Source organism: Pinus tabuliformis, chromosome 1_1 (genome assembly GCF_031772625.1).
Source record: "Pinus tabuliformis cultivar Carrire ecotype Pingquan chromosome 1_1, CPIR1, whole genome shotgun sequence".
Classification (NCBI taxonomy): Eukaryota; Viridiplantae; Streptophyta; class Pinopsida; order Pinales; family Pinaceae; genus Pinus; species Pinus tabuliformis.
In genome coordinates, this window is record NC_142297.1 from 288,621,954 (window position 1) to 288,694,042 (window position 72,089).

Consider the following 72,089-nt stretch of genomic DNA (forward strand, 5'->3'; position numbering starts at 1 on the left):
ATATTGAGACTTTTTGGAAGCCTTTCCGGTGGGATTTTCCAGTCAAAATCCAGCAGCGATTTATTGGAATAGCAAGTTTGATAGCTAGTTTCTGCACAATCAAAGCGTCCTAGGAGTTTTTTCAGGGTGTTGAATCCAAATATGCAGTGAAAAAACCATTTTAACTGCAACAAATCAAGATTTAACCTCAATTTCTTCCGCCGGATTCCGTCACCGGAATCTCCAAAAAGTCGCATTATAGACAACTCCCAATGTTACTTTATCAAAGTATTGAATTTATAAGTTTATTATGCATTTCAATGTATCTTATTAAAGTATTGATTTTATATGTTTATTATGCATTTCAATGTATCTTTATTAAAGTATTGAATTTTTATAGGGCATATAACAGTGGGTGAATGGATGCATTGTTAAGGCACTCCTTATGTAATACTCAAAGATTAGAAATTAATGTGTAGTCCGATTATCTAGCTTTAAAAACAATATTATTAAGAATATATAATTATAGAAAATTGTAATGATAAAAAATAATTATTAAATATAATATTTACTATTGATTGCCTCCTTTGCATTAGAAAATGGCAAGATATCATTGAGCCCGTATCTTTTAGATTCAGTTCAAGAAGACTAGAGTTTTTATTTTCCTTTTATTTGAAAATCGTATATGAAAAACATAATAAATAATTTATGTATTATAATTTTAAGCTGTATTTATACAAATATGTTTTCCATGAGTAAAATCCAATCTCAATAAATATGAATGGATAATAAATAATTATTGTATTATAATTTTAAGTTGATATTAAATTGGAAATTTTTATACAAATATATTTCCCAAGAGCAAGATTCATCAATTCCAAATCTTGAAACTTAATCTCAATAAATATGAATGGATTTTGGGATTGGAATAGGGGAGGGAGACAGAATAAATCTCCAACTATAACAATAACAAAAATAAGGTGTGATATATTAAAAAAAAACCTTTGAGAGGTTCATAGTTTATATAGAAATTTATTTTGCCCAATCTTATGTTATAAAAAGATTTTATGACATTGCTCACTCTTCAAGCAAAAAAAAATAAAATTATAGAATTGGGTCACTTGTAAATAGTTGTTGATGTGTTTTTTGTTACTAGTCAATTAGAATGATTTTCATTCATAAGTGGAAACAAAATTTTAAAATTTGGTCAATGATAGATGACTCTAATTTATTGATTACAAAGACACAATAAGTATTTAAGAATTCAAGAATTCAGAAACAACTTAGGATGTTGTAGTTCTTTTTCAAATAGGTCAATGAGAATTATTTCACTTTTCAACAATATAACAAATAGCAAAAGGAAAGAATTTTTTTGTAATCATCCACTCATTGGATAGCCACATGTATCAACTTCATCCAACATTTTACAAAATTAAAAATAAAGATCATATACCTGAGATATCACTATTTTCCTTGCATGCATTTTATTCATTTTTAATTATCATTTTATTTATTATTTATAATTTATTTCCATTCATTAGCCATTTGTTTTTGGATTTTTGACCCACTGTTATTTTCATACAAAATTACTATACCCTTTGCATTACTTAACTTACCTTTAATTTTCCTTTTTACTCGGTCATTTTATCTCCATTTTACTAAATTAATCATTTCCACATCTTTCTCCCTCTCCTTCTTTGCTTAATGTTTTTAATGTTTTATTTACTAGCACCAGCTTTTGTTGGAACTACTACACACCTACATGTAGACTCTTAGTTAGAGCATGTGATTGCATGCAAGATTCCTTTTGCATGTTGGAACTACTACACATCTACATGCGGACTTTTAGTTAGAGCATGAGATTGCATGCAAAATTCCTTTTGCATGATTTACTCCTTGATTTACTCCTTGATTTGCTCCTTCTTTAACTCCGCAACTGACTAGTTATCTCCGGAACTGGTTGTAGGTGTTGAGACTTCTCATTGATCACCACTATAGTCATTACCTTGGGATCTTCACCCAGTAATGCTATATCATGAGCATTGTAACATAATTTTCAATAGAATCATTCTTTCCTTCTTTCGATTTTCTTTTAGTGCTTTTGCTCTGCAAAGCTGTGTGTTCAACCTTTACTAGCTAGATTCATCTGTGCAGGTTTTCTAACACATTTACATGGTATCAGAGCCCACAGGTTGCTAGATAAAAGGCGCATCAGTACTTTATTTTGCAAGTATTACAGCTTGGAGATCGAAGATTGACAGAAAAATGGAGTTTCCCAAAGCATCGATCCTAACACCGTACAACTATCATGAATGGAAGGATCAAATGGCTCGATACCTTCGTCATAAAGGGTTGTACAGGATTACCATGGCTACAGAAGTGGAACCCACTTCAGCCATAGAGAAATCCAAGTACCTCAACCGTATGGATGAGGCCCACGGATCCATATGCATGTGCATCTCTCCAGAGTTGCAGTTTCATCTATCTGCCTGCAATACTCCCAATGAGATTTGGAAAAAGGTTGAAGAGCTCTACGGGAAACAGGATGAGATGAAAGGACATCTGCTCGAAGTGGAGCTGCTATCATTGGATCCACGGAACTATGACAGAATTCAAGATTTCTTCACCAAATATAATGATTTATTGCTGCAACTCAAGGGTTGTGGAATTGACAAATCCAAGGAGGAGAGTCGCCAAGTTCTCTCTATTATGTCAAAGCTCGGACCGGAATACTCCGTCTTTGTGTCTACATTTCATTCAGTAAGGCTCGCAACAGGTAAATCCTACACTATGCCTTCTCTCAAAGAATTTATGGAGTCTCTTATTTTTGAGCAAGATAAACTCATTGGCATGGGGAAAATCAAACCTCCAAAAGCACATGCACTTGCTGTGCATGATGGCAGCCACAATAAAATTCACAGATCTGATTCAAATCAGAAAAATCAGCAGCAGAAAGACAAAGGAAAAGCACATTCCCATCCAAAGAAGGAAGGGTACACCAAGCCCTTCAATGACTCCTCCGGCTCGAGAAATGAGAAAGGGAAGAAAGGAAACAGATGCACCTACTGTCAAAGAGGATTCCATCCAGAATCCTCTTGCATGAAGAAACAAATTGACCAAATGGCAGAAATCCTTCAGAAGCATAACCTTGGGGACCACATCCCTCAGGGCGCCAAGAAGAAAACTGAGGATCCGCCACACGGAAAAGGTAACAATTTTCATGCTTTAGTTGCAATTAATTCTTCTCCTGATGCATGGATTATAGATTCTGGTGCATCACATCATATGGCTGCTGCAAAGGAAGTATATTCCTCTTTGGATGCATGCAAAGGACCTCCCATCCTCATGGGAGATGACTCACCTATTGAGGTCACCGGAAAAGGTAGAGTGGAACTTTTACACGGAAGCTTTGAAGATGTGCTTCATGTTCCAAAACTTTCGGTAAACCTGCTTTCAGTTTATCAGATCACTCATTCCGGCACCGGAAAGAGAGTGGAATTCACTCCAGATGCAGTGAACATATATGATCTACATAGCAATGCCAAAATTGCAACTGGTGAGATAAACAATGGAGCGAGACTGTATACATTTTCTGAATTTATTGAATCTGAATCCTCCTTATTGCTTACACATGCTGATGATAGTAGTAGGCTTTGGCACGAGAGGTTTGGTCACTTAAATTACAGGTATATGCAGCAGCTAAGCAAGAATGAGATGGTGGAAGGCTTGCCAAATATCAGTTTCTCCAAAGGAGTTTGTGAAGGGTGTGTTCTTGGCAAACATCCCAGAGAAAAGTTTGACACCGGCAAGACTCACAGAGCATCCTCTCCTCTAGATCTGATCCATAGTGATCTCATGGGGCCTTTTCCTCATCCTTCCATCAACAAAGCAAGGTATGTGCTTACATTTATTGATGATTTCTCACGGTATACTTGGGTGTATCTTCTCAGGAACAAATCTGAAGTTTTTGAGCACTTTGAAGATTTCAAAGCACTAGTTGAGACACAGTCAGAGAGAAAGATCAAAGCCCTCCGTACAGACAATGGGGGGGAATATGTTAACACAGCACTTCAGAATCTTTGCCTTCAGTCTGGCATACAGTTGCAGTATACAGTTCCATACACTCCGCAGCAGAACGGAGTTGCTGAGAGAAAGAATCGATCTCTCAAAGAGATGGCTTCCTGCATGTTGCATGCCAAGTCACTACCTCATAAACTTTGGGCTGAAGCACTTAATTGTGCTAACTACATCCAGAACAGATCTCCTCATAGGTCTGTCAAGGACCAGACCCCCTTTGAGGCTTGGAGCGGCACTAAACCAGAGGTCACTCACCTCCGTGTTTTCGGCTCTCGAGCATGGGCCCGGATCCCCTCTGAAAAGAGGAAAGCTCTTGATCCACAGAGCATTGAGTGCATCTTTGTTGGATACCCTGATGGTGTGAAGGGATATCGACTATTGATACCCTCTACGGACAAGCTCATCATTGAGCGAAGTGTCAAATTTGAGGAAAGTCTCTCGCATGCACCTCAAGCGCCGCATGCAGACACTTTTTATCTACCTCATGTCCGAGATGATGACTCAGTGCATTCAGATGCAGATACAGATCATGCAGATGCCGAGGAAGAGCATGCAGATGCAAAGACAGAGTCTTCAGATACAAATCTAGTGCATGCAAATGATGATCCACATCCAAGCCCAGATCGGGCTTCCAGTAGTGAATCATATTCCCCTGTTATAAATCAGAGAACAAGGAGCTTACGTGAGATATATGCACAAGACCAACCAGCTGCTAGAAATGGTCTTGTGGGGGATAATTCTGATATGCAGAGGACTAGCTCAGAGTTTATTGAGCCTCCTCTTGTCCTCACTGCCACTGAACCATCGCCCTCCTGGCATTGTCATTTGGTTCAGTCTTCTGATCCACAGTCTTATGCTGAGGCTGTTGGGCATCCATCTTGGGAGTCCGCCATGGAGGAGGAGTATAACTCCCTCCTTGAGAACCAGACTTGGGATCTGGTCCCCCTTCCTTCAGGAAGGAAACTTGTCCGATGCAAATGGGTCTACAGGACCAAGAGTGCTGCAGATGGGCAAATCACCAGACGGAAAGCAAGGCTAGTAGCCAAAGGCTTCCAACAAGTGCATGGCATTGATTATGACGAGACCTTTGCTCCAGTAGCAAAGATGGATTCCATACGCCTTACACTTGCCATTGCGGCTGCCCAGCGGTGGGAAGTACATCAGATGGATGTGAAGAATGCCTTTCTTCACGGAGACCTATCTGAGGAGATCTACATGGAGCAGCCACATGGTTTCATTCAAGATTCATCTTTGGTCTGCAGACTGAAGAAATCTCTCTACGGCCTTAAGCAAGCCCCGAGAGCTTGGTACGCGAAGATGGATTCTTTTCTCTTATCACAAAACTTTGAAAGATGTAAGTCTGATCCGAATGTTTACATGCTTAGGACACAAAATTCTCTTCTTATCTTAGTTTTGTATGTAGATGATCTCCTAATCACTGGCAGCTCAGCTTCAGCCATTGCTACAGTCAAGAGGGCCTTGCATGATAGGTTCTTGATGACGGACATGGGTCCATTACACTTCTTTCTTGGTCTTGAGATTAGCCAGAATGCCACAGGCATCAAACTCTCTCAGGCTAAGTATGCACGGGATCTCCTCGAGAGATTTCGCATGACTGACTGCAAGCCAGCACCGACTCCTTTTCTGTCTGGGGTCCGCCTTGAGGATGGAGGTGACACTCCATTAGTTGACAGCACTCTCTACCGACAGCTAGTGGGGAGCTTATTGTACCTCACCCACTCCAGACCAGATCTCTCATATGCAGTAGGGGCAGTTTCCAGATACATGCAGGAGCCGCATGAGCTACACTGGAATGCTGCCAAGCGCATCCTCCGATATGTGCAGGGCACCATCACCTTCGGGATTCACTATGCAGCAGGCACTTCATTGAATCTCCTTGGCTTCACAGATTCTGATTGGGCGGGAGACAGCATTGATCGCAAGTCCACCTCCGGATATTCACTCAGTCTAGGATCTGGCCCTATCTGTTGGTCGAGCAAGAAGCAGGCTGCTATTGCTCTCTCTTCAGCTGAGGCTGAGTACCGAGGAGTAGTCAACATCACCATTCAGGCTCTGTGGCTACAACACTTCCTCACTGAGTTGGGCGTCCAGTTCCACCAGCCCATTGTCATCTGGTGTGACAATCAGAGCACTCTCAAATTTTGCAGGGATCCAGTACAGCGGCAGCGGACGAAGCACATAGAGATCCATATGCACTACATCAGAGACTTAGTACATGATCGGGTCATTGATCTGCAGTTCTGTCCTTCAGCAGAACAGACTGCAGACATCTTCACCAAGACATTCACTGAGCAGAAGTTCCGCTCTTTGCGTGATCGTCTTGGAGTGAAGGACACGGTTGCTTAGCAACAATATTTTTCTTCCTCTTTTCTTTTGATTACATTGTATTTTGAGGGGGGTTTTTCCCATGAGGTTTTCCCTCTTTCCTCAATTTTAGTACAAGTTGCATTGTATTTTGGGTGACCTTTTGCCTTAGTTGCCAGGGCCCATTTTCTATTTTTCCCATAGTGGTGTTCAGGGGGGGTGTTGGAACTACTACACACCTACATGTAGACTCTTAGTTAGAGCATGTGACTGCATGCAAGATTCCTTTTGCATGTTGGAACTACTACACATCTACATGCGGACTTTTAGTTAGAGCATGAGATTGCATGCAAAATTCCTTTTGCATGATTTACTCCTTGATTTACTCCTTGATTTGCTCCTTCTTTAACTCCGCAACTGACTAGTTATCTCCGGAACTGGTTGTAGGTGTTGAGTCTTCTCATTGATCACCACTATAGTCATTACCTTGGGATCTTCACCCAGTAATGCTATATCATGAGCATTGTAACATAATTTTCAATAGAATCATTCTTTCCTTCTTTCGATTTTCTTTTAGTGCTTTTGCTCTGCAAAGCTGTGTGTTCAACCTTTACTAGCTAGATTCATCTGTGCAGGTTTTCTAACACATTTACAGCTTTCACCCTCAAAACATCCACATTGGTTTGATACTTCAAATCAAATTTTGCAATCGCAGTTGTGGGAAATCCTTTCCTCTACTTCAAGGCCCACAAATCCACAAGACCGTAAGTCCGCAAACTTCAATACTTAGACAAATTGCCGCTCCCTCCTTTTGCAAGTTCTGAATTGCTCTACATTCACATCTCTTTCTCCACACCTTCTATACTAACCCGTTTTTCTCAACTGCGAGAAGCTTTGTTGCAAAGCTAAGTATATTGTAGAACATTTTGCAACCCCACATTTCTGCATCATCCAACATGCACCCCCACACTTCCACAACATGGAAAAAACACCTACTTCGATACGTAGCCATTTTTTTCAAATTGCAGATGCAAGAGACCTCTCGCCATCCTATTCCTTAACATCCTGCAACCCACTTATCCACATTCTCCACTTTGGCCTGCGCACCAATCATAACGCACCTCTTATACTTCGATTTTCATCAATCCTACCGCCCATACGCCACTTTAAAGGAAGTTTCACTGCCACCACATCAAGTCCTACAATTGGATTGATATTATTATTAATCTGGCACAACTTTCATAAAATCTCCGTATAAATTAAAATCCAAGTGATAGTTACCATTACTGAATCAAAGGTCTTGATATTATTATTAATCTGGCACAACTTTCATAAAATCTCCGTATAAATTAAAATCCAAGTGATAGTTACCATTACTGAATCAAAGGTCTTGACTCATAATATTACAAACAACCTATGGTGAATTCAGTGATACTCAGTTCCTTGTTAAACGAGATATTTTATTAACAAGACCACCACCTACCTACTCCTTAATGTAAGTTAAAAAAAATGTATGTTGGGTAAAGAAATGAGGCATATTGTCGTGATATAATTAACACAAACATTGTGGATTTCAATGCCCTGTGGCTTACAAGCGATGTTTGGTACTCTCACAGAAGGAAAAAAGCTCGAACAAAGTCAAGACCTCTGGAATAGCACAACTTGTTGTATCACTAAAGTCTTGAATTTTAAGGAGTTGGTTTTATGGTCCACAAACAAATGCAATGCTAAGCAGAGGATAATTCAGTTCAAAGAAAGCAGGAAAACATCGACCCCTCTCACACCCAAAGTTTTCAAGAAGATGTTGCAGCTCCAGGCGCCCAACAGAACTCTCAGAGTTCCTAAAGCAAAGGCCTTTCTAGATGCTCGTGGTGGGGAATGGAGCTTCTGAAAAGTTTTCTTGGAAAGCCAAACAATGATCCTAAGAGTTCTCCAATTGATGTATGCTCACTCACATACCCATACAAAGAATTTGCAGGGTTGTTTGCAAATATTTTTGGGCAAGTGTTAAACCACTATTATTTCAATGTACGTGATTTATGTTATTCATTATTCTATCCATGAAAATGCCATATTTGACTAGGAACCAACTACTAGTTCTAATAGTATTTCTGCAAGGATTCTAGGTCTTAAGGGATATCTTCAAAAGGATTTATAAAATGATGAATATTTCCGCAAAGAAGCTATCAATACTCTCAGTGCTAGAGTAACAAGCATGAACAATGCCTTCATAAGAGAACAGAATTTGCCATCAAAAATTCAACTAAAACAGAAAGAGAATTAAATGCTTGAGAAAAATGATTGAAGAATGTGACACCATTAATTCTACAAGAAGTGAATTATATTTTGTCAGAGGTAACTCCCAAATTGCATTTCCAGTGATGTGCAATCAAATTTATAGAATGGGGTGACTCCTCGTTTTGTCTTGGTCCCTTTATATTCATATTCTCCTACTTCTAATTATTTACAATTTTATTTACGGGACAAAAAAAACCCTAAGGATTATGTGCAACATTCCCCCCTTTAAGTTGAAAGGGTGTTTGTGAGCTCAAGCATTAGCCTAAATTTTTCAAACTTTTCTCCTCTAACTGCTTTGGTGAAGATGTATGCAATTTGCTCATTTGTGGAATAATGTCTCAAATGAAAAGTCTCAGCTTCTACAGGATATCGAATCAAATCATACTTTATATTGAAGTGTTTGGTTCAATCATGGATTCTAGGATTTTTGGCCAACTTGATTGCATAAGTATTGTCAATGAAAAGAGGAGTAGAATTCACTTCTTTCTCATGCAAATCTTCAAATACTTTCTTGAGCACACAATCTCTTTTATTGCTTCTACAATTGCCATATATTTGTCTCTATTGTCGAATATGTTGGAACTAATTGTTTGAGTGACCTCCAAGAGACAGTTGCTTATCCAAGACTCATGAGATAGCATGATTTCAACACTCCACATTCATTGTCTTCGTCAAGTTCTGAATTGGATTATCCAAGCAAGTTGAAGTCATCCACATGTGAATATTTGAGTCCAAAGTCTTGAGTTTCCTTTCAAGTACTTCAAAACTCTCTCTACGGTAGACCAATGTCCTTCTTAAGGCTTTTGCATAAATATGGAGAGAATCCCAACAACAAATGAAATATCTACCCTAGTAGTGGTGAGGTAGATGAGACTTGCCACAAGTAGTATGTACTTGGTGGAATCTTCAAATTCATTCACTTATTTTGATGTGAGTTTCAAATTTTGTTCCATTGGAATAGAAAAAACTTTGCATTCAACCATGCCAAACCTATTCTATTGGGAGATAAATATGTGCTTTGCATATATTAAGTCACTTCAATGCCCAAGTTGTAGTGAAAATGTCCCAAATTATCATCTCAAAGTCCTTCAATTTTTTCTTTGTGGATGCAATATAGCTTTCACTATTCACTGTTATCAACACATCATCTACATACACTACAAGATATACAACAGTTTTTCCAACCTTCTTCACAAACAGAGTTGCATCATCAAGAATAAACGTGTTTGAAATTTAATTTCACAAGAAACTCAATGAAATTTTTACACCATGCTAACAGTGTTTATTTTAGGCCATGTTACACAACATTTTGTGGCGATATCCCTAAGAGAATTTTTTTCTCCAAAATGATCCTAAGTCGGCAACCAACAACCCCTTACAGCCACCAGCGAGCTCACTTCGCCATCTGAGCCACCCCTGTGGTCCCTCGCCCATCTGCCATGATCGTATGTTTGAAGATGGCCTCTCGAACCTAAACGTATGCCTTGTCATTTGGTAATTGAGTACTGTAGTTTGTTTATCATGGATACTTGTGGGCATGGATTAATGGGGGGATTCGGCGGAAAGAATGAGTTAGGTCTGTGCTCTTGTCCCCTAGACCCCTTTTGATATTAACCTTGGATTAGTTCTCGTGGGATCTCTTTTACTGACCATTTCACTTTAGGGATGGTATTTCAGAGGAAATCTTGATTTTCGTTGTGTGGTCCTACTCCCTTATCCGCATATATTACCCCCTTTCCACTCATTATTACCCCATTCATCATTTCTCCCACCTAGGTCCACATTCGTCCACTGGGTCCACATAGGGCTGGCTCACTCCGTCCTCTTGCCCACACCTTGGGTAAAGCCTGGAATGATGCCTCAGAGGTTGATGCAGCTAAAAAGAAAGATAAAAGCATATTTGGCTACATTCAACAGGAAAATGTACCACAAAATGTAAAAGATGGTCAGGACAAACACATTTAGCACGTGGGCAAAAGCCAATACATGAGACCCCATCATCATGGCCATCACCTTGGTTCCTACAAGTTCTATGAGACTCCTCATCATATAGGAACTCATGATTGTCCCAACCCCTGGTGGGCAATGAACCGCTCTACCTTAAAAGGGGGTATTCACTGCTATATCTTATACACCATGCTCTTACCCCTTGAGCCCCGAGCAGTTAATCAAAGAAAATCATAAAAAGGCAAAAGGCATATAAAGAAGGATGGAAAATCAAGGGCAGGGCATGTCATGTGCCACGATTGCTCCCTCCTATACATTATAAACCCAAGTGTGGGCTTCCCTTTTATTAGCTACCCTTTTACCCCAGCATGTGGCCTAGGGTTGCCCCTTCTCATCCCCTACTCCATTCACCTACATGTCACATGCCACCACCTTTTGAAGGGTGTACCTTGAACATATTATCCCCTTTAGAAGTAGAAACCACTTAATAGGATCCTTGATTAACCCCATTTGGAGTTTAGGAGACATTGGCACATACCGAAGCCCATTATGGAAGGGCGGGCTATTATGAAATCCCCATCTGTGGTCCGTGGTTGGTAAGCTCATTTACTTGACTTCCCTAATGACTTGTACTAGAAGGCTAGGGGATGCATCGGATCTTATGCAAGATTGAAGATGGTCTCCATCTTGGGTTTGGTCTCCCTATACGAGGTATTAATCCTCCATAGGGCTACATTGGCACATGTAGGGTGTGTGTTGAGAGCCATGGGTCTCCACAGTAGTAGACAACACTCCATGGATCCCCGAGGATGATCAGAGATGCTCGAGATACTCCCATTAGACGAGGATGATGCACTTGGTTCACCATTGCCCAATCGGCCCCAAAAATGCACCACACAGTCGTCAGTTGACCCAGGACTTATAGGATGATGTGGCATCCCCTACACCATAATCAGAGCCCTTACAGACGATCTACGGTCATCCTCAGCTCATTTGGAGACCCATGAGGTTATTATTGTGCCCCCACACCCATTGGGAGCACCACATGTTTATTGTTTGGAAAACAAGGGGCTAAACCTTTGTCCATCACTTTTGAGGGTCCCATGGACCTCATTAGGCCTCTTAGAGGGCCCTAGGACATGCATAGATTATTATTTGACCTCTTGAGAGGCTTATTCTTTCATTTGTGAGCTAGTTTGGTGGGCTTGTCACCAAAATTTGAATTATTAGAACATTATTTATTTTTGGGGCTTATGTAGGCCAAGAAGAATCATTCGAACTCCTCATTAGTGTATAAATACAAGTGAGATGAGTTTATTATCTCATCATCACTTTGGATTGGATCTCTTCTCTCTCTTGAGAATTTCACACTTTTTCTTGGAGCATGAATTGGAGCTTTATGGATGAATTTTGATGTGTGGATTTGGTTTATCTTGTCTTGGAGCTTCTCTATTGTCAAATTGTTGATGGTTGGATATACTCTATTACATGTAAGTACATGCTTTTAATGCTATTCTTATTTTACTTTGTCATATACATTGGACTGGGATTTTTGCTATTTTTAGGGCTAATTGTTACATGCATTTACTGCTTAAATTGTGGAATTTTGTCTATATTATTGCATCTCTCAACGTATGGACGATGTAATGTGAACAAAATCTCCTAGGGGTAATTCCATTAACGAATTGACCTTGATAAGCCATCATGTTTTGTACATTGAAGTATAAAAGCTGCAAGATTGCTTCTCTTTGACCTAGAAGGCTAGCGAAGTAGTCTTGAGGCCTTTTTGACGAAGAACCAAAGGTCCTCACTCATATAGCCTCCATTCCCCCAAGACTAAGGCACTGATCTACCAAAAAGTGGTCACCTTAAACCAACTTCTTTCACCTTTTCCTAGGTCTAGCCACATTGGGTCACATAGAGCATCATTTTCCCGATGAACTAGCCCTCCAAAAAGTTTGATCTCCTGGCCCCTCCTGCGCTGGTGTTTCCTCAAGACCTCCTCCAAATTTGAGACCATTCCGATAGTAGAGTTGTGAGAAAAGCCAAGCCCTAGCTCTGAAATCAAACTTGGCCCTAGCATCCCCAAGGCTACTACCTTATTAGATCAATTCAACACCTTTAAGTGAAAATTCTTTCTTTGATCCTTCCCCTACCTTGTCTAAGGTAAGAACATCATTGGTTGCCATACTCTTTCCTCCTACCCTAGATCGAGTCCACTTGGTCCCGTTCCTTTGAAAAGACAATTCTTCAAGAACCATTGGGATACCAATTTCAACAAGGATTTTAGGGATTGGGAAACTCCTTCACAAGTCTTATCCCATAAACCTAACCCTCAAATCCTCCCTTCTTTCTCCTATAAGACATTGTACCTTGCTTAGAAAGCAAGCAAGCTCTATCTTTCAAACTCTTCTGGAAAGGGATTATTTGGGTCACTCCGCATCCATTCATTGATTTATCCTTCACCGATGACTCCATAATATACCGGGTTTCCTCCCATCGGTGAAATTTTGTAAATAGAAGGGAGCCTTGGCTGAGGTGACAGTGGGCTAAGTCTCCATTTGTTGCCCTTGGTCTAGCATTTGCCTTTTAAGGATCCCCTTTAGGTCCCCTGCTAGTTTGAGCAATAACATTTTGCATTGTTGCCTAGGACACGAAACATGTGTTTTGTTCACCATACGACATATTGACATATCATTATTCGCAACTCCATTAGAAGAACGAAGCCCTAGTTCTTCATTGAACTTTAAGGTCGATGCTTGTAGGGTGAAGCAAGTGTTTTTCTAGGCATCTTTAATTTCACCCTAGCAAATCCTACATATTTTTTATGTATACCTCAAATAGGTTGTCTTTCTTTGATAAATTCCCTACTTTGGACATTGCTAGCATCCTTGGGCATCCTAATCATGTCGCGGGAAGGCTGGTACATGGGGACATGTTTGATGTTTATCCACAATCCGCAATTGACCACATAGAAAGATTTAATGCACATGCTTCAAGAGAGAAGGTTGTTCACCAAGATGCCCTTATGTTATTGTTAATGGGATCTCTCGGTGGCCATAACTCATGGTTGTGTGAGCATGAACCTAGGAGCATCTCATCTATTCAAGAGTCTGTTGATGGCTTTCTTAGACATTTTCAAGTACACCTGCATTAAGCATCCAAGAAGAAGCCTTCATTGAGCATCATCAAGACATTAAGAATCTAGGTAATGAGCCAAATAAAGTGGTACATGATACCAATATGATTGGAGCGGTTGTGGAACAAGGGATTCTGTGAAAAGCAGATCCTATTCTCCAATATACAACGGTGGTTTCCAACACGTGCTCAAATGACTCACTGAAGAGCTTTCTCAAATGTCTTCATAATGATTTATACATTCAGCTTCAACAGTGCTCCTAGAGCAACAGACCTCAGTATTTGATTTATTCACGAAATAAAGGGGTGGTCCCAAGAGATATAGCACCTAAATGTGCTCTTTCTATTCACCATATTGTCAGTCCAGCAATTCTTAGCAATGTAAATCCCAATGGGTAGCTATCCAATATATGAGGCTTAACCATAAATTGTCTCAAAATCTTCGTAGTATGGCATATGTCTGATCAGGTGTTTATCAAGAACACCAGGATCCACAAGTTGTCTATATCCGGATCAGTAGCTTCTTCATCTTATCAGACCATTAAGTTTAGGAACAAAGTTAGGTCCTTCATCTTAACTTTTAAAAGTCAACTCCCTCTTACATTGATAAATGAGAGGATCATCATTTGTTGGACAGACATCATCAATAGCTGCATTCAAGCATCATAGCTTGACCATAGCTCCCTCTGAATATTGGGAAAGTAACCTAGCCCAAATCATAACCATCGAGCTATCTACACACTGTTATTAATCCTTTGGTCCATGTGCCAAAGTCAGCCAATTATAGTCATACTGCTTCTCAGGGAACAAAGATATCGTCATTAGAGTTATCAGTCATCAGATCATAATTAGCTATCACGTATTGCCTTCATCAACGTCCTTTGACATGGTTATAGTTCTTGAAATAATCATCAGGCAACAGTCATCAAGCCATTCTGTCAGGGATTCTATAGCTCCCACTGAAGTCTTACTTCAGTTGGTAATCTAGATTTCAACAATGTGCTAGCTAGATAATTGCATTAAATTACCCAATTCATTATAAGAATGTTCTTCTCATCCAGGCGTCTGTGCCTATATGACCATTTCTGCATGAAGAGGAACTGACAAATAGTTTTTCTCTGCCTTCTGAATTACTTCAACTTCCTTCGAATCATTTGGAAGAGATTTTGATGATTTGGTCAGAAAGGTCGGAGGAAGTATGTCATCAACTACAACACGAGGAACAAATAATGCTACTGCATCAGGGATATCCAGGGCCAAATCATTTGCTGAGTCGAGCAATTTGCCAAAATCTTTGGTAACTTGTTGAGGGACAATAGCACTGCAGCCATCTCCTTTTCTCGGCCATGCCTCTCTATTGTCATGGAGATAAATAATGGTGATAGATAAGACAGCCCAGATCAGAAACATCAGAAGTTGTTGAAGCCACAATGTCAGTAGCAAAATATTCCATTATTATTGATCCAACTTTTCCCTTTGAATTTGGATAGAGTTTTAACCCTCCAAATGGTAAGTTTCCTCCTCGCTCTCATAGTTTGGGTCATGCAATCAAGATGCACATCCCAATCTGTGTCTAGAAATCCTCTCTAAGTGCCTTTGCCACCACAACTACTTTTGTACTTCATGATCAAAGGCCTGTAATGGGATGCCAAGCTCTTATAACTTTTCTTCAAGAATGAAGACTTCAAAGGTACTTCACCCCTTATCCAAGATGCCAAAGACAAAGGTGTTGCAATAGATCCCTGTAGCTTCTTCATAGTGGATAACTTTTCAAAAGAAGACAACTTTGCTTTTCTTAATATGGTCCTCTTGCTTTAGACTGTTTCTTCAAAAGTGATGTTATCTTTGATTTTAATGATATCTTCAGGTCTACAAGCTTCCAGGGAGACCGTTCCTTCTCAAGTGATCTAAGATCTTTGCCAAGATTGCCTGCCTATATGACTTTAACAGAATCTCTGCTCTGCTACAAGACATTTTTATGGACTTCAAAGCTTCCTTTTTCAATATATAGATAGGAGAGAGTTCCCACTGCCTGAAGTAATGAATTATCTTTATACTATAATTTGCAAGACCAGATTCGAGCTAAACCTTGAGGCTTCTTCAGCACATAAATCTTAAGACTTCAACAATTTGAATTCTACAAGAAGTTGTCCTTTTAGTGATGATGCTTGATCAGTGTGACATCGAATCTTGTCTTCTCAACAATTCAAAATGAAAATGACATCTTAATAGTGAATTCAACCTCTCGGGATTACTGACAACAATTTGATATAGTACAGAACTCGATCCTTCTGTCTCAGTAGCTCGGCCTCAATAGGAACACAAATTGATCCTCAATAGACTGATGCAATTTAGCAGACTAGCAATGGAGTTTTGCTCAAGAATGTAAGCACTTCAACACCCTTGGAACAAATGAACTTGGACCCTTGTTAATGATAATAATTTTGTCTTTGATATACTAGGATTTCATCCTACAGGATGGGATGATCTCATCCCTCAATCTGAAAAATTAAATTCGGCCTTCAATAGGAAAATATGATATGGCCTACTACAGGAAAATGACAATCTGCATGCAACTCGAACCCTTGTATATAATAGGAGCTTGTCCCTTCCAATAATAAATGTGACAGTGAGAACAATTCGGCCTACTCAAGGCAATTTCAGTTTCACAAGGGAACTAGGACTTAACAAGATAATCTCAGCCTCCTAAATATGATCCTCAAGAATAATAACTTAGCCCAGATAAGATGATTTGGTCTCCTCACAATTTATGCAAACAATGGAACTTGGCTTGCCACAAGATCTCGACCTCCAATAAAAGTAATCTGGTCCTGTTAATTTAGGGATTTCAGACCTCATATGTTGTGCCCAGGACTGTGATTTCTTTGACAAGTAACTCAGCTTTGTGTGGGCTATTAGATTAGCCCCTCGGTCCTTCCGATCAGGGTTTATATGCTCTTCAAATAGTCTTCACTTTCCTTGGATAAGTTTTCGGCATAGTCACAGTGACTATGGCTTGAGATCATGCCCTGAATTTATCTTAATGCCACAAGGAGCTTGGTCCTAGGTATATCTCTGTCTTTTGACATGATGAAGCCTGATCTTTAGTGATCCTTTTTCCTTGCAAACTCTTATTGATTGCTTTCTCTCTTGCTTGGGCTTGTCTTCACCTGGGCTCTGATTCCATGTTAATTTTAGTTAACATGTTCTTTGCTAAGGATAGTTACTTCAATCTTCCATATGAGCTCATTTATCAATCCATTTCAATTCCATTAGCAATCACATAAATCATTATTGTATTGACAGTAACTGAAGAAAGAACATAAACAGTAGATACAGAAGGCAAGCCAAGACAAGAGAACACAGGAATATAGCTCAAGCCAGGGAAAAACCCCAAGATGGGGAAAAACCTTGATCAATTCTTCTTATTATTATTATCAAATGTTCAGCTGAGAGAGAGAGTACAATAATTCGAATCAAAATTGACTTGTCAATTTGAAGATCCAATATCATTGCCCTTAGATAAATAGATGGTCCAATCAAAATTGCAATCTAGGAGCAGTCCATTTGTGCCCTCTCAAACAGATGTCATACTGCTGTAAAAGCTTGATATGGTTAGGCCTACGAACAGTCCATCAAGGAGCTGCTCCATACTGTCCAATCTGGACAAGCATCCAAAACTATCCAAATACATCACCTCTACATACCTTATGATCACAAGTGAAGGAGTATGTTGCTGTTTCTTGCTGCTCCTGGTTAATACATGTGGCACACTGCTACAGCCCTCAAAAATTCACCCAAAATGACCTTCTATAACTGCAGCCTCTCTTCATGAGAACTTGTCCTCCTTCTGCTACATATCTGGCTTAGTTCAGCCCCCAAACAAGCCTCCATGCCAACCAAAATAGGTCTGCGGTCCACCTGGGAAAATACTGACCCTTTATAGGAGATGGAGAGGGATTCCACTTGATTAATTTACCCCAAGCCAACCTTGTCAATTTGCACATGTGTGGGCTTTAATTCAAAAACACATTTCTCCTTGACCAAATTTAGTGATCGTTATATCGCTTTTGGTCCTCTCAAAAAGATGAATTCAATACAATGATTATCTCCATCAAATGAGCTGTCCAAAGTGTAATTTGGCCCTAGTTGCCAATTTTAACAAGTGGTCTTCTAGAAAATGCCCAAGATGTTATGTTGCACGGGTTCCCGAACCCAAGGGTGGGGTTCTCGAACCCGTCCCAGGTTCCCATCCCTAAGTACCGGATTCGGGTACGGGTTCTTCTCAGAAGAACCCATAAGAATTGGGTTCTTCTATGAAAAACTGGGTTCTCCAAAAAACAAATGGGTTCTTTTCCTTTAACGAGTTCTTTGGGTTCTTTGGGTTTGGATTCTTTGGGTTCTTCGGGCTCTTTGGGTTCTTCAAAAAAAAATTATATTAAAAATTTAATTTTCAAATATTTTTTTATTAAACTTTAAAAATTAATAATATGATATTTATTATTAACAAATGTCAAAAACTTAAAAGTTAAAACCTAAACTTTTAACTAACCCACAGCCATCGAATTTCATTTTTGTTTTTGGTTCAGCTGTTTTGTTTACCCATTTCTAGTGGCAATGGACAAATTCAACGGCGCAGTGCTTCATCTTCAGACGGACAGAGCATCAGTGGCGTTAGGTGTTAGGCGTTTGACTGTTCCATCAACAATGGTTGGCAGAGGACGTTGTTTGCGCAGGGGAGACGTCGGGCGGAGACATTGTTGTTCAGGTGTGTTCTCGGAAGCTGCATATGTTTATTCTGTGAAGCGTTCTATGCAGTGTTGTTAAAAGCGCGATTTAATCGCGCTTTTTTGAAAAAAGCGCGCTTTTTTCCCTAAGCTGATTTAATCGCGCGTTTTATGGGAAAAAAGCGGCTAAAAATATTTTTGCCAATTTTTTCGAAAAAAAAAAAAGCGCGCTTTTTGTGCTTTTTTCTGAAAAAAGCGCTGGGTTGCCAGGACAGCACAATTTTATAAAAAAAAATTTGGTTTTTCATTTGGTCATTTGGGTTTTTTCATGCAATTTTTTTGGAAAGAAACAAATAATTTTTGATTGGGGCAGCTTAATGATCAATTCTAGGCCCTAGTATGGATGTATGGATATGCTATTCATGGTAATGTTAAATTCTTAAAGTAAAAGTGACATTCTCCTTAATCTTCATTTTCATCATTTTACTTAAATTTTTAACATTACCATGAAATGACTCGGGATGTTTGAGAGTGGTTCCAGCCTCATTGGATTTCATATGGAGAAAGTAGAATTTTAGATTTCATTTAAAATCCAGCAGACTTATCAGTTTTTCAGGATTTCAGGATTGGGAGATTGTAATGTTTCCAGGTGACACCACCTGCTCGGGCTACCCCTGCCACCAGTAGAGGACGTGGTCTACCTCCTATAGCTCCTACTTCTAGTTCTTCAGCTTCTAGAGCACATCAGACTCCACTGCCATCTCCACCAGCACAGGCACCAGCATCTATATCTAGAGGGAAAGGGAAAGCTGTGGCATTTTCTCGCAAGAGGGGCAGAGGAAATCAATAGGATTAGACCTCATTTTATTGTATATGACATTATGACATGATGAGATACATTATCATATTTTTTGTTGATATTTTGAGGCTTGAGTTGGGACTCAGGAGTCAGGACTTACTATTCAGGACATGATTCAATGTTATGTGTGATTTTAGCGCTAGAAATGATATTAAACATCTTATATATTAGTTTTTTTATCATATTTATGTGTCAATGTATTTATTTTATGTTGTAGATGGTTTAGATATTAAAAAAATTGAAAAAAAATGAATATTTTTGTACCAAACGCTTTTTTCCCACTTTTTTCCCGCTTTTTCCGATTTTTTCCGCTTTATTCCCGGCGCCGATTTAATCCCACTCGCGCTTTTCACAACATTGGTTCTATGTATATTATGTTTCCCTGTGCGATGACTTTCTTTGTATTGTGGCTCCGTGTGGTTGGTGTTTCTTTTTATTCCGTAATTTTGTGTTCACCGAAAGAGCAGTCTGGAGAGGATTCGAGGAAAAGGGGCATGGTAAAGTAGGTTTCAATGGGCTAACATGATTCCATTTTATTCTTAAAATTTTTGTAATTGTTTTCTGAGTTGTTCTAATTTGATCCATTTTGTTTATTACACTTGATCTTCTTGTTTTTTGCTTTATGTTTTTGGGGTTTCTTATGGCATCCCTACATATTTGACATCATTGGCTGTACTTTTTAGTTCCAGTGTCATATCTTTTGGTCATTTGCTGGACATTCATAAAATTTTCCAATCTAATTTTATCTTACTGCCCAAGTAAATAGAATTTTTGCAAGCTCTATCTACGAAATTCAGGTATTGTTAACTGCTACAGAAATGCGGGTGTAGACTAAAAAAGTGGAAAGCAGGATCACCACATTGACTGTACATCTTAAGTACCATATGAACACTCACCAATGGAGCCCAAGCATATTTAACATGGAACTCCCTTTGCATGAATGATGAAATAGGCTATCTTTCATTTTGAAGAGACATTCTCAATGTACAACAATACAGTCAATACTTCTTCCTAGCATACGTTGATTTCTTAAGTAAACGCTAGACTCGCTGCTTTAGCATTAGACATCTTACAATGTTACATGTAAATTCTTGTTTTATGTTTGAAATAAGTAGCATAAACATTCATGCATGCTGTATCGTAGTATGTATCCTCAGTTTTAGTAGTAGCCTTGAGCTCTCTCACATAGTTGTCATGGTTACACAGAAACGAATGTTGTCCTAAAATATAGCTTAGTCTCTCATTAATAATTATTATTAACATAACTTTTACTTTGAATTTTGTTAAACAGATTCAAATTGTCTTCCAAAATTTGCAAAATAAAAAATGTCTTCATGAAATCCACAATATCCACTTTGGAAATACGTGGATAGGCAAAAACCTCCAAAGGGTGTTGGGGGGACAACAACAATAAAATGCACTTTATGTCAACTTGAATGGAAAATGAGCTATACCAGAGTTAAAGCTCATTTTATGCAGATACCAAGGAAGGGTGTTGATGCTTGCACTGGAGACCCAAATGATCCCACTAGACTCCCTAGTGCACAAAGAGAGCAACAAAAGGCTAATGGTAAGGCAAGCAAAGAAATCTCTAAGCCATGTCGCAATGTGGATGAAAATGATGATTCAAATGAAGAAGAATTACCATCTGATGATGAAGTTCAAGTTGGTGATGAGCATGTGTCAGTGTCATCTAGAGCATCAAAAAGCACTATCAGTCAAACACGCAAGAAGCCTAAACTTGGTGGCCTTTATGACATGTTTGATGTGAAAAGTAGGGAGGGTGTTGATCTTGCAATAGCAAGATTTTTTCTTGCATGTGGCATTCCATTCAATGCAGTCCGTTCCCCCTATTTTGAGCAAATGGCTCGTGCTATTAATGATGGACCTCAAGGGTATAAAGCTCCTGGTTATGAGAACCTCTGAACTGTATTGGTGGACAGGGAGAACGCCCTTCTTGAGAAGGCAATGGCACCCTTAAAGGCATCTTGGAGTGTAGATGGATGCTCAATTGTCATGGATGGATGGACTGATTGTAGGAATCATCCATTAATAAACATCATTGTCTCTTCCATGTTTGGCCCTTATTTTCTCAAGGCCATTGATTGTTCTGGTCAAGAAAAGAACACTATGTTCTTAAAAGACCAATTATGTGATGCCATTGCAGAGGTGGGGCCATCCAATGTTGTTCAAGTTATTACTGATGCAGCTCCAATGTGCAAAGCAGCAGGGGCAATGGTTCAAAAGGAGTACAAGTAAGTGACAAGTTTCAACTTTCAAGTTTAATTTATCTTCTATTTAAATTACATGAATTACATTTTTTATTTTGAGTACAAGTTTGATTTTTTTTAACTTTAGTCTTTTAACTTTTTTAATTTTAAACAATAAACATTTTGATTTATAAATATTTTAATTTTGTCCTTGATGTACTCAGGGCATATTTTTTGGACATCATGTGCAGTGCATTATTTGAATAATGCATTTAAAAACATTGGGAAAATTGAATGGATTCAAGCATTAATTGAAAATGGCCGCAAAATTCAAATTCTTATATGCAACCACCATCAGTCACAAGCCATTTACCGCAAGCATGCAAAAATGGAGCTTCTTAAACCAACAGATACCGGATTTGCAACTTACTACATTTTACTTACGCGACTTGTGGAGATGAAGGAGGCTTTATCTGCCACAGTCGTTAGTGACATCTGGAAACAATGAAGGTTATCTACCTCAGATGCAGCTTTGGAGGTGAAGAGGTTGATTTTGAATGATAATTTTTGGGTTGATGCCAAATTTGTTGTGGAAATTATAAAACCAATTTGTGATATGATCCGCTATGCAGACACAAATGGTCCATGTTTAGGTGAGATCTATGAGAACATGGACTCCATGTGTGAGAGGATCCAAACCGTCACAGATAGGAAGGATCCTACTTATGGCCACAACTAAAAGAGTTTATACATGGGCATTCGAATAAACTGAACACCCCTCTTCATATGGTAGCTTATGCAGTTAATCCAAAATGGTATGATCCCACAATAGGAAGAAGGCCTCCATCCCAAGATAGAGAGGTGTTCAAAGGATTCTTGAACGTTGTCAAGAAAATTTATGGTAGTACAGAAGAAGCCTCTGACATACGATCTCAGTTTGCCCAATTTTCACATGGTCGAGGTGTCTTTGGTTCACATGCATCTTTGGCAGATAGACGCAAGAAGGATCCAATTGATTGGTGGTGGCTTCATGGGTTTGATGCTCCTGAGTTGCAGCAATTTGCCATACGGTTACTTGAACAAGTAGCTAGTTTGGAGTTCCTCATTTTATTCAAAATTTGAAAAATTCTCAATTAAATATAGGAAAATAATTTTAATTTTTAAATTTTCATTTTAGTTTTAGTTTTTATTTTTAAATTTTTAATTAATTTAATGGGCTTCCCCTAATATTTCAAGTAGCTAGTTCTTCATCTTGTGATTGGAATTGGAGTACTTATGCCTTTATTCATTCGGGTAAAGAGAAATAGGTTGGGCTCAAAGAAGGAAGAGAACTTAGTGTACATTCATAGCACACTTCGTCTTATATCTCGAAAAGACCCTGGGTACAAGGAGGGTCATTTCAAGAGATGGGACCAACACACAGATGATGCTATGTGTGTGGATGAAGAGATACAACCAGATGGCCTTATTGAGCTACCTCCAATTGCTATGGATGAGCAAGAGCCTCAAGATGAGAGTGATTCCTACCTGGAGAGCATGCTAGTTGAAGATTTAAGTGATGTTGGTGACATGGATGTTGATGACATGGCTTGAGGAAGCCAATGTTCATTAGGCTTTAGCTATTTTTATTTTAATATTTTAAAATTTCCTAGTTCGTGTTTGGAGATGCCTTAAGGCAAATTTCGAATGTAGTATGACAATGGACATATATCACGATTCATGATTCTTATTAATATATAAACACTGAACAGTTAAACTCCAATTTGAATTTGCACTTGATATCAAGCTATAAATTTTGAAATTTCAATGTGAATGTTCAATGTTCAATGATGTGCATATTTAAATCTTTAAAGTTTAAAGTTTAAATCTTAAATATTTTAGTTTTCTTGTTTAAAATTGAAAAATATACAAATTCAAATTTCATATATATTATTAATTATAATTTATAAATGTTTAATTTATAAAATTTAATTATTAAAATTTCATATTATTATATTACCCGACTAACCTATGCACCTTGTTTCAAAAAATGCAGTTCCCGTCCACAAACCCATGTTTCCTGGCAATATTGGTATATGTGCAGGACTTCAAGTGGTTTCTAGGGAATTGGGTCGCTCTCATAGTAGGAGAGTATAGCAAATAAGGAAAATGCCCAAGATGGTGTTGTGATTTGTTGAGAGGAAGAGCTATGTGACTGATTGAAGGGCAGTGAAGTGCCCGAGATAACCCATATTGAGAAATATGGTTTAGTACACAGTAATTTGTTGAGAGGAAGAGCTATGTGACTGATTGAAGGGCAGTGAAGTGCCCGAGATAACCCATATTGAGAAATATGGTTTAGTACACAGTAATGTAAGAAATAGAAGCTAATAGATTTCCTGTAGGGTGGTGAGGTGCATAGGATAACCTATAGTGAGAAAATTAGTGTAGTACATAGTATTGTGGGTTGGGTAGATTAATAAATAGAAGCTGATAGCTTTCCTTTGCCTTCTGGTCTCATATCCTAGGTTGGGGATGGAATCTGTCCTCTGCGACCAGTTTGGTGAATAAATATTTGAGCAAAGGTGAGTATCCCTGTGTGTCTTTGTGTAGTTTTTTTCTTTTATATTTTCATCATTTACATTCTTGCTAATGAGATGGATTGAATGACGGAAATTCAGTTAATAAGCACGTTTATGAATTTTGCTTGGATTTCAATTATAATTTTGGTGTATGTTATATAATTCAACATCTTAAGCGGCATACAAAATCTGTTGTGTTGCTGTTAGAAGCGAAATTGTTTCACAGTTGGAAACCTGTGTTGTATTGATGAGGAAAAATTCAAGTTGAGTGCCTTGCTGGCCAAGGGCAGCAGTCCAGACACGTTACATATGCAATAATGAAACTGTCAAGCCAACATCACTAGGCATGTAGAAAATCAAATTGTAGTTGAAAGTTTTAAAAACAATGAATATTCATCACCAATACAACACTTCACCATATGCAACATAGTAACAGAGTTTCCAGTTGTTTAAGAAAACAAATAAACGACAATATTCCTTTTTTCAATTAAAAACTCTTCAAATTATTGTCAGAATAGATATTATTGCTTCCAATATAAGGCTTGAGAAGTTTGATTCAATGTGTGTAGAATCTTCCAGCAGAATCACTTTCATTGCTATGATTGACTTCATCTGAGAGTTGCAAGTTGGAAAGGCGTCCATGAACCTGCTTTTTAATGACTGTGAAATTGTTCCAAGTAGCTAAATTATGGCTACAATTTTCAATGCAATCATTTTCTTTACAAGTTCGTAGATCATAAGAAATGTTTCCTTGACCAAAGGAAGCATTTAACGACAACACAAGATTCCAACCTAGTTTTTCTTCTTTGCATTTGTTCAAAGAAAGTTATTCAACACCAAAGAAAAATATCCTAGCTCAGGAATTTTTCACCAGACAAACTCATGAACAAACTCAATAATAGGTAAGCTATAAAGTGCCAAAAACGTGACCTTTGAACCTTAGTTGAAATTTGAAAGCTGTTTTTGGCTTCATTTCTTTCCTAACTTTTCGGATTTAAAGCAAAATAAGTTTTCCAAATTAAGAAAATTACAGAATAAGAACGATAACAATAGTAATGTGACAGTTCTGCAGTCCTCAAGGCCATAAAAACACTGACAAACCTAAAGGTTGTTTAACTAATCCCACAAGGAACCAGGTTGGAGGCATGTACTGTCGCTTTTTTTAATACAAAGTTCAAACCATATCCATAGTGCTTTGGGAATTAAGCTGCATTTAATCAAGGAATAAGTGTGATTGACAGTATTGCAGACGGCAAACTGAGGGGGATAAACAGATCTGATGTTAAATGGGTTTCTAAAGAATGATATATGTAATTGGGGATATATTCCTTTATGCAAAACGTATTTCTAAAATTAGTTAGTTGATGTGTCCTGCTCCGTTTGGGATATAGCATCAAAACCATGATACTTGTTATGCATACCTCCTTTATCGAAGTCGTTTTTTATCATTTACAGTAATAGGTTTTGGACTAGCACCATTGAATCAAAAGTTAGAAGCATTCAAACTAGGTCACAAGTACCAATCTTGAGATTCCCACAACATGTGGACATATGAACAGCAGGTACATTTACTAAGTTGCACTGCCTTTTGGGACAGGGGGGCGGCGGGGAAGGGGGGACGAGTTTCCGGTACGGCTAGACCCTGTTGACCACTCCACGTCAACTACACCATAGCTATACATCTTTTCGTGCATGGATTTCCGTTGTGTCCGAGCACTCAGATGATCCACAGATTCATCATTATCAGTTATATGTACACTGGAGTTTTGTAAACCCATTCTGCATTTTGTAATCTAAATGATCCTAGTAAAACAAATGTATGTAACAACCTAGGTAAATTTATTTTTTCAGACGATGATTTCTATCCTAGGAGGTTTTTAGTCTCACCGATTCATGTGTGTTTCTAAACACGGATGATCAGCAGAGTTTTTCCCTCTAGCATCACCCCAAAGCTAGAGTGTATTTTGTCGTCAGGATTTTAAATGAGTCCTAGTTTTATTTATCGAATCTCTATAAAAGTGATTTGGGAATAATTATAACTATTTAGTTAAATTATTTTATTACAAATCACTTAATCTACTAGATCATATTTTGTGTCGCAGAAATAAGTAATTATTGAGGGTCTATAACGAACGGATTATAAATGTAATATTTCATATAAAAAATATTTAGTGCATGGTCCCTCATTGTTAGACACCTCGGCTAAATATTAGAGGGTTGGAAAAATTAATAATCCCCTCTCATGAGTCAATTAATTAAAATTTCTGGCTAAAATAAATTAAAATGTTAAAGCCAGAAATTTAATTAATTTAGGTCCTAGAAAAAATTAAATTCTCCAACATTTAAAATTCGTGGGGTTTAAAGTTTTTAATTTTTGGAGGTCCCCGGCCAAGGGAATATTGAAAATTTCAAGATATTGTGAACCCTTGGGCCATAGTAGTTAAGTCAAAGTCAATTTTTGTGGCAATTAACTCAAAATAATCATTTTTGAGTTAATTAAAAGTGAAATTCGAAATTCCTCAAAAAATAACTTTATTTCAACGGTGGTGATTAAAAGATCATTTGATCTTCACCAACGGTTGAGATTGCTTTGACGGGGATCAAGCCAACTAGCCGTAGGAGAATTTTCCTATAAATGAGAAGCCTCTCTCCATTATTTGAATCCGATTTTTCTGAATCGTGTACTTGCTCTAAGAAAGCTCTTCTAACTTTTTTTGACTAATAAAACGCAAAAACTTTGAAGTTTCATATCATGGTGTTCCTCTTTCAGATTTATGTGGTAATATTGTTCTCAATACTTGCTATTTTTATTTGCATGTTGGTTAATAGCCTTTGAGAATTGATCTATGTACAGGTATCTTGCACAGATTTCTGGGTGTTTTTAGAATATCATTTTAATTTGATAGAAGTAGCAGGTATCTCTATTTCTTGATAATTTTATAATCATTTTTTAGATATCTATTAATCTAACAAGCAGATTTAAGTGTGCAGAAGTTATCATTCCGAATTTGGGCATTTGGGGAAGTCCTCAGCTAGACCAATTAACTCTCAGTTTACAAAAATCTAAAAGAGCCCATTATCTTTTTAATTTCTGAAGTCATTTCATAGAATATTTTACTTGCAAGGTTTTTCTTGGGCTTTTGCCTCTTTAAAATTTCAAATTTATTTCTTAATATTGTGCAAAAATTTGTTTAAATTTGGCTAATAGAGGGCTTTGATCTGCAAATCTGTTAGATCTGTAGAATATTATTGTAGATTTGTAAATATCAAATTTTTTAATTCATTGGGGTTTTGGGTATTTCATATTTTTGTATATACATGCTTAGGCGTTTTTTCTATCTTTTATTTGTACAAAAACAGATCTGAAAATTGCAGGTGATTTTTGTGGATTCCGGAAAGAGATCTAAGCCCCAGAGGGCATCTCCATTTTGTTTGTAGGTTGAAGATAAATTTCAAGAAAATCGTGGGCAATTTTTTTTTAGGGCCATGAGAACCTGAGCTAGCCATCTCCAACCTCTTTCTTGGCCTCCCTTTTAGCCTTATGGCCTCCCCTCTTTCACCAAAATTCTCTCACTAATTTTTCCTAAATTTTTTCTTAAAAATTTCCCAAAAAAAAATTTAACAAAGTTTTTCACAAAAATAATTTTGAGTTGAGGATTTTCAGTATTTCAGGCAGCATATCTTCAGTTGTCTTCAAGCCCGTAAGGGATGACTGGTGCACATCCTCTAAACCCTTATCTTTTTCATTGATCTAATTGAAATCAAGATTAATACTAGCATAAAATTTTAATTATCTGAAATTTAGCAGCAAATTAGTTTTCATCTTTTATTGCATTACATTTCAGAAATATAATTACTTTCAGAAACTTTTGCATGTTATTTTCTGAATATTATTTCACTGTTTTTTTTAGTAATTTTCCAAGTTTTTAGATCAAATACATCAATAGATCAAAAAGAATTAAACTCAAAAAATTTCTGAATTTAGCAGCAAATTTAATTTACATTTTCACTGTTGTTGCGGAAATAGATGTTAGTTTGAGTAACTTTTGCAAACAAATTTCTGCAAATTGTTTTACTGTTGTTCAGTAGTTCATTTATGAGTTTTTTAGATCCAATACATCAATAGATCAAATATAATTAAACTCAGAAATTTTCTGAATTGTAGTTATCAGTTTGTCATTAAAAAATTTATGTTGTTATACATAGAAATTTATGAATATTGCATGGTTACAGGACTGTTGTTTTAGAATATATTGTTGGTTTTAACATTTGATGTAAGAGCAGATTACTATACTGATATTTTATTAATGTGATCTGAGTTTAAAACATTTAGTTTAATTTCTGAAGTTCATTTGTTTTTTATATGCTTATGCAAGTAGGACTAATCTAGTTTTACATATGCACCTAATGATCTTGGTTGGGTACTTCATACAAATGAATTTTTGAATCTAAAGGTATTTTATTCTAGCGTTTTACATTTTAGTCCATTGTGCATTTTAGTAATTATTTCTGCAGATTTTACATTTTGCAATGTTGGTATAAGTACTTGCTTTCACATTTAGATCACCACCTTTTTTAGCCTTAAGTAACATTTAAGACATATTTTAAAAATAATTTTAGGCTCTCATTTAACTAAAATTAACCAAGTCCTTGCATTTCACATAGTTTTAATTTTGCATTTGCATATGAGACAGTCAAGTCTTTTCAGCAGCAGTTTTCCATCCTTTACTTGAACCTTATTTTCTTCGCAAGATAGTTGACTCCACAAGGCACTAGTATCACTTTCTTCAAATCATTTTGAATCCTTAAAATCTTGCGCAATCTAAAACAAGTATTGGTTGCTTAGTTGTGTCTCCCAGGTTGGTTGGTTCCCAACTAATCTTTCCTTTTTCCATTTCCATAGGGTCTACCCCCCTTAGTCTGCTATTGGGAGACAACTCAAACAGAGTGATTGGGGATCAGTGTGACAGCCCCCGATCTAAGTCGTTGTCGCAGTGCCTAGACATTCTGTGCGACAACACTTTTTGGCGTCGTTGTCGGGGACCAATTTATTGGAACTTGGCTTTACGACATTCACCTTCACATTTTCAGTCTTTTAATCATTTCTTATCCCATCAACGCCACATTTTTTGGCACCATTATATTTCTTCATCTTTTCATCACCTTATCTTTCATCTGCACTTTTAGTACCTGGACATTTCGATTGGTTTCCTATTTGGGTAGCGACTCCACTTATTCATCCATTATTTCTCATACAAGAAAATTTCCCTTATATCCATCTGCTTCTCCCTGACTGGCCTTTCGGTTTTTTCCTTTTGGATCTTAGAGCAGCTAGATTCATGTTCAAGTGGCAACTCCACTTCTTTCATTTCTTACAAGAATTTCTACTAGAAGCTCGCTTCTTGGGGATCTCTTGATTTTCTTGAGTAGGGGTCTTTCTCTAGCATCCATTTGGTCCCTCATTATCCCTTTAAGCAAGTCATCATGGATGACTTGTTTGCCCCGTGTCATTTTACTAACTTTCTTCATGATATGCCGTAAGAGGCCATTCATAAATTGCCTTTGTTCTCGAGTGGTGATTCAACAACTGCTAGAAAGCATCTCTCCAGAGTTACTCATATAATAACTAGATATTGTCTTCCTTCACAATATAATCATGAAGTTGTTAAGATGCATCTATTTGTCTTTTCTTTAGAAGATGATGCTTTGGATTGGTTTTGTAATTGTCCTGAGGATTCTTTCGCTTCTTTAAAATACATCATCAATGATTTTAAAGATAGATATGGAAATCAAGGTGGATTGCCTTGTGCCCCTAGTACTATGCAAAAGGATGAAAGTGATCTTATAAAGAACCCAACTATCAACGAAATATTTCAAGACAATTCTCCATATCAAAATATGCCATATTGCAGGCATTGTGAATGTTCTCATGATGAATTCAATTGTACCTTTGCAAAACAAATCCATGATAATGAAAAAGCAGAAACAAGTTGTTAAATCAGTACCGACAATGAAAGGGAAAATGATAAGCATCTTACTAAAGAACTAAAGCAGCTGGTAAGAAACATGGAGCTTAATCAAGAAAAATTTATAGCTGATTACACCAAGGATATGAGAACTTTGTACGCCCAAATAGAAAAAAGTGATTAGGAGATAGAAATCATGAAAATTAATCACCCCGATCACATAGCCACCATAGTAGAAAAGTGTGCTCAGAAGATGGAGGTTATGAAGAATGACATGCATAATCATCATGAGAAAGAAATGAGTATTATACAAGTAAATCATAACATAATGATGAAGGACATGGAAGTTGGTCATATTTCTCTTCTGAACAGATTATTAGCCATGGAGGAAAAGCAAGTGCAATTAATGAAAGATATGGAAGCTAGTCAGATATGTTTTCAGAATAAATTATTGACCATGGAGGAAGGCCATGCCAAGGAAATCAATGCTATGAAGGTTGAACACTCTAACCAGATTGATGCCATCAAAATCGAAAAGACCACTCTTCAAGATAAGCTACAAATGATGAAAAATGCACAAGTTCCAAGATTTCAGGTTAGACCAAAGCACAAAGGGTTTGTCACGACTCACAGATCTCCCGATCCACCAAAGCATTTCCCATCTCATCGCAAGGAGGTTACTTTTCCCATTAAGGACAAGTCGACTTTGGTTAAGGAAGACCGAGCTTATGTATCACCATTAACAGAGTATATTCAGAATAAGAATGGGCATACTTCAGATTCTTTAGATCATTCATGCAAACATCTTCAATATCAGGAAAGGAAATCTATAGTGGTCTCATTGTTGACATCACAGCCCACCCAGAAGAAGAGGAAAAAGCAAAAACGCAGAAGGAAGCAATTTGATGCATCTGATGGCCGAGAGCAACTCGATTTTCGGATAAGACATAGTCCTACGATATGCAGGATCAGGCATGGCACATCAGAGAAACAACCCATTGATCTACCTGAAAGTCGGCAGATGCTCAGTATGCACTATATTGAACACATCTGATGCCACAAGGGCATCCTTTGTATTGTATCTCTAACCTTACACCTTGTCATTTTAGCATTTTATTTCTGTTCTTAGATTAAGCTTACATTTCATGTTTGTAGAATTGTTACAGAGCTTTTATTTAATATAATGTTTATGATGATTTTTGGATTATATTTGGATGGACGCTAATTATGTCATTCTGTGTTTTCTTTGGGTGTAGATTTTGGATTCTTACATTCCTTCGATGAAGCAACATGTCCCCAAGTAGAGCCATATGTTGACCACTCCATGTCAACTACCCCATAGCTATACATCTTTTCACGTAGATTCCCATTATTTCCAAGCACTCAGATGATCCACAGATTCATCATTATCAACTATATGTACACTGGAGTTTTGTAAACCCATTATGCATTTTGTAATGTAATTGATCCTAGTAAGACAAATGTATGTAACAACCCAGGTAAATTTATTTTTCAGATGATGATTTCTATCCTAGGAGGTTTTTAGTCTCACTAATTCATGTGTGTTTCTAAACACGGATGATCAGCAGAGTTTTTCCCTCCAGCCTCACCCCAAAGCTAGGGTGGATTTTGTCGTCGAGATTTTAAATGAGTCCTAGTGTTATTTATCGAGTCTCTGTAAAAGTGATTTGGAAATAATTCTAACTATTTGGTTAGATTATTTTATTACAAGTCACTTAGTCTACTAGATCATATTTTGTGTCGCAAAAATGGGTAATTATTGAGGGTCTATAACGAACGAGTGTTCCCCCTTCATGGGTTAGAAATGTAATATTTCATATAAAAATATTTAGTGCATAGTCCATCATAGTTAGACACCATAGCTAAATATTATAGGGTTGGAAAAACTAATAATCCCCTCATGAGTAAATTAATTAAAATTTCTGGCTAAAATAAATTAAAATGCTAAAGCAAGATATTTTTTAATTTAGGTCCTAGGAAAAATTAAATTCTCCAACATTTAAAATTCGTGGGTTTTAAAGTTTTTAATTTTTGGAAGTCCCCGGCCAAGGGAATATTGAAAATTTCAAAATATTTTGAACCCTTGGACCATAGTAGTTAAGTCAAAGTCAACTTTTACGGCAATTAACTCAAAATAATCATTTTTGAGTTAATTAAAAGTGAAATTCGAAATTCTTTAAAAAGTAACTTTATTTCAACAGTGATGATTACAAGATCATTTGATCTTCATCAATGGTAGATTGCTTTGACGGGGATCAAGCCAACTAGCCGTTGGAGATTTTTCCTATAAATGAGAGGCCTCTCTCCATTATTTGGATCCGGTTTTTCTGAATCGTCTACTTGCTCTAAGAAGGCTCTTGTAACTTTTTTTGGTTAATAAAACGCAAAGACTTTGGGATTTCAGATTGTGGTGTTCCTCTTTCAGATTTATGTGGCAATATTGTTCTTAATACTTGCCGCTTTTATTTGCATTTGCTCGTTAATAGCCTTTGAGGATTGATTGGTGTACAAGTATCTTGCACAGATATCCGGGTTTTTTTAGAATATCATTTTAATTTGATAGAAGTAGCACGTATCTCTATTTTTTGATAATTTTATAATCATTTTTTAAATCTCTATTAGTCTAACAAGTAGATTTAAGTGTGCAGAAGTTATCATTCAAAATTTGGGTGTTTGGGGAAGTCTTCAGCTGGACCAACTGACTCTCAGTTTACAGAATCTAAAAGAGCCCATTATCCTTTTAATTTCTGAAGTCATTTTATAGAATATTTTACTTGCAGGGTTTTTCTTGGGCTTGTGCCTCTTTAAAATTTCAAATTTATTTCTAAATATTGTGCAAAAAATTGTTTAAATCTGGCTAATAGAGGGCTTTGATCTGCAAATCTGTAGAATATTATTGTAGATTTGTAAATATCAATTTTTTTAATTCATTGGGGTTTTGGATATTTCATATTTTTGTATATAGATGTTTGGGGTTTTTTTCTATCTTTTATTTGTACAGGAACAGATCTGAAAATTGCAGGTGATTTTTGTGGACTCTAGAGAGAGATCTAAGCCCCGGAGGGCATCTCCATTTTGTTTGCAGGTTGAAGATAAATTTCAAAAATATCGTGAGCAAATTTTTTTTAGGGCCTTGAGGCCCTGCGCTGGCCATCTCTAGCCTCTTTCTCGGCCTCCCTTTCAGCCTTATGGCCTCCCCTCTTTCACCAAAATTCTCTCACTAATTTTTCCTAAATTTTTTCCTAAAAATTTCCAAAAAAAAAATTTAACAAAGTTTTTCACAAAAAAAATTCTGAGTTGAGGATTTTCAGTGATTCGGGCAGCATATCTTCAGGTGTCTTCAAGCCCCTAAGGGATGACTGGTGCACATCCTCTAAACCCTTACATTTTTCATTGATCTAATTGAAAGCAAGATTAATACTGGCATAAAATTTTAGTTATCTAAAATTTAGCAGCAAATTAGTTTTCATCTTTCACTGCATTACATTTCAGAAATATAATTACTTTCAGAAACTTTTGCATGTTATTTTCTTAATATTATTTCACTGTTTTTTTAGTAATTTTCTGAGTTTTTAGATCAAATACATCAATAGATCAGAAAAAATTAAACTCAAAAATTTTCTGAATTTAGCAATAGATTTAATTTACATTTTTACTGTTGTTGCAGAAATAGAAGTCAGTTTCAGTAACTTTTGTTGCTTGCAAACAAATTTCTGCAAATTGTTTTATTGTTGTTCAGTAGTTTATTTCTGAGTTTTTTAGATCCAATACATCAATAGATCAAATATAGTTTAATTTCTGAAGTTCATTTGTTTTTTACATGCTTATGCAAGTAAGACTAATATAGTTTTACTTATGCATCTAATGATCTTGGTTGGGTATTTCATACAAATGAATTTTTGAATTTAAAAGTGTTTTACTCCAACATTTTACATTTCAACCCATTGTGCATTTCAGTAATTATTTGTGCATATTTTACATTTTGTAGTGCTGGTATAAGTACTTGCTTTCACATTTAGGTCACCACCTTTCTAAGCCTTAAGTTAAGTAACATTTAAGACATATTTCAAAAAAAAAAAAATAGGCTCTCATTTAACTAAAATCAATGTTCCACCAAGTCTCCGGGACGGGGAGACGCGGGTGCGGGGAGACGCACAAAGGGGACGTGTGGGAGAACCCTGAAATTTTAGGGAAATTTAGGGGAGACGGGGAGACGTCGAGGTATATATAATATAATTTTTAATTATATATATTATAAATTTATATATATGTATATAATTTTGAAATTTTCATGTTCATATTCATTGTTCAATAATGCTAATTCATCAAGATTCAATACCATAAGATTCAATAATAAAATTCAATATGAAATTCAAATATTCAAATACAATGTACATTGATCCATATCAATTATCATTCATCAATCATCATTCTATAATTTACATCATTCTATAATTTACATTGAAAACCAAAATAATAACTGAAACTAACATATATTCCAAACAGTTGTTTCTATATGATTAAATCAAAAAGTTATAAATAAATTAACTTCTAATATATCTGACCAACCTCTGCTATTTCGCTTTGGTTTTCACTAAAAGAATGACGATAGATGAACCACATACCTGTAATCTTACAATGCTCTTAATTTGTTCACGGTCTAGAGGTTGGAAAACAATATACTCATCAATGCGATTCATGAACTCGGGGCGGAATGTCGTTTGAGCCACTTCCATAACCCTGTTCTTCATTCTCTCATACAGTTCCTCTTTTGAGCCAGGTTCATCATCAAGCCTACTTAGAATGTACTGAGAACCAATGTTTGAAGTCATAATAATGACAGTGTTGGTGAAGCTTACAGTTCGACCCTGAGAATCAGTGACCCTTCCGTCATCTAAAATCTGAAGTAGAATATTTAAGGCATCTGTATGTGCCTTTTCAATTTCATCAAACAGAATAATTGCATAAGGCCTTCTACGTATAGACTCAGTCAACTGTCCCCCTTCTTCATAACCCACATACCCTGGTGGTGCTCCAATCAGCCTTGAAACTGCATGCTTCTCCATGTATTCACTCATGTCAATCCTCACTAGAGCTTCATCAGTATTAAATAAATAGGATGCAAGAGCCTTAGCTAATTCTGTTTTGCCAACACCTGTTGGGCAACGACTACTAAGTGCTAACAGCAAGCCGTTGCGTGGAGAAGAGTGAGGATGCGTTGAAGCTCTCGTGGGCGCAGTGAGAGCAGATGGAAGAAAAAAAATGCGTTGAGGTAAGAGCATAATGAATGGCGGCAGAATGAAAACTTGAAAAGTGGAGTTAACCCTAACTTGTTCATGTAATTTTTTATTTGTAATTGTTAATTTAGTTTATTTTTATTTTTTATGTTTTTTTAATAAATTAATTTTCATTTTCTTTAATTTTTTTTTTTGGTTTATAAAGGGTAATTAGACAAAAATGAAGGGGGGACGCCCAGAAGAACCCCATTTTCGGGGGGACGCCCAGAAGAACCCCATTTTTGGGGGGGACGCCCAGAAGTACCCCTTTCGGGGAGTCGAGTCTCCCACATTGGGGAAACGCACCCCCTTGCATCTCCCCGAGTCTCCCCAAAAGGGGGACGTGGGGAAACGCGCCCCCGAGAGTCTCCCCGTCCCGGGTGCGTGGGGTGCGAGGGGTGCATGCACCCCACCCTGGGGGACGCGTCCCCGTGGAACACTGACTAAAATTAACCAAGTCCTTGCATTTCACATAGTCTTAATTTTGCATATGAGACAGTTTAGTCTTTTTAGCAACAGTTTTTCATCATTTACTTGAACCTTATTTTCTTCGCAAGATACTTGATCCCACAAGGCACTAGTATCACTTTCTTCAAATTATTTTGAATCCTTAAAATCTTGCGCAATCTAAAACAAGTATTGGTTGCTTAATTGTGTCTCCCAAGTTGGTTGGTTCCCAACTAATCTTTCATTTTTCCATTTCCATAGGGTCTAACCCCCTTAGTCTATTATTGGGAGACAACTCAGAGGAAGTGATTGGAGATCAGCGTGATAGCCCCCAATCTGAGTCGTTGTCGCGGTGCCTAGACATTCTATGCGACAACAAAGCCACCCCCAAATTTTCCAAGGGACGACATATTGGGGACGATAATAATATATGTACATATATATAATAAATATTATTATTATTATTTTAAATCCACCATGAGCATAAAGATAAATAATAAATAATAAATACATCATTGCAATAAAATTATAATTACTGAACTAGCTAAGAAATCTGAAATTCATGTTAATAATTACAAAACCAAATACATAATCTCAAATTCAAGTTTTTAGTTCAAGGATGTTAAGTCAAGAGCAATGTTGAGTAAGTGAACTGTTCTCCTAGCGTGACACATGATAGTTAGTTGGAGGGTATCCATCTATATGACGGTCCAAATGGCCTAGCGCTAAAACACTAACTCTTGCTAGTTTGACCTTTCAATGACCTAATTTGTCTTGCTTGTTATTTTTGGTCAAATCGAAAAGCAGATTCAGTTTTACTATTCTTGGTTGACATTCTTGCATTTAAACTAATCACCTTACTATCCTAGTTGGCAAGCATGCTAATTTTGTCAAAATCATACCTTGGCTCAAAATCCTAATATTGCCAATCTCAACACCTAAATTGACCTCTATTTTCTTAGATTTGTCAAATAAAATCCAAGTTTCACTGGTCAACCACACTAGATATTTTCCTAATCTTGTGAAAGCAAAAAGGGCCTTTCTCACAATCAATGCTACAAACATGGCCAAGTTAAACAAATTCAACTTCCTTGGCACAGTTAGCAAAGTTGCAAAGTGTGTTAGAGCCTTAAACATAGTGTGGTTTCTTTACATCAGTCTGAGATGTAAATTAGTCTTGAATCATGGTTTATTATTCTTGGACAAATTAAGTGTAAAGAACAGTTTTTGAAACATCAGCCTTAAGAGGAAATGCTTTGAAATGAGTCATTGTTGGTAGCCTTTACTTCACATAGGAGGTTACATTCAAAAATAAAAATCCATACAACCTTCATTGTTTGAGGGAAAGCTATCCAATCAGGCCAGACATACCACTTTTTCCTTGGGGACGACGGAACAGTACTCAAAAAGTCCCCAAAATTTGCCCAGGACGGATTGGGAATGGCTTGGAAGTTCCCAAGTCCCCAATGAAGTCCCCAAAAAATTGAGGACGTTCCCAACCCCTATAAAAGTCCTTGGTACACTGGAACGTCAGGTGTGAGGGATTTTTTGGTGGGGACAGGTCCTTGTGCAACATAGTAAATTTACCATTGGAAAGTTAGGCCTTATATTACCTAGATGTATAAGAATATGACACGATCAAATAAGAACTGCCTCACATAGACTTCACCACAGTACAAATTGATGAGCTATACTAGCAAGGGGAAGGTAGTTCTCTGTGTGACCATGCATCCAAGATTTCAACACTCTAATTCTAAAATCAGGAATCAGAAAAGGGACTTGAACCCTCAATTTCTTCCCCCATGGGATGAAAGGATTCATGGGTTATGCAATTAAAGTGATAGGTTCAAATTGCCTTAGGTGATACGTTCAAACTCAGTCAAGTCACTTGGTGTTACCAAGTACCAACCACTATTGTGGCTAGCAGTTGAACCACCCTTCAACTAGATATTTTGGGGAAAAGTGAGATTCCACGAGATTTTCCTTAGAAAAAAATGTAATAAAGGTTGATAATCATATGATAGAACAAGTATAGTATCTGTTGGAAATACTAAGAGGGGGGGTGAATCAATATATATTTACAATTGTTATTTTTAGTAATTAGGACCACTTATGATTAGAACAAAAAATGAACAATGACAGAATAGATAACTTTATTAATTAATGTATGATGAGGACACTAGTCCTCTTTTTACAATAAAGCAGATGCAATAAATATCAAGGCTCCAACCCTAAATGAAGACACCAATCTTCTCAGGCTCCGACCTGGTCCAAGGCTCCAACCTTTTTCTCTCACCAAGCTCTGACTTGGTCTATCTAGGACTCCAATCCCTACTGCAATGGAGGCTCCAACCTGATCTGTGCCAAGCTCTGACATGGACTTTAACGAGGCACCAACCGTATCCTCCACAAGGCTCCAACCTTGGGTTTATGAGGCTCCAACCTCAAAGAGCTTCAACCCCTAGGGCTCCAACCCCTAAGGCTCCAACCCATTGCACTCACCCCTAGGGCTCCAACCCATTGCACTCACCCAGACTCCAACCTTAAGGGCTTCAACCCCTAGGGCTCCAACCCATTGCACTCACCCAGGCTCCAACCTGGTCTTCTTTTAGGGCTCCAACCCACTCGACTTCGAGACTTCAATAGTGTGTACAACTATCTTCCCTAACACTTCCGCAACAAGCCTTCTTTAGCACAGCTTCAAGGTATCAAATCTTCAACAAGCTACAAATTCATGAATGACAACTTTGACTATTGTAGAAGGTGTCTCCCAAACTCTTCATATCAGCCCAAGAATCCTTCCTAAGGGTACTTCATTAGGACTTCAATAATGTCTTCAATGGGTTTGCACACCACCCTTACAAGGTTTTTCAACAGGCAGCTTCAATAAGGCTTCAAAGGTTTCTTCAATAAGCTGCTACAGTTAAGGTTTTGGGTTTGCTCTCACAGATGTATATGGAATCTTTTGCAAAGTTACTTCATGAGCACTTCACTGGGCTACATCAATGAATCTTCAATTTCCTCTTCACATAAATAAATTTTGTCTACAGCAATATCAATGTCTCCAATCCTTCTCTGACTTCACTTCATCCAAATGTCACAGGAATGTTAGCTTCAAAGGTGTGCCAAAAAGATCAATATTGTGCTTCGACAAGTCTTCAACAATTAGTTCAAGACAACTTCAAAACCATGACAATGCTTCCTGACCGCTATAGACACCTTCAATACAGAGATGATAAATGATTGTCTAAGATAACACTCTTCTACAATCCACGGGTCTGAATATCAAGACGTGTCACAGGTATAGGCTATAATTTTGTGCTATTAAAGGTCTGGTCATGCTTCACACAAAGGCCGAAACTGAGGTCAAACCAGGTTTGTACAAAGGTTGAACTGAGGCCGAAGCTGAGGTCTGTACAGGGGTCGAAACTTAGATTTGTAACAGAGGTCGAACTGTGGTATAGGTTGAATCTTTAAAAAGTATTACCACCACAGAGAAGTTGCAGGTCCACAGATTTTTAGAAGCCACAGGTCTGAATCCAAGTTGATCACCTTATTCCTGAACAAACTATGTTCTTCCTCACTTCACCGAATTTTTATGAACTAAAATGGACAACCTTAGTTGGGTATATATACTTGTTCGAGTCTGCGAAGAAACACGTCCCTTGGTATGATGGCCGACATGAACCTGCTGGAGAAGACCCGTGCAAAGACATTTATTTGAATTAATTTTAATTAATTCCAGTGCTTCAGATTGTAGTCACTTGGTCTCCTCATTCTCACATAAACACCCTCAAATATGATACCATATTGTTGGCCTATTCAACTGTGTGCATCTCCACAAAAGAATGTTGCCAATGGTTCACTTTTACTTTGAAACCTTGCTTGTGGGTCAATATTAATCATCTAACAATGATTGCATCCTCCCAATACAATGAAGTGCTATCGTGACAAATGCCAATCATCTTCTTCATATGGTTCTACACCTGTGTTAAATTATTCACTGATTCAAATATATATATATATATATATATATATTTGGAGGACATATGGCTGGCAGAACAGAGTATGTTGGTTCAAAAATTTTGTTGAAGAAAGGCCTTTTTCTTTTTCTAAATCCCACGCATATTTGTCTTCTTGTACCTATTAGCACTCCAGGAAACTCTCCTAGGTTGCAGCTTGGAGATGCCTGGTAACATATAATCTTCAATATTGTTCTCAGAACTATTGGAATGGATGATGGTTTGGATCAAGTTAGATGACCATTTTAGCTTTATTCTCACTCAAGACATGCATGAACACCCTCAACAACACAAGGCTTTAAACCACTAATGCTCAATAGTTTGTAGATTTAATGGATAGATGGAGAATACTAACAATACCAGCAGATGGCATACATGAATATATATGAATGGCTACCTACAGGCAGAAAATTAGCTTACTGACTATACTGGCAGATGCATATATAATAACACATATAAATGGCTAGCTACAGGCAGCAAAGAAGCTTGCAAATCTAATATATCAAAGCAAAGATAAGATGACAGTTATCTGGCCTTAAACACAAAGCAAACCTGAACAAACTGTTCAAGTGCAAGCATAGAACAACAAAGAGAATGGATGTTGAACATATAATGGCAAAAGAGGCTTGTATTTCTAGAATGAAGATGAGAAGCTTGAAGGAACAAAGGAGGAATAATCTCCAAAAGTTGAACCCGTATTACATCTTACTAACAGCTATGTATAGCCTGTTTACAATGCTCCTGAGCTCTCTAGAAGGCTTGGAGTCTTAATTTGTTTGATCTGTCCCTTAACTGTTTGATTCCCTCTATAGGCAAGCATGGGCTTGGAAGATTATTCTTCTGACAGCAGAGTAACTGCCCTTCAGATATTTTGGGTAGCTTGTTGCGCTGTCTGGGCTATTGATGCGTTGTCTATGCTCCCTGATCTTTCTATTTCGGGCGAGCTGTGTTGTTCATTGATGCTCCATGATTATTATGTCAGTTTAGGGGTGAGTTGCGCGTGTTGTGGCTCTTTCTATTCCCCTTCCGGCCTTTGTTATTTCCTTTCTAGTCTTTGTCTCCCTTTGAATACTTAGAACTACCGTTTCTCTGTTTAAACAGAGAAAAACGCCGCCTGTAGCAAAAACCCGCCAATCTCTGCTTTTCCGGACCTTAAAAAGTCCTTAAACATGGCTTTCTGCTCCAGCGGGTCCGCCCTTGGGTCGCTGTCACCTATCGCAAGTGGCCTGGTCCCTTTGTTCCCTTTGTTCCTTGAAATCCTTAAAAAACACGGGAAATACATGAAAAAGACCTCCCTCCGGATTTCAAATGATATGTATTTTCATTCCCGAACCCTTTTGGGTCCGAGCTTCATCGCTATTGGCGCTGCCAAGTTCCCCTTTGTATTTCGTTATATAACAAAATACATTGAAAATGCATTGAAACTGGACTACCTGCGGACTTGAAATATTATAAAATAACACTAATAATGCCATCGGGTCTGCCTCATTGCATCGCACACATGTTTGTACATAGGTCCCGCCCCTTAGTGCTGCCCCAATTGTGATCTACCGATGAGATTGATCGCAATCGCATGTCGCTAGTGCCCCGGGCCCATGATTAGCGCTCCTTAAGGTTTCTCTGATTGCGATCCGTCGATGCAATGTGGATTGTCGATCGCGCGTTGAATCGATGATTGCTATCGCTCATTCCACACAACCTGCATTGATACCTCTGCCAATGTGACCCGTCGATAGCGATCATCAGCGATCGCTGATCGGCGGTGTCTAGCTCCGATTGCCACTACTTGGGACCGTTGATTTGTGATTTGCCGCTTAGATCTGGGTCGTTGATCGGCCAGATCTAACGGCAGCTGTGCATTCTTGGGTTTTAAACCTTCGATAAGGGTTTTTGACTGATATTGAAGTGTTTTAGCCTCCCGATAGTGGATTTTTGCCCTTCCAAGGGCTCTCCTCCCTCGTTTGTTTCGATCGATGGATGATCTTAAGCACTTTTGAAGACTTAGAGAGTGCTTTGGAGCATATTTGGATCCCTTGGGATGATTCTTAAGCAAATTTGGAGACTTTTAGAACATATATGGATCTAATTTTGGGCCATTTGCCTCCAAGGCTAACATTGGCTCCTTCTGGGATGAAATCCTCCCTGTGAGGTTTCAATAACCAAATATCAATGCCTTTCCTGTATACAACAAGATCAAATCTTCCTCCTAGTATTGCATTGGGCATGGAGTCTATTAAGCATGAACTAAAAACTTTGAAAACAACATATTTACAATACCAAGGCTTGAAAGCCTTAACTGAAATAAAGTTCGAAAAACAGCCCATTGAATGGGCCATCAAAAACATATCCTTCCTTTGATATTGTTGTCGCACAGATTGACACGACAACGCTCAGATCGGGGGCTGTCACTCTGATCCCCGATCCCTCCATTTAAGCCTGTCTCCCGCAGCTAAGGGGGCTAGACCCTATGAGGTGATGAAGACCAACTGTCGACCAGTTGGCTGGGAGACACGATATGAAAAGCACTAAAAGGATTTAGAAGTTAAAAGACCAGTGCCTTAAGAGATTGATTTTTAAACGATTACTTGTTAGATGATATAGAAATATAGACCATGAACAACAATCATTTGTCATCAAATAATTTAGAACAACGCAAGATTATATGCTAAAACCGCAAAGATCTACAGCTCAATAACGATATCCAGTAACTGAGAATTTTGAAAAGATGAATACTTTTAACAACCACGCAAATCATGAATCATTAACCAGATATTACATTCGTATTCAGATTTGAAAAATTAAATCTCAGCATAAAAATATAACATGATAATTTCCCGAGAAAAACAACTAAATCTGGCAAAAATAAAACTTCCACAATTTTTTATTTTTTTTTAAATAAAACTTTAAATCTAAAAAAGAATTAAACAAAAAAAAAGAAATCTCTCTCTTTTTTTTTTTAATTATTATTATTATTTTTTTTTATAAATTTTTATGATTTTTTAATTTTTATATATTCTTTATGATTCTTAAAAATAAAACTTAGACTAAATTATAAAATTAAAATCTAAAAAATATTTATGATTTTTTAAAAGCTTATAATTTTTTTTTATGAATTTTATGATTATAAAAAAAAAATTTGAAATCAAAATTTAAACTGAAACTAAAGTCTAAAAAAGATTTTTATTATTTTTTTTTTTAAATAAACTTAAAACTTGAATCAAAAATAACCGAGAGCCTATACAAATTAAGCTAAGCCTAAAGGATCTAATGCTAAAATCGAAAGCTTAATAAAAATTTCAAACCTACATAAAAATGAAACATCAATATATATATCAAAAAAGAATCTAAAAAAAAACTAAAAGCAAAATCGAAATTTTTTATTTTGACTTTTTATAAACCTAAAACAAATCAAACAAAAAAAAGACATACATTAACTCCTATTCATGAAATAAAATGAAATCTATGACTAAGCTGACATTACCTTACCTTTCAACGCATAAAGACTTGGCCTGTATGAATGAAAACGTGATTCTTACAGTGCGATTTGCAGATTTTGACAGCGGAATGCTCTTCGACGGCGGACGAAGAGGGTGCAGGTCGGACACAGAGGGTGCGGGTGCTTATGGTTGATGGACTTGCAGCGAAAGGATGGATAGAGATCCGTAGATAGCTGAGGGAGATGCGACTAGCCACCAGCGAAGAGGAAAAGTCTTGTACAGCAGTATGCAGGTTTGGACGAAAGGAGACCACGCAGGGAAACTTTGAGACGGCAGAGACAGCGTGTATTGCTGATGGAGGAAACCGCGTGAGGGTTTACTAGTTCCACGGAAGGGAGGAGAAACCTTGACGGCGGTGAGCAGAACGGTTTTGCAGTTATAGAGATTTTTAATGGCGGAAATGTCGAACCCAGGATCGTATTTAAGGTAAAGAAAATTACCTGACGCCCATGCGTAACCCTTTATCCTTACCATTCAACGCATATACTGTAAAAATAAAAATCTAAACCTGATGCCACCTCATGTCAAACACGTGAAATTACTAGCCTGTGTAGAATAATGCATGATATGCTTGCAACGCAGTTTGAAAGCTCGGCTAGCCAATAGACGCAGCAGGGATTAGATAACTCGACAGACCAGCTTTTATTTGCGAAGATGGACCGGCATTGAGGAGACAGAACGCAGGGATTATGGCAGCCACTTGTAAAATAACACTTCTACAGTTTTGGCAACCAAAACTTTTAAAATTTTGAATAAACTGCTCCAGAAACCCTGAATTATTTCTCAAAAAAGTGCACCTGTAACCTGCAAACAAAAACCCAGAAGATAATATATGCATAAAACAAAAATGTGAAACCCCTGATCGGCTAAACAAAATTACAGCGTTTTGGCCCTTTTAACAGCCAGATTTAGCAATAAGCACAGAAATATTATCGAAAACAACTTCAGATTTCACTGTGAAGAACTTCAGAAAATCTCATGCAAATTAGAAAAAATAAATTGAATGATAGACCCAAGGTCAAATCCAACTGGGCTCAGCAAAAAATGCTTGCGGGAGTTGCCTGGTTCAGCCGAGAACTTCCCCAAACGCCCACCAATCTTCTTCAGTAAGGGTTTTAGCACTTCCAGAGAGTAACACCAGCTAGATTTGGACCCCAAAGTCTTCTTTTATTAACCAGAAACAGATTACAAGAGAGCTTCTTCAGTACCAGACTCACAAATCGAATGATCTGAAATGACCCCTAGCACCCTATTTAAAGGAAATGATCCCAACGGCTAGTTCGAGTGATCCATGTCGAAATGATCTCGACCGTCGATGAGGATCAAGACATCTCTTAATCTCATCCTTCGAAATTGTTAACTTATTATTAAAAATAATATTTTGCATGCATTCACTCAAAATATTATTATTTTATTTTTTAGGGTTTTTTGCTTTATTTTATAATTTTTTATTATTATTTTTTTATTTATTTCATTTTTTAATTTTTTAATTTTTATTTATTTTCTTAAATGGATCATCGAACTAAGCCTTTGGAAACATCACCTAGGACCTAGGACTTAGGACTCATGAGGGGATTTAAAACATTTTCCAACCCTCAAGACACATTACATCATGACTTTTACAATTTACATCTTAAGGGGGAAAACCCCTTTATCATAGACCCTCATAAACCACCCAGTTCTGCGACACAACTATAATCTAGCAGATTAACACACTAGGATTCTCCTAAAGTTCTAATAACAAAATGCATCCCGGCTTTGGGGTCAGGTTGAAGGAAAACTCTGCCGATCATAGATCGGTGAGACGAAAAACCTTCCGGGACGTAAATTATGATTAGAAAGTTAGGTCCACCTAGGCAATTTTACATAAACGACTCATATCTGCTAAGATTATTTACAATTCATACATGCAGACTGGGTTTACAATTAAAATGATCAAGCTGCTGATGATTGCAGGCTGGCACGGACACGTCGATCAGGTGCTACCCCTTTTTGCAAAGAAAAGGGGGGGGGTACTGCATAGGTAGTTGACCGGTAGTGGTCAACATCTGGCTCTACTTGGGGACACGTTGCTGCACTGTAGGAATGTGAGAATCCAGAATCTGCATCCACGCAACACACAATAAAATATAAGTAGCGTCCGTCCAAAAATCATCATATAACATTAAGCACAGGAAAGATATAAGCTCTTCATTTATTAACTAATCTAGAAAAGTAAATCTAATCCTAAAACAGAAATGAAAATGCGGAAAAACAAGGAGTAGGGTTAGAAATACAATACAAAGGATGCCCCATGGCATCAGATGTGTTCAATATAGTGTATACTGAGCATTTGTCTGCTTTCAGGCAAATCTGTCAGCTGCTTGTCGGATGTGCCATGTCCAATTCTGCATATGGTAGGACTTTTTCCTATCCGAAAATCAAGCTGCTCACGGCCGTCTGATGCATCAAATCTTCTTCTCATTTTCTTTCTCTTGCGCTTTTTCTTTGTGGCAAGTTGCATCACTGATGACATGGAACTTTCTGTTTCAAAGCTATCAGATGAAGTATGTAAGATATGTGTGACATGTCTTTCTTTATCCTGCATCTGATCTTTATCATTTTTCAGTCTATCTGGATCACCTTCAATTAACCATCTTTCAATCGAATCAATGACCTCTTCATAATAAGATGGAGCTCGTTGCAACAAATGAGAAGGCTCCTTATCTGTTGATGTCCCCTGGTTTCTCTTATCCTCTGACCATTGTTGAAACTTTTGAACCTGTATTTTAATGGCATCTATCTGACTAGAGTGTTCAACCTTTATAGCACTGATTTGCCTGGCATGGTCTTCTTCCATATCTTTTATTACTTTATCGTTCTTTTCCTTTATGTTCATCAAGCAATACTGCATGGAGTTTATTTCTTCTTTATGATTTGCTTGCATGGTGGCCAACTGATTATTATGAGCGAACGTCATGATAGTCATTTCTTCATCCATAGTTAATAACTTGTTTGGCATAGAATTAATTTCCCTGTCATGATCAGCTTTCATGGTCGTCATATTTTCCTCTAAGCCTGATATTTTGCTTTGCATGAAACTAATTACTGTGTCATGATTAGTCTTTATGGCCTCAATTTCTTTAGCATGCTGATTTTGCATAATCTCCATCTCCCTATTACGTTTTTCCAGGTGGGTGCATAAAGTTCTCACATCATTGACATAATTATTTTGATTGCTCTCCATATTTTTCACCAGCAGCATTAGTTCTTGTATAATTTGCTTTTGCTCTTCCTTTTCATTGTCATTTGTCCCTGATTTTCCACTATCATGGACTTGATCTGCAATAGTACTGGTGGATGACACATTCTGATATGAAGAATCGTCTTGGAATCTTTCACCGACAGCTGGACCTTTTATCAAATTACCTTCATTCTGTTGCACAATTTTAGGGGCAGAAGGCAAGCTGTTTGGATTATCATATCTATCTTTAAAAGCATTGACAATGTCTTGTAAAGAAGTGAAAGAATCCTTAGGAAAATTATTAAACCAATTCAAGGCATCACCCTCTAAAGAAAAGACAAAAAGACGCATTTTGATATCTTCATGATTAAACTGAGGGGGTCTACAATATATGATCACTATACGAGCCAACAAGCCTAGATGCCTTTTAACAGCGATTGAATCACCACCCGAGAATATAGGTAATTTAGAAATGGCCTCCTCCGGAAAATCATGGAGACGGTCAGTAAAATGACATGGTTTAAATGAATAATCCATGATGAATAATAAGGGATCAGATGGATGATAGAAATAGATCTCTGCTCAAGAAAAGCAAGAGATGAAAAAAGTGGAGTCACCACTTGAATAATGAATCTGATTCTAGGATCCAAAAAGTAACCACAAGCAGATATGAGGAAAGCTTCTTGTCTAGGAAAAATGAGAAAATGGAGTCGCCACCCAAACAAGAAACAAACCGAAGAGATGCTACTGATATGGCGAAAAATAAGGCAATAAAAGATCCAAATGATAACCCCAAAGGTTGAATCTGCCAGCTCAAAATGAGAGATGAGAAAGATGAGAAAATGAATGTCGATGAAACTCCAGGAACAGAAAAACTTTGTCCCCGGCAACGGCGCCAAAAAATGTTGGCACCGCCGGCTCAAACGAATGATAGAAAGATGAATGATGAATGATGAAAAGTCGTTGAAACACCAAGAATAAAGTATCCCCGGCAACGGCGCCAAAAAATGTTGTTGCACAGATTGACACGACAACGCTCAGATCGGGGGCTGTCACTCTGATCCCCGATCCCTCCGTTTAAGCCGGTCTCCCACGGCTAAGGGGGGTAGACCCTATGAGGTGATGAAGACCAACTGTCGACCAGTTGGCTGGGAGACACGATATGAAAAGCACTAAAAGGATTTAGAAGTTAAAAGACCAGTGCCTTAAGAGATTGATTTTTAAACAATTACTTGTTAGATGATATAGAAATATAGACCATGAACAGCAATCATTTGTCATCAAATAATTTAAAACAGCGCAAGATTATATGCTAAAACCGCAAAGATCTACAGCTCAATAACGATATCCAGTAACTGAGAATTTTGAAAAGATGAATACTTTTAACAACCACGCAAATCATGAATCATTAACCAGATATTACATTCGTATTCAGATTTGAAAAATTAAATCTCAGCATAAAAATATAACATGATAATTTCCTGAGAAAAACAACTGAATCTGGCAAAAATAAAACTTCCACAAAATTTTATTTTTTTTTTTAAATAAAACTTTAAATCTAAAAAAGAATTAAACAAAAAAAAAGAAATCTCTCTCTTTTTTTTTTTAATTATTATTTTTTTTTTTATAAATTTTCATGATTTTTTAATTTTTATATATTCTTTATGATTCTTAAAAATAAAACTTAGACTAAATTATAAAATTAAAATCTAAAAAATATTTATGATTTTTTAAAAGCTTATAAATTTTTTTTATGAATTTTATGATTATAAAAAAAAAAAAAATTGAAATCAAAATTTAAACTGAAACTAAAGTCTAAAAAAGATTTTTATTATTTTTTATTTTTTAAATGAACTTAAAACTTGAATCAAAAATAACCTAGAGCCTATACAAATTAAGCTAAGCCTAAAGGATCTAATGCTAAAATCAAAAGCTTAATAAAAATTTCAAACCTACATAAAAATGAAACATCAATATATATATCAAAAAAAAATCTAAAAAAAAACTAAAAGCAAAATCGAAATTTTTTATTTTGAATTTTTATAAACCTAAAACAAATCAAACAAAAAAAAGACCTACGTTAACTCCTATTCATGAAATAAAATGAAATCTAAAACTAAGCTAACATTACCTTACCTTTCAACGCATAAAGACTTGGCCCGTATGAATGAAAACGTGATTCTTACAGTGCGATTTGCAGATTTTGACAGCGGAATGCTCTTCGACGGCGGACGGAGAGGGTGCAGGTCAGACAGAGAGGGTGCAGGTGCTTATGGTTGATGGACTTGCAGCGAAAGGATGGATAGAGATCCGTAGATAGCTGAGGGAGATGCGGCTAGCCACCAGCGAAGAGGAAAAGTCCTGTACAGCAGTATGCAGGTTTGGACGCAGGAAAACTTTGAGACGGCAGAGACAGCGTGTATTGCTGATGGAGGGAACCGCGTGAGGGTTTACTAGTTCCACAGAAGGGAGGAGAAACCTTGACGGCGGTGAGCAGAACGGGTTTTGCAGTTATAGAGATTTTTAATGGCGGAAATGTCGAACCCAGGATCGTATTTAAGATAAAGAAAATTACCTGACGCCCATGCGTAACCCTTGATCCTTACCATTCGACACATATACTGTAAAAATAAAAATCTAAACCTGATGCCACCTCACGTCAAACACGTAAAATTACTGGCCTGTGTAGAATAATGCATGATATGCTTGCAACGCAGTTTGAAAGCTCGACTGGCCAATAGACGCAGCAGGGATTAGATAACTCGACAGACCAACTTTTATTTGCGAAGATGGACCGGCGTTGAGGAGACAGAACGCAGGGATTATGGCAGCCACTTGTAGAATAACACTTCTACGGTTTTGGCAGCCAAAACTTTTAAAATTTTGAATAAACTGCTCCAGAAACCCTGAATTATTTCTCAAAAAAGTGCACCTGTAACCTGCAAACAAAAACCCGGAAGATAATATATGCATAAAACAAAAATGTGAAACCCCTGATCGGCTAAACAAAATTACAGCGTTTTGGCCCTTTTAACAGCCAGATTTAGCAATAAGCACAGAAATATTATCGAAAACAACTTCAGATTTCACTGTGAAGAACTTCAGAAAATCTCTCATGCAAATTAGAAAAAATAAACTGAATGATAGACCCAGGGTCAAATCCAACTGGGCTCAGCAAAAAATGATTGAGAGTTGGTTGGTTCAGCCGAGAACTTCCCCAAACGCCCACCAATCTTCTTCAGTAAGGGTTTTAGCACTTCCAGAGAGTAACCCCAGCTAGATTTGGACCCCAAAGTCTTCTTTTATTAACCAGAAACAGATTACAAGAGAGCTTCTTCAGTACCAGACTCACAGATCGAATGATCTGAAATGACCCCTAGCACCCTATTTAAAGGAAATGATCCCAACGGCTAGTTCGAGTGATCCATGTCAAAATGATCTCGACCGTCGATGAGGATCAAGACATCTCTTAATCTCATCCGTCGAAATTGTTAACTTATTATTAAAAATAATATTTTGCATGCATTCACTCAAAATATTATTATTTTATTTTTTAGGGTTTTTTGCTTTATTTTATAATTTTTTATTATTATTTTTTTATTTATTTCATTTTTTAATTTTTTAATTTTTATTTATTTTCTTAAATGGATCATCGAACTAAGCCTTTGGAAACATCACCTAGGACCTAGGACTTAGGACTCATGAGGGCATTTAAAACATTTTCCAACCCTCAAGATACATTACATCATGACTTTTACAATTTACATCTTAAGGGGGAAAACCCCTTTATCATAGACCCTCATAAACCACCCAGTTCTGCGACACAACTATAATCTAGCAGATTAACACACTAGGATTCTCCTAAAGTTCTAATAACAAAATGCATCCCGACTTTGGTGTCAGGTTGAAGGAAAACTCTGCCAATCATAGATCGGTGAGACGAAAAAGCTTCCGGGACGTAGATTATCATTAGAAAGTTAGGTCCACCTAGGCAATTTTACATAAACGACTCATATCTGCTAAAATTATTTACAATTCATACATGCAGACTGGGTTTACAATTAAAATGATCAAGCTGCTCATGTGATCCGGATTTAAGCAGGAACGCAATAGATTACAGAGATAACCATAAATACAGAGATGCGATAACCATAAAAACAGAGATGCAGCGGAAATAATACTTCATTTCATTAATGGAGAATACTGAAATATGCTTACAAAAGAAATAACCCAGCTAGGGCGATGGTAGCTTATCTCTGAGAAGAGATGTGTCGGCTACATGCCTCTGAACTGTTTCGAAGTGTCTTTACAATGAGGCTCGAAGGCCTATTTATTATTGAGAAACAATGGAAAACCCTTCACATTCCAAAACCTAACCCTAGAAGATGAAACGCCAAATTGTGGGCCCCGTTTTGGGGTGAGTTGGACAGCCAACTTCCCGGGGTCGCGAATTGGTCGTATTATCTCCATTTGACGCGCATGATAGCCCGTTGGAAAGATCTCTCCGAGGACTACGACGGAAAAGACGATTTTTATCAGAAAAATCACTGGCGGTGGATTTCCCAAAAAACGTCGTTTAGGGCCTCAAAACGGCTCCGGAAGTTTAGGACCCGAAAAACTGCTAAAAATAGTAAACTGTGCTATAATTAAGGAAACTGAAAAACTGAAAGAGACCGTTGTGGGGGTCCAAATGGGATAGGGGGGTGGCCACCAACGTCCACCTGGATCATGATGATTGCAGGCTGGCACGGACACGTCGATCAAGTGCTACCCCTTTTTGCAAAGAAAAGGGGGGGGGGGTACTGCATAGGTAGTTGACCGGTAGTGGTCAATAGATACATCCCTTTTGAGAAAACAGTCACCAAACTGAAAATTGACCCTTTTTACCTTTCCATGAAAGGTTTCTTTCTCTTGGTCAATGTGTATATCAGCCAATTCATCAAAGACTTGCAAAAGCCTATTGATTTGATCCTCTACTTCAAAAAGTTTGGAACACTTGACATTATCAGGCAGAGATGGTCTATATTTCACCTCCTCTCCATATGCTTTCAACCTTGGATGTTTTGATTGGGAGGTTTTGTACACCTGCTGAATGATAAGGTCTGCTTCACACTTTGCTATGTCATTTGTGACCTGAAAAGTTAATATGAAAGATGAATCAATGCATTCTTGTGTGGGGAACACAAGGACTTCACCTGTTCCTGCAACTCCCTCAAAGCAAGCCCCATCAAAGAACATGTCCCAAATCTGTGGGCCTTCTTCCTCTATGATCTAGCAAACTGATTTTTTAAGCTGCGTAGAGGCCAACTGATAAGGCTTGGTAATGTCAAGACCGAGCTTATCCATGACAGCCTTGGGCATTGGATCATGGCTGGCTCTAGTGTCCAGAGGGCAATTGTGAAGGATTTCATCATAAATAGACAGAGAAACATAGAATGATGGGGAGTTGTCTTCACAGTTTTCGATCATTGGGCTGAGAATAACAGTTGGTTGGTCATCTTGTAGATTTACATAGTCAGTGGAAGCTTGGATGGTTTTAGGCTCAAGAGCCTCAAGGATAGATTTCTTGAAGGACTCATTCTTCACTGGTTCAATCAGGGGCATAGGTATTCTTGGCTTCTGGATTTCTGATTGAAAACTGAAAGAAGAAGGGGACTTGTCAAGGCCTCTTACCTCTATGGCTAGAGCTTTGAGAATGATAGGATCAACTGCTGATTGCTTCTGCTTATTAGCTTGTTGTTCTACAGGGACAACAACTTTATGAACAGGAGTTTCTTTGACATTATTCATCATAGACCTTAGATTATATTGGTGCTGATTTTCAGTTTGTAGAACAGCTTCACCATCCCACTCTTGGCTGATCTGGTCATTGAATAATGACTTCTCATAGGCAGCTTTGGTTAAAAAGGTGGCGCTGCCTTTGTCTTCCATACCATGGATCTCATCATCTTCCTCAAACTGCTCTTCTTCCATGACTGCATTCTGAAAAAGGACCTTCAACCTTTGGTCTTCATTGGCCTCTTTGCTTCTTTGCAAAATCTGCAACTGCTCATCAAGTCTTCTATATAGATTTGGATTTGGAGGAGCAAAGGTATTATTAACCCTTCCTTTCCCAGAATGTTGCTCAACCTTTAATTTGGAAACTTCAGAGGCTAATGACTCGATCATTTTGGTCATTTTATCTATCTTAGGATCAGAGGATGATGAAGACTCGTCCCTCTATCTCCTTCTGTCAACATTACCTTTGAGGTTTTCTGTAGCCATGATGTTCGATTCTACTTCCAAAGCTGCATCCTGCATATCAGCCAAAGTAGCACATCGCCTCTCCCTCAACAGTAAACAGAATTTAGAATCAAAGGCACTGGCATAGATGAGTCTAGCAGAGGTAGTGCTAGGTTTTACTTCAGCAAGTATCTTGTTGTACATGCGGTTAAATCTCTTATTAAAATCAGACAGCAGCTCACCATTTTCCCTCTGTAAGTTCCAAAACTCGGTGTGGTAATAGAGGAGTTCCTTTTTATTCCCCCAATGCTTCAGGAATGCATCATCTAAAGCCACAATATCAACTATAGATCTTGGGCTTAGCTCTTTGAACCATTTTCTAGCCTCTCCATCTAGGCTTTGAACAAAGATTCTCATCCAAACATCATCTTCACTAATGTCTAGGTTATCAACATAGCTATAGAATGATTCAAGATGTTCTTCAGCTATAACACCTTCAATCCCAGTGAACTTAGGCATATACTTCTGATATTCTTCAGTAGGCATGGCATTCAAAGGAGTGGGCAGTATTAGAGGTCCATACCTAGCAGCTATGATTCTTTCCATTTTGGTGGGTGCTTGTGGTCCTGCCATAGCTGTGGTGGCTATATGGGTACTGGAAGTCTGAATGACAGAGGGCTGAGGAGTGATTGATAGGACTAAAGGAGTATGATGGATAGGAGGTGAGGTTTTCTTTGGATTTACAACAAAAGGAGAACCTAAAGAATAAGGAGCTTTATGAATCTCTAAGATATTTTCTTCGCTGCTAGTATTAGAAGCTATACTCTCAACATGTATTTGTTCTATTGCAGGATTTTCTTGAAGAGATATAGGAGATTGTTTAGGTTTACCTGAACCTGATGCTCCTTTCTGCAATACCTTTCTTTCTTTGATGATCTTTTTAGGGTCAGGTACTGGGTCAGCTTGTGACTTCTGTGGATTTCTCCAAGTATGCCTCACAAACTGAGCCAGAACTATGATGTGGAGTCGCCAAAAAGGTTCGGCCTCCAGTAGAGTCGCCAAATAGATGATTACAACCAGAAAAAGTGTCCAAACTTTGTCTATCATCAAAGCTGGATCTGTGTCGTCTCCCAGGGAAGCTGAGCTTCAGTTTCCTCTCCCGGCAACGGCGCCAATTATGTTAGCACTCCAGGAAACTCTCCTAGGTTGCAGCTTGGAGATGCCTGGAAACATATAATCTTCAATACTGTTCTCAGAACTATTAGAATGGATGATGGTTTGGATCAAGTTAGATGACCATTTCAGCTCTATTCTCACTCAAGACATGCATGAACACCCTCAACAACACAAGGCTTTACACCACTAATGCTCAATAGTTTGTAGATTTAATGGATAGATGGAGAATACATACAATACCAGCAGATTGCATACATGAACATATATGAATGGTTAGCTACAGGCAACAAATGAGCTTACTAACTATACTAGCAGATGCATATATAATAACACATATAAATGGCTAGCTACAGGCAGCCAAGAAGCTTGCAAATCTAATATATCAAAGAAAAGATAAGATGACAGTTATCTGGCCTTAAACACAAAGCAAACCTGAACAATTTGTTCAAGTGCAAGCATAGAACAGCAAAGAGAATCGATGTTGAACATATAATGGCAAACGAGGCTTGTATTTCTAGAATGAAGATGAGAAGCTTGAAGGAACAGAGAAGGAATAATCTCCAAAAGTTGAACCCATATTACATCTTACTAACAGCTATTTATAGCCTGTTTACAATGCTCCTGAGCTCTCTAGAAGGCTCGAAGTCTTAATCTGCCTGATCTGTCCCTTAACTGTTTGATTCCCTCTATAGGCAAGCATGGGCTTGGAAGTTTATTCTTCTGACAACAGAGTAACTGCCCTTTAGATATTTTGGGTAGCTTGCTACGTTGTCTAGCTATTGATGCGCTGTCTAGGCTCCCTGATCTTTCTGTTTCGGGCGAGCTGCGCTGTTCATTGATGCTCCATGACTATTTTGTCAGTTTAGGGGTGAGTTGGGCATGTCGTGGCTCTTTCTATTCCCCTTCCGGCCTTTGTTATTTCCTTTCTGGTCCCTGTCTCCCTTTGAATACTTAGAAGTACCGTTTCTCTGTTTAAATAGAGAAAAACACTGCCTATAGCAAAAACCCGCCAATCTCTGCTTTTCCAGACCTTAAAAAGTCCTTAAACATGGCTTTCTACTCCATCGGGTCCGCCCTTGGGTTGTTGTCGCCTATCGCAAGTAACCTGGTCCCTTTGTTCCTTGAAATCCTTGAAAAACACAGGAAATACATGAAAAAGGCCTCCCTCCGGATTTCAAATGATATGTATTTTCATTCCCGAACCCTTTCGGGTCCGGGCTTCATCACTATCGGCGCTGCCAAGTTCCCATTTGTATTTCGTTATATAACGAAATACATTGAAATGGACTACCCACGGACCTGAAATATTATAAAATAACACTTATAATGTCGTTGGGTCCGCCTCATCGCATCGCACATATGTCTGTACATAGGCCCCGCCCCTTGGTGCTGCCCCGATTGTGATCTGCCGATGAGATTGATCGCAATCGCACGTCGCTAGTGCCCTGGGCCCATGATTAGCGCTCCTTAAAGTTTCTCCGATTGCGATCCGTCGATGCGATGTGGGCTGTCGATCTGCGCGCGATCGACGATCCACGTTGAATCGGCTATCGCTATCGCTCATTCCACACAACCTGCGCCGATACTCCGCCGATGCGACCCGCTGATAGCGATCATCGGCGATCGCTAATCGACAGTGTCCAGCTCTGATTGCCACTGCTTGGGACCGCCGATTTGTGATTTGCCACTTAGATCTGGGTCATTGATCAGCCAGATCTAACGGCAGTTGTGCATTCTTGGGTTTTAAGCCTGCGATAAGGGTTTTTGATTGATTTTGAAGTGTTTTAGCCTCTCGATAGTGAATTTTTTTTCCCTTCAAAGGGCTCTCCTCCCTCGTTTGTTTCGATCGATGGATGATCTTAAGCACTTTTGAAGACTTGGGGAGTGCTTTGGAGCATATTTGGATCCCTTGGGATGATTCTTAAGCAAATTTGGAGACTTTTAGAACATATATGGATCCAATTTTGGGCCATTTGCCTCCAAGGCTAACAGTACCCTTGCCTTGAATTCATTCAAACTAGATTGCAATTCTATTTTTTTCCTTTGCCCTGGATTAAACTAGGACCCTCTCATTTTCCATAGACATCTCTTCAATTTTTTTCTTATGAGAGGTTAATGAAGATAAAAACATGTCCTTATCAGTGTTCCATGCTTGCTCTGCCAGTTGATTGCCTTGTTAAGTGAAAGAAGAGCAGTCTCCAAATTTCTCAAAATTTCTTCTTGTTCTCAAGCTAAAAGATTTTGCCATTTTTGGTCAACTTCATCAACATGGATCTATCTGTCCTTCTCTTTGAGCAACAGGTAAACAAGGGCAGACAGGTCCTTTGACTGGTCACTTGGGGATGTCTTTGTTAAGCCACATTTTTCTTCAAGGATTAGGAATTTATGAATTAAGATAACGAGAGCTAGGACATCTTCTAGAGTTTTGCTTAGGGCACCTACTTAGACATTAGGATTAGGGTTTCCATCTTCTAGGGTTTTTCTTAGGGTTTCCAATAATGCTAGGTTTAGGGTTTGTTCCTTAAGAAAAGCTAGGGTTTCAAGGTTTTCAATCAATGCTCAACCTAGAGCTTGCTCTTAGGGTTAGGGTTTTGTCATCTTCAACAATACTGTTGAAATTTGGTACCGGAGGACAGGTGGTTCCCTAAGGCTTTGATCTTTGGCCTAGGGAAAAGTGTCCAAAAGAATTTAATTTTTCTCCTAAAGTAACTTTATAATTTTTATAAAGTTAAATCTAATTTGAAAGTGACTTTAAGTGATAAAGTTACTAAGTCTAATTTTAAAGTGACTTTATAAAGTCAATGAAAAATTAGAAAGGAAAAGTGACTTTGGAAATAAATGACTAAGTGGGTCTTTATTAAAGTGGGGTGAATTAAAAAATAGAAAGTGAGATTTAAATGAGCATTTAATCTCAGCCATTGATCTAAATCTATTTCAGCCATTGGATTTAGGGATCACCCAAAAGTCATTTAGGGTTGGGTTAAGGGAGGAAAAGGAGAAAAAGATCATTCATTCTTTCATGAGCAGATTGGGAGAAGGAGAGCAAGAGAGCAAGGGAGATTTCTGGACAAAGAGGAGAAAGAGGCAGCAGTTTGGCACACACACCAAGGCAGCATTTCAGCAAATCTGAACAGCATAAAGAACAAGCAGAAAAAGGCAGATTTAGTGAGCAAAACAGTGAAAAAATTGATTTTCAGCACGAATATCGAGGAGGCGATTTTCTGCACGAATTTCGAGGTCTGTCCGTACAAGTCCGTACGGCCGTCCGTACAGTCCGTACAGTCCGTACGGTCCGTACATCCGTACAGTCCGTACATCCGTACGGTCCGTACAGTCCGTACAGCCATTTTCAGACTGTCTGTTAGCTGAAAAAACAGATAAGTTTGCTTGCTGGAAAATTTCTGTTTTTGCTGATTTTTTTGCTGAAAAATATTTTCTCTGTAAAAGGCATTTTCCAGAAATAAAGAAGAGCTCTCAAACTGGTTTTCCCCAAGAGTTGTAGGGGGTTTTTCCAGGGTCAAGTTGACCAAAAATCACTGAGTTTAAATGTGTTTTTATGGCTGTTTTAATTGCTGATTTTTTATTTCTGCAATTTCCAGCACTCTGAAAAATTTCCAGAATTTGTGTTTTCAGCAATATTTATTTTTTCAGTCTGTTAAATGTATGGCTATGGGAATGGGCATTTAACTATATGGGAGAAATAAGGTGAAACTGAAAACCGGGGTAGGAAACAGAAAATTTTACATGGTATCAGAGCTTGAGTGCTGAAGGGCAGTTTGGGACAGCAAAAGAAAAAAAATACAGCTGCTGATTTTTTCACTCAGAAAATTCCAGCAAGCTGATTTTTCATAAACAGCGGTTTTATCTTTACCACAGCAGTGCTATTTTTCAGTTTTAGGACAGCAAGATGTCATTGGGATTGAGGGTGGAGGATAGGTTGGATGGGCATACAAATTACAGCGTTTGGAAGGAGAGAATGCAGAGTATCTTTGAGGAGGCAGAAGTCTGGGATATCATGGTGCATACAGCACAGCACCCTGTTGTTGTGCCTACTGATGCTACTCAGTTGGCAGCTTATAATAGAAAGAACAACAAGGGTAAGAGGCTGATTCTAGACGGAATCAAAGACCATTGCATTCCTCATGTGAGAGGAAAGAGCAATGCCCATGAGATGTGGACAGCATTGTCCAATCTCTACCAGAGTACCAATGAGAACCGGAAGATGGTCCTGAAGGAGAAGCTGAAGAACATTAAGATGGGGAATGATAGTGCAGCTGGATATCTCACAAAGATTACCAATGTGAGAGATGAGTTGGCAGCGATTGGAGAGGCCATTCCATCCACTGAGTTGGTGCGTATTGCAGTGAATGGCCTCCCCCGTTCATGGTTGAACTTTGCTGATGGGGTTTGTGCACGTGAGACCCTTCCCACATGGGAGAGGTTTTGGGATGATTGTATACAGACAGAGATCAGGAAAGGACAGCTTGGGGCAGCCAAGCCAGTTGAGCAGGATGAGGACGTAGCACTGGTGGCAGGAGGCAAGAAAGGCAAGGGGAAGAAGCAGGCTTCCACAAGCGGTGGTGGAGGCAAAGGCAAAGGTAAAGGTAAACAGGGTAACTCACAAAAGGACTATTCCAAAGTGAAGTGTTGGAATTGTCAGAAGATGGGACACTATGCAGTTGTGTGTCCGGAGAAGAAGAAGAAGAAGGGGAAGAACCAGGATGTGGCAGCTTCAGCTGAGATTGAGGACTTTGCAGGTCGTTTTGACCGGGAGTTTGCGTTCACTACATGTGAGTCCTCTAGTGCAGGATCACCTGCCACACAGGTTCAGAGGGAGCATGCTTTTCCCTCGATTAGCGGAGCATCTACAGGTATCTGGTATGTGGACAGTGGGGCTTCACGTCACATGACAGGAGTCCGGGAGTACTTCTCAGAGCTTTCAGAGAGTGGCACTGATATTGAGGTAGTACTCGGTGATGACAGAGTTGTTAGAGCAGTCGGGGTGGGGACAGTGACATTTCAGAGGGAGTCCAAACCTCCCTTGAAGGTGTCAGAGGTTCTTTATGTGCCAGGGATGAGGAAGAACCTCATATCCGTCTCAGCGTTGGAGGACAGAGGATATGAGGTACTGTTCAGGGAAGGACAGGTGTTGATGTATCCCAGGGGCTCTCCAGCTGATTCAGCTAGAGTGATAGGTGTACGCCATGCAAAGGTGTACAAGTTTGCATTCCAGCCCCCTTTGGCATTGAGCTGTAGTACCGACAGCAGAGCTAGCAGTTCTGAGCTATGCGAGATTTGGCACCGCAGGATGGGGCACATGTCTCATGGAGCCTTGAGGACATTGCGGGAGATCACTACAGGTGTGCCAGATTTCAGTACTGATCACCATGATACTTGCAGAGGTTGTGCGATGGGCAAGTTTGCCAAATCCCCTTTTCCCAGCAGTGACAGCAGAGCGACGGGGATACTTGATTTGATTCATTCCGATGTGAGCGGTCGGATGTCTCATGTTTCCTTGAGTGGATATGAGTACTATGTCTTATTCATTGATGATCACTCCAGGAGGACCTGGATTTATTTCTTGAAGACCAAGAGTGAGGTCTTCAAGCGGTTTCAGGAGTTCAGAGCTCTTGTGGAGACTCAGACAGGTCGAAAGATCAAGTCCCTGAGGTCGGACAATGGAGGAGAGTACACCCTTGGAGAGTTTGTTGACTATTGTGCAGAGGCAGGCATTAGGAGGGAGTTCACTGTTCCTTACAACCCCCAGCAGAACGGGGTTGCGGAGAGGAAGAACAGATCCATCATAGGGGCTGCCAAAGCCATGTTATATGATCAGGGGTTGCCATTGTTCTTGTGGGCAGAGGCCTGCAACACAGCTGTTTACTTGCAGAACAGGAGTCCGCATCGTGCCTTGGGGCACATGACTCCGGAGGAGGCTTTCTTTGGGAAGAAGCCTGATCTTGGTCATCTTCATATCCTTGGATGCATTACATACTCCTATATACCCAAGGAGGAGAGGACCAAACTAGAGCCCACCGCAGAGAAGGGTATCTTTGTGGGCTACAGTGAGACCTCAAAGGCCTTTCGGATTTACATTCCTGCACAGAGGAAAGTTGTTGTCAGACGGGATGTGAAGTTCGAGGAGGACAGGGCCTTTAGGAGGTCACGGGAGTTAGAGTATCTGGATCAGCCAGACCCTCAGCAGCAGTTGAGTCAGTCGCAGGGATCCAGTGGGCAGGGATCAGGAGGATCCGGAGGTACATCTATGAGGATGTCAGGTCCATCAGTGAGCAGTGGCTCGCCGAGCCAGAGGGGTGGTGCTCCGGGCAGCATACAGAGCAGTTCACAGAGCAGTTCACTAGGGAGTCCACTGATGGACAGTTCACACGGTACCTCAGCTTCTACAGGTTCAGGTGCAGGCAGGAGGACAGCAGACAGACAGTCAGGAGTTCAGGCTACTGATGGGGATGAGGAGGAGGAGTTTCATTCTCCTATGGGAGAAGCATGCTCAGGGAAGAGGAAGCCCAAGTGGCTTCAGGACACCTTGAGAGATGCCACATCTGTTGCTGAGCCGAAGAGGCCGGTCAGAGAGAGTAGACCACCTGAGAGATTTTGTAGCTATATGGCGATGGTTACCAGCATCCTTGACTCTGAGCCTTCTAGCTATGAGGAGGCAGCTAGCCAGCAGGTCTGGAGAGAGGCCATGCAGGAGGAGTATTCTTCTATCATGAAGAATGATGTTTGGGAGGTGGTGCCGAGGCCTGAGGGCAAATCCGTGGTTACTTCCAGATGGCTTTACAAGGTAAAGCATGCTGCAGATGGCAGCATTGAGAAATTCAAAGCAAGGTTTGTGGCTAGAGGGTTCTCACAGGTAGAGGGAGTTGATTATGAGGAGACCTTCGCTCCCGTGGCTCGATATACTTCGATCCGCTCCATTATATCGATAGCAGCAGAGATGGGTTGGAAGATCCACCAGATGGATGTGAAGACCGCATTTCTCAATGGCTTCATACAGGAGGAGGTGTACATTGAGCAGCCACAGGGCTTTGAGGTGCATGGGAAGGAGTCCCATGTGTGCAGATTGAAGAAGGCCCTTTATGGCCTGAAGCAAGCTCCCAGAGCTTGGTACTCCAGGATAGATGCATACTTGCAGGGGATGGGTTTCACAAAGAGTGAGGCAGATCCGAACCTTTACTTTATTGTGATTGGTGAGGAGCCTCTCATTCTGGTGCTGTATGTGGATGACTTGATCATTACAGGTGCAGAGAGACTCATAGAGCACTGCAAGAGAGATCTTGCAGTGGAGTTTGAGATGAAGGACATCGGCTTGATGCATTACTTTTTGGGTTTGGAGGTGTGGCAGGAGGAGGGGCATTTCTTCCTGGGGCAGGGGAAGTATATTGTGGACATCCTTAGCAGATTCCACATGGAGGATTGTAGACCCATGTCGACACCGATGATCACCAACTGGAAGAAGCTTCATGCTTCGGATTCCGAGTTGGTGGATCCCACATTGTACAGGCAGCTGATTGGTTCCTTGATGTATTTGGTCAACACCAGACCAGATATCTGTTTTGCAGTCAACACGATGAGTCAGTTTATGTGTGAGCCTAGGAAGGTTCACTGGGTGGCTGCAAAACACATTTTGCGGTACTTGCAGGGGACAGTGGATTATGGTCTGGACTACAGGCAGGGAGATGGAGTGAGATTGGCAGGATACACTGATTCTGATTGGGCAGGTTGTGCTTCTGATAGGAAGAGCACTTCAGGGTGTTGTTTTGGGTTGGGTTCAGCAGTAGTGTCATGGTTCAGCCGGAAGCAGCAGTCAGTAGCACTGAGTTCAGCGGAAGCAGAGTATATGGCAGCTAGTCTAGCTAGTTGTGAGGCCATCTGGCTTCGCAAGATGTTGTTTGGCTTATTTGGTCAGCCGTTGAGACCTTCAGTGATTTACTGTGATAATCAGAGTTGCATTAAACTCACGGAGAATCCAGTATTTCATGACAGGTCAAAGCATATCGGGATCAGATATCATTTCATCAGAGACCATGTTCAGAAGGGAGCTGTAAAGCTTGAGTATATTTCCACTGATGAGCAGGTTGCAGATATTCTTACCAAAGCCTTACCACGGGGCAAGCATGTCTACTTCAGAGACAAGATGGGTGTGGTGAGGAACACCTTCCTCGGTAAGAGGGAGTGTTGAAATTTGGTACCGGAGGACAGGTGGTTCCCTAAGGCTTTGATCTTTGGCCTAGGGAAAAGTGTCCAAAAGAATTTAATTTTTCTCCTAAAGTAACTTTATAATTTTTATAAAGTTAAATCTAATTTGAAAGTGACTTTAAGTGATAAAGTTACTAAGTCTAATTTTAAAGTGACTTTATAAAGTCAATGAAAAATTAGAAAGGAAAAGTGACTTTGGAAATAAATGACTAAGTGGGTCTTTATTAAAGTGGGGTGAATTAAAAAATAGAAAGTGAGATTTAAATGAGCATTTAATCTCAGCCATTGATCTAAATCTATTTCAGCCATTGGATTTAGGGATCACCCAAAAGTCATTTAGGGTTGGGTTAAGGGAGGAAAAGGAGAAAAAGATCATTCATTCTTTCATGAGCAGATTGGGAGAAGGAGAGCAAGAGAGCAAGGGAGATTTCTGGACAAGGAGGAGAAAGAGGCAGCAGTTTGGCACACACACCAAGGCAGCATTTCAGCAAATCTGAACAGCATAAAGAACAAGCAGAAAAAGGCAGATTTAGTGAGCAAAACAGTGAAAAAATTGATTTTCAGCACGAATATCGAGGAGGCGATTTTCTGCACGAATTTCGAGGTCTGTCCGTACAAGTCCGTACGGCCGTCCGTACAGTCCGTACAGTCCGTACGGTCCGTACATCCGTACAGTCCGTACATCCGTACGGTCCGTACAGTCCGTACAGCCATTTTCAGACTGTCTGTTAGCTGAAAAAACAGATAAGTTTGCTTGCTGGAAAATTTCTGTTTTTGCTGATTTTTTTGCTGAAAAATATTTTCTCTGTAAAAGGCATTTTCCAGAAATAAAGAAGAGCTCTCAAACTGGTTTTCCCCAAGAGTTGTAGGGGGTTTTTCCAGGGTCAAGTTGACCAAAAATCACTGAGTTTAAATGTGTTTTTATGGCTGTTTTAATTGCTGATTTTTTATTTCTGCAATTTCCAGCACTCTGAAAAATTTCCAGAATTTGTGTTTTCAGCAATATTTATTTTTTCAGTCTGTTAAATGTATGGCTATGGGAATGGGCATTTAACTATATGGGAGAAATAAGGTGAAACTGAAAACCGGGGTAGGAAACAGAAAATTTTACAAATACGTATATTGAAATCAATGACAACTTTGATCCAACAATATCTATGAAATGTATGATCTTATGGGTTCCTAGCAACGTGTGGGCATAAGACCAACAAGTTAGATTACCCTTAAATAGTAGGCCTTTTATTACCTAGTTGTATAAGAATAGGATATAATAAAAAAATAACCACCTTACACAATTTCACCATGGTACTAACTAGTGAACTCCACTAGTGAGGGTGAGCTAGTTGTTGATATAGCCTTACATCCAAGCTTTTCAACATTCTAATTTTAAATTTCGAAGAAAGAAAAGGGATATGAACCCTCAACCCCTAACCCCATGAGATGAAAGGATTGACAAGGTATGTGATTTGGTAATGACAAACAAGTATTCTTGCATTTTTCCCAATGTCTACCTTGAGTGGTTGAGTGCTTGGTATTCATGCAAAGGTCTCAGGGTCAATCCTCCATGTTGGATGCCTCTGTTGTGTGTCTCACTTGATGTCCCTACCAGCTCAGGCACAAAAATCAATGCGGATTGATTCACACTGGTACTGTTATTGCAAAATCTAGCACCTTAGTGTAAAGTGTCACTAAGCAACCCAAATTGAGCACAACAATGGGACAGTTATCACTATCAAATCAGCAACTACTCCCCTCGATTTACTGGATGGGCACAATCGATCACAAGGGAGGTTTCCCTAGTAGAGCTTAGGGATCAAGTAACCCAATTTCACTTAGGCTAAATGCCCCCTATAGGTTTTACAACAAGATTTTACCTAGGAATAAGTATGTAATAATTAGGGTTTCAGGTGGATTAAGATATAATTCCAAGAGAGTGAGTTCAAGGTTCCAATGGCTCAATCTAGAGGCTTAGGTCAACCAATTGAGGCTCAAATAAGTTCCCAAATACATACAATCAAGAAATTATACTTGGTTGTCATAAACTAGGGTTTTAAACCATCATTGCAGCAAACAATTAGTTTATAACAGCAATAACAAAAAGGCATGAAATCTATGATAAAGAAGTGTAAAATTAGGGCTAATTAATGAGTAAACAAGAGAATAAATTAAAACAATTTTCCATGGTGGAAACATATAATAGCACAATAAACCCTAGACGTCAACCCTAATTTATTGCTGAAAATGCATGTGAACTGATATTTAATACTTTTTCAAATAAATGCATCAACAAGAACAAGACAGAAGAAGATAATTTACATTAGCATAGCACAGATCATCAAAGAATCACCAATTATCATCCAAGAGATAGAACCATCCATGAAAAAGCATCCAAGAGAAATTCACTACACCAATGCTCCATAGCGCACAAAAGAGAAAAGACAACTTACTTGTGCGAATTGATCTACAATTGTGATAATGAATTAATGAAATGAATCAAACTCCTATTTATACAACCTAGGTAGGTCAATTTCTTCTAATTTGACTTTAATAAACCCTAAAACACAAGTAATCCATGATCTACAAGTGACTAAGTCACTAAGCCAACCTCAAAATTTCCAATATCACATTATAACATGAAATTATGCCTCCAACTAGCCCGTGTGTGTGAGCAAAACATCCTCCAAGGGTGACATCATCTTCCAAAAGATATCTCTCCATGAAAGTTGCAATAAATGGCTCCAAGCGGTGCATCTCATCCCAAAAGTCATGTATCCTCATCAAATGGATGCCTAATCATCAAGAAAGGCCTTCTCAACCCAAAGTCACCCATAAAGGTGCCCACATCATCCCTCCAAGCATCAAGGAGAGGACATCATAATGTTAGGGCATGATGTCATCATGGTGCCAGGTAAATAGTGTACCATCCCCTCCAAAGGAGCCCCGTGTCATCATCATCATCAAATATCCTAAAAAACAAGGCAACATCCATAGAGTAGGTGCACTGTCAGCCTAGAGCTATCCTGTCATCTTTGGGATACACGTGCTCTCAAGGCAATGTCCTAACTCTCAAGGATAGCATCCAAGGTCCTAGAAGTGGGTGAGGGTGTCATCAATTGTGCTAAGTCATCCCAAGGTCAACTCTCCAATAAGTGCCCAACGTCCTCTATCAAAGTGCCCTGTGCAATCATCAAATGGGATTGGACGTCCTCTCTAAAGTGTTGGAGAAGCATTATACAATCCCTCAAGGATGTCAACTATACCTAGGAGCAAATATGTAACACATTCACAAAATCAAGTGAGATCAACATCATGGGTGAAATAACCATAAGAGTATGTGAGCGGGCCATATTTAATGTTAAAGGCATCAAAGTACTTCACAAAAGCATTATCTTCAAATGTCTTCCTAGCTTATGATTTGTACATAAGTTATCACGCTTAGGTATGGAAGAGTTATTACATGGCCCTACTAGGCGCTTCCAACCCTAAGGGGATGAACCATTCCTAGGCCAACACTTTTGGAAGATAGGTGTATGTGATGGGTATTATGGATTAGGGTGTACTTCATGAATGGAAACATAGTCTTATGCTAGGTTATATCCAACCATTGTCCATGAGAACCTTTGTAGAGTGAGCGTTTAGCTTGCCTGAGTTACCATCCTCACCTTTATTTTTCCAAGACCCCATATTTACCTTTTTCTTTTCTTTAGATAATTTGTTTAGCAGCCTTCATTGATTGTCAAATATAATAATGAGATAACCCCTTTTTGTGATGAGCAATATATCGCTTCATAGGGGCCTAGATGTTCATAGGGAGTTTTTGTTAATTTTTTAGATAACGTATTCTTTGCTTAGGTTAGTTACTTCATTAATCCATTAGCTCATTATTAATTCCATTAATCCATTAGCAAGCACATTAACCATTATCATATGACAGTGACTAATGAAAGAACATCAAACATAAATGCAGAAAACAAGACAAGACAAGATGACACCAGTTTTGGCGGATGCCAAGGAAAAACCCCGAGATGGGGAAAATCCTTTGGTCAATTCTTCTTATTATTATATCAAATGTTCAGCACAGAGAGAGTACAATAAAGTCAAAATTGACTTGCCAAATGATGATCAAAGTAGCCCTATCAAATCTATAATTTTCTGCAGCAGAAAACAACAGTCAAATTCTGCCCTAACCAGAAAGTCAACGATGGTCAACGCAGCAGCAAACAATCCTCTTTGGAGCTCAGTCAAAGGTAGTCAAACTCAGCCTTCTGAAGTGGTCAAAGATAGCCCAAAACAGTAACTAAATCAACGGTCAAACTTGGTCAAATTTTGCACTTGAAGTCTGCGGTCAGCCTCAGTGAATCTGCCCAAAATACCTCGGTTCCTGTGCCAATCAATGCGGCCTTCCAAAAACAAAATTCTAGAATGAAAACCACAATCAAATGTGGCCAAAACACCCCTGTTCAACGATGGTCAAACTTGCAACAGACTTTGAAATTTCGGCCCTGTAATTTGTCCTACATTTTGTCCTTCTACTGCAACATGTGTGAGGAAAAGATATGCCCAATAAGTTGTATGAATCAATCAGAGAAGGAGAGAGATGATTGTGTGAGAGCGTGAAGTGCCAAATGAGGTTGGAGGTCTCTCTTATTTATACAAATTGTTGAGGGTGAAGTGACATCTCTTAGGCTTCATGAGCCTACATCATGATGTGGCCGACCTTGACAATTTGCACATGTGAGGGCATAAGTTCAAAAACACATTTCTACTTATCCAAATTTGATGATCTTTAGGTCAATTTTTTTCCTCTCGAAAAGAGGAATTCAATGCAATACCTCCATCAAATGAGTTGTCCAAAGTGGAATTTGGCCCTAGTTGTCAATTTTAACACTCCCTCTCAACTAGGGAGAATTCCACTTGCCAATCCATCATGTCATCTTGTCATCATGAACCATCTTTGCATCTCATCTCAACTCTGCTGAACAATGATGTAATAATGAAGAAGAATTGATTGAGAGTGAGTCACAAGACCTTGCCACTCTCCACTGACAAAAGTCAGTCCAGGGGTAGAACCCCAATCAAACTTGGTCCCAGATCAAGTTGTTGAACACCATGCATCCTAGACATAGGGAGTATGGCAATACACGATGCGTCCATCTGTAGTGTTATGGTCCCTATCTACTTTTCCCAACTCATTGGCCAGATGAGAGGTACTTCCCATGTGTCTCAAACTACATGGGTAGGATGATGTTGGGGCAACAGCAGGGAAAGAATAAATCACATCCTGCTCACAACCACACGTAGGGAAAGGATAAACCACATCCTACAGTCACATGTCACAACCATCGTAGGGAAAGGATAAACCACATCCTACGCACATGCAAACCAACGAGAGTAGGGAAAGGATGAACCACGTCCTACATGCATGCCAACCAACAATCGTAGGAAGGATCCTACACGTGGGGAAAGGAAGAACCACGTCCCACTGACATGTCAACCATCGATCGTAGGGAATGAGCAACCTACATGTGGGGAAAGGATGAACCACGTCCCACCAACATGTCCACATGTGACAACCAACAGATGTCTATATGCATCTCTCACTGGGGTATCCGTAGGAGAAGGTGAACCACTCATCCTACTCATATGCCATAGGAGAAGGTGAACCACTCATCCTACTCATATGCCATAGGAGAAGGTGAACCACTCATCCTATGCATATATCATCAACTATAGGGGAAGGTGAACCACTCACCCTATGCTCTCATATATCATCATGGAGTATTATAATGGAAGGTGAACCACTCACCCTATACACAACGTACCTATAGGGGAAGGTGAACCACTCACCCTATGGTCGTACATAACTCCAAGAAGTACCCCAAGCCCCTAGGAGCTCCCAAAGCTCAATGTTCAACTAGGACCCTCATAGTAGGGTCTATCCACGACTCCCAGCCTCTCTCTGAAGAAATATAATCTTGACCTTACCAAGAGGCTATGTAAGGATGACAATAATTTGCTCATCCAACCAACAATGATGGAGCTTGGTAGCTCTCCAATGTACCATATCAAAATAAAGCGGTACCCAATACTTGGAGTTGTCGTGGAACATGGATTCTCTGAAAAATGAATCCCACTCAAGAATATCGCAATATACAACGGTGGTTACCAGCACATGCTCAAATGGCTCACTAAAGAGCTTCCTCAACCAACTGGCTTCATAATAAGCCATACTTGTTGCTATATACATTCAGCCTCAATAGTGCTTCCAGAGCAACTGAATCAAGAGATATAGCACTAGATGTGCTCTTTCCATCCATCACACTGCCAACCGAGCCAACATCAGAATATTCATGGAATCTTAGATTCCAATAGTGTACCTCAGATTATAGATAATAGAATCATAGAGATATCTCAATAAGTAGTTATCCAATATATGAGGCTCATCCATAGATCGACTCAGAGTCTTCATAGCGAGGCATATGACTGATAGGGTGTTTATCAAGAACACCAGGGATCCCACAAGATATACATATGCAGACCAACAGCTTCTCTATCTCATCAAAACTTTAAGTGCGGGGAACAGTGCATCAAGGCTAGGTCTCCCATCTTGACGTTAAAAGTCAACTCCCTCTTAGATTGATAAACGAGAGGGTCATCAATCAGACATCATCAATAGTTGCATCTTTACAATTCAATCAACATGGCTTGTCCATAACTACCTCTAAATATAAAGTGACCTTGCCAAAACATAATCATCAAGCCACCTGTAACCTAGCCCTTTTCCTACTATAGACCCTGAGGTCCATGTGCCAAACTCATCAATCATAATCATACAGCTTCCATGCAGCCTCTCAAGTAACAGGGATATATCAAGGCATCATTAGAGTCATTGTAATCATAATCGGTTGCCATGACTTGCCTTCATCAATAAACATTGGGCAAGATTCAAGAAGAGTCATCGGGTCACACTACCAAGGATTTTATCGCTCCCTCTGAAGCCCTGCTTTATTTGGACGTTTAGCCTTTATCAATCTGCTCCTTATCTTTTGAGATGAGACATTATCATGCTTAACTGAATCAGCAAACTTTCAAACACATGTAGAGGTAATATTTCTTGCATGCTCTACTCAATCAACAACAACTCTGAAGTTACAACATTTTCAACTTACAGTCCTCAACAACAGTGATATACTTGCATCAATAGTACCTCAATATTATTGATTGAATGAGGATACCAAGGGACTTACTCTAAATTTAGCCTTCAAATTTTCTGATCCTTTTAAATTGCCTGCTTCAAGTCTAATTATGCCAAGCTATCTTATGCAACGTTGATTCAAAGTCCTAGCCCTTATTAGCATTGATCTTAACTAATGTTCCACCAAGTTTCCGGGACGTGGGGACAAGGGAGCGAGGATACGCAGGAGTGACCTATGCAAAAGCTCCCCACCAATTTTTAAGAAACGTGGGGGACGTAGGGGTCTTTAACACAAGGGGCCACGACAAAAATAGTAAAATAAAAATACTAAAAAATTATAAATATATCATTGAAATTGTATAATTTAACTGTCTTTATCATTATATAACACTTACATCATGAAGGATAAATCGATGAATCATATAACTGAAACAAATCTAAAACGAAAAGCATGATACAATCATACATATAACTGTAACAATGTACAAAGAAAATAAAAGTTGAAACCATATTGAATTACCAACTGTGAATACTGAATATTGAAATAAAAGTCAGGTTTGATGCATCAAGATTCAAATTTTTATAGAGTCAAGTCTAATATATCATATATCAAAATTCAAAACAAATTGAAGTCTACAACTGAAGTCTGAAACAGAAAAGCAGATAACATAAGAACATATCAAATGACAAATGAGCATAATTGCTCAAGGTAATGCCCCACTAGTCTCTGCATCCAGTTGTTGCATGAATAAATCAAGATCAACCATGTCACCATTTGAATCAGAATCACTTGCATTCTCAAACATGCTAAGTGGCATACCAACCAACCCCATTATGCCTCATCAAGTCCCCCCATATCTATCTGTGCATCATCCTTTGGATCAACATCCCATCATGTTGTTGGTCCCTTCAAATACTCAGGTGTCTTCCTATGCTCAAGACGTAGGGCACTGTGCACAACAACTAACTTCTCCGCTCTTCTAGAGGTAAGCTTGTTCCTCTTGACAGAGTGGATGAAGCTATATGTGGATCAATTCCTCTCTGTTGCAGAGGAACTAGCAATCTGAGATAACAAACGCATAACTAGACGTTTGAGCTCTGGAGCACCATCCCCATGCATCCTCCAACAACCAATTGAGTCATGTCGGGCTAGATCTATGCGATCTACCCAAGCACCATGTGTGTTGAAGGGGCCACTAAGAGATACAAACTAAACAAATTGTCTTCGAAATTTTGCCCCCTCCTCATTGTACATCTTTGCAATTGCATCTAGGAAGCCATTCTTTACCTCAAGATTGTAAATAGGAGGCACTCTCCCAGGTCTTTGACTTTATTAAAATTACTTCACCTCGATTTTTTGGGAAACGAAGGAAACGTTTACTTTTTTGGGAGGAAACGACCCGCTTTGGAGTTTTCGTGCATTTCCTTATTTTGGGAGTGTTGGGAAATGACCCCCAGATGTCCCCACGTCCCCAGAGCGCAAGGGAGCGAGGAATCACGATTCCCAGGTGGGGGGGCGTGTCCCCGTGGAACACTGATCTTAACATCTTTTGTCGCATTCTAGATAGTCCAAAGAGAACCCTAGTAATAGATCAAATCAAGTTATGCCAAATTACTTCTCAGTGATAAATTTAAAATTTAGAGCATGTTATCATGGGCTCGATTCATAAGGTCATAAATATGTTTCGAATATATATATAATGGCTGTTGTACTAGATTTCTTCAAAAAATCAATGTTGCTGCAAAAGAATGCACTTTAAACTGTTGACGAAAATTTGACTTCTTCCCTCAAGATTTTGATACTGGCCATTGGTTGTTTGATGAACACTAACTGAAGCCAAGAATCAGTAACATAGAGTTCATCACATATTGCAATACAATTTTGACTTTATTTCTCAAGAAAAATTTAGGTTATCTGTATGATTAGCAAGAGAAGAGATCTTAGCCATATAGAATATTAGAACCATCTTAAGCTCATAACAAGTAATGATGCAAGGTTATCCAATTACTCATCAAGTCCTCGAGACTGGCGATGCACTACTGTAATCCCTGAAGATGACTACTGATGCAAAATGTGCTACTGGTGTATCTGAAGATGTCTTCCAAGCATATCGCAAGTCTAAAGATCCATATTTCATTGTTAACCTGTACACATTCTTGCCACAACTGTACAAGCCTGAGATGATCCACAATTCTTTGAAGATCCCTCAAGGTCTTTTCAAACTTGATTGAGAGGATATACTTTAATGAAAATATTAGCCTCAATCTTATACAAAGTTTCTATGCCACAGACCTTAATATGATTTTGCAATATAAATCAACCTTCAATTTTAATGCATGTCATACTCATACCTTGAGATATGAGACGTTTATCTGTCAATAGAAGTGCTTGAATTTTCTTTTAATAACTTGCTTCCTTGTGATGAGGATTCATGCTTCATACTGTCCATGGTCCTAATGTGTTGATATTGAAACTGCCTTCAGACAAGCCAAGTATGAATGCCTTAATGAAATTACTGCTCGTAATTGACACGGAACTGATTAGCCTTTGATTCCTTTAGAAACGAAACTACAGTATCCCATAGATATGTTTGAAAATGCCTTCCAACATGATGGAGAAGGAAAACCTTACTGCTTCAGATGTTGTGCTTCAAGTTCATAGAGTTTCCACTGTTGTGACTAAGCCTTCTGAGAGTTCAGAGATAT

At 38.7% G+C, this 72,089-nt stretch overlaps 1 protein-coding gene and 1 pseudogene across 1 annotated transcript; one reads left to right on the forward strand and one right to left on the reverse strand.

The window, feature by feature from the left end:
- Nucleotides 1-20,793: 20,793 nt before the first annotated feature.
- On the forward strand, nt 20,794-22,682 carry LOC149212676 (uncharacterized). Its single transcript, XM_089388781.1, has 4 exons — nt 20,794-21,245; nt 21,294-21,605; nt 22,071-22,213; nt 22,354-22,682. The coding sequence occupies exons 1-4, from the start codon at nt 20,794-20,796 to the stop codon at nt 22,680-22,682; spliced, it is 1,236 nt and encodes a 411-aa protein (XP_089244907.1).
- An 11,603-nt stretch (nt 22,683-34,285) lies between these two features.
- LOC149212677 (chaperone protein ClpB3, chloroplastic pseudogene) lies at nt 34,286-35,519 on the reverse strand (annotated as a pseudogene).
- Between the last annotated feature and the right edge of the window lie 36,570 nt (nt 35,520-72,089).

Bases quoted from the DNA above. Each gene is read 5' to 3' on its own strand.
- LOC149212676 (XM_089388781.1), top strand. From the start codon at position 20,794: ATGAGCTATACCAGAGTTAAAGCTCATTTTATGCAGATACCAAGGAAG. The intron at 21,246-21,293 runs GTATAAAGCTCC...ATTGGTGGACAG, and splicing joins ATTAATGATGGACCTCAAGG to GGAGAACGCCCTTCTTGAGA. The intron at 22,214-22,353 runs GTGAGATCTATG...TTCATATGGTAG, and splicing joins CACAAATGGTCCATGTTTAG to CTTATGCAGTTAATCCAAAA.